Source organism: Abrus precatorius, unplaced genomic scaffold (genome assembly GCF_003935025.1).
Source record: "Abrus precatorius isolate BTA unplaced genomic scaffold, Abrus_2018 Scaffold10, whole genome shotgun sequence".
Classification (NCBI taxonomy): Eukaryota; Viridiplantae; Streptophyta; class Magnoliopsida; order Fabales; family Fabaceae; genus Abrus; species Abrus precatorius.
In genome coordinates this window covers 3688627-3760715 of record NW_020874292.1, presented here as the reverse complement: position 1 = coordinate 3760715, position 72089 = coordinate 3688627, and the positions used below count along the sequence as shown (strand labels likewise).

The 72089-nt window shown below is 27.8% G+C and overlaps 6 protein-coding genes across 6 annotated transcripts in view; 4 read left to right on the top strand and 2 right to left on the bottom strand.

The window, feature by feature from the left end:
* Positions 1-805, top strand: part of LOC113871833 (SWI/SNF complex subunit SWI3A) — a 7231-nt gene extending 6426 nt beyond the window's left edge. The window contains exons 6-7 of the mRNA XM_027508932.1: positions 129-289; positions 406-805. Coding sequence (XP_027364733.1) covers positions 129-289; positions 406-585 — 341 coding nt within the window. The 3' untranslated portion in view covers positions 586-805. The remainder of the gene's footprint in view (positions 1-128; positions 290-405) is intronic.
* Positions 806-20086: 19281 nt separating this feature from the next.
* On the bottom strand, positions 20087-21563 carry LOC113852904 (HVA22-like protein e). Its single transcript, XM_027483303.1, has 5 exons — positions 21257-21563; positions 21106-21132; positions 20847-20969; positions 20326-20551; positions 20087-20197 (listed from the first exon to the last, which is right to left on the bottom strand). Exons 1-5 carry the CDS (start codon positions 21301-21303, stop codon positions 20177-20179), a joined length of 444 nt encoding a protein of 147 aa, XP_027339104.1. The 5' UTR covers positions 21304-21563; the 3' UTR covers positions 20087-20176.
* Positions 21564-28135: 6572 nt separating this feature from the next.
* Positions 28136-30871, top strand: LOC113868516 (palmitoyl-acyl carrier protein thioesterase, chloroplastic-like). Its single transcript, XM_027504167.1, has 6 exons — positions 28136-28531; positions 29501-29634; positions 29768-29881; positions 29967-30144; positions 30296-30364; positions 30623-30871. Exons 1-6 carry the CDS (start codon positions 28136-28138, stop codon positions 30869-30871), a joined length of 1140 nt encoding a protein of 379 aa, XP_027359968.1.
* Positions 30872-35791: 4920 nt separating this feature from the next.
* On the top strand, positions 35792-37661 carry LOC113868495 (palmitoyl-acyl carrier protein thioesterase, chloroplastic-like). The gene is made up of 6 exons (XM_027504126.1): positions 35792-36208; positions 36415-36548; positions 36672-36785; positions 36869-37046; positions 37198-37266; positions 37410-37661. Exons 1-6 carry the CDS (start codon positions 35792-35794, stop codon positions 37659-37661), a joined length of 1164 nt encoding a protein of 387 aa, XP_027359927.1.
* A 5142-nt stretch (positions 37662-42803) lies between these two features.
* LOC113868476 (palmitoyl-acyl carrier protein thioesterase, chloroplastic-like) lies at positions 42804-45145 on the top strand. Its single transcript, XM_027504092.1, has 6 exons — positions 42804-43220; positions 43707-43840; positions 43971-44084; positions 44172-44353; positions 44611-44675; positions 44894-45145. Exons 1-6 carry the CDS (start codon positions 42804-42806, stop codon positions 45143-45145), a joined length of 1164 nt encoding a protein of 387 aa, XP_027359893.1.
* A 23992-nt stretch (positions 45146-69137) lies between these two features.
* LOC113847905 (heavy metal-associated isoprenylated plant protein 7) lies at positions 69138-71088 on the bottom strand. The gene is made up of 5 exons (XM_027477238.1): positions 70967-71088; positions 70635-70851; positions 70340-70551; positions 70168-70252; positions 69138-69751 (listed from the first exon to the last, which is right to left on the bottom strand). The coding sequence occupies exons 1-5, from the start codon at positions 70973-70975 to the stop codon at positions 69282-69284; spliced, it is 993 nt and encodes a 330-aa protein (XP_027333039.1). The 5' UTR covers positions 70976-71088; the 3' UTR covers positions 69138-69281.
* Between the last annotated feature and the right edge of the window lie 1001 nt (positions 71089-72089).

The following is a 72089-nucleotide window of genomic DNA, read 5'->3' as shown; positions in this document are numbered from 1 at the left end:
TGAATAACAACATTCATTTATCCTATTTTTTTGGTATCTTTAGTACGTGTATGTGTGTGTATTTGCGAATAAACACTGGTCATGAAGTATTGCTGCTTATCACCTTTAATGTGAGTTTACCCTCGCAGAAGTGGATGACGGATGGTCGAAGGATGGCATACCATTGACACTGCGTGTAAGAGCTGCCATTGCAACTGCTCTTGGAGCTGCTGCTGCTCGAGCAAAGTTGCTGGCAGACCAGGAAGAGAGAGAGATTGAGCATTTAGTTGCAACTATAATTGAAGCACAGGTTCCCTAGTTCATAATTTTTTTTATGTTTTCAATTTCTGACTTTTTTCAAATTTCTCTGGTTCAGGTATCCATTTCGGGGATTAACTGATTTTTCTTTGCTTATTTGTTAACTAGATTGAGAAATTGCAACGCAAGGTTAAGCATTTTGATGATCTGGAGCTGTTGATGGAAAAAGAACACACTGAAATGGAAAATGTAGAAGATTCTCTCTTGACTGAACGGATTGATGTGTTACGGCAAACATTTAGATCTGGAATCACTAGATGGAAGGATTATTCTTATGTAAAATCTTAGATCAGTTTGTATGTACGCGTATAGTTTTGGTGCTCGATGGCGTACAATTGGACTATCATTTTACATCAGGGCCAATGATGTACTGTGTAATTTATTATTAATTATACCATCGAACCCTCCAGACTCCATTAATTAGGTAACGGCTTTTAGAAGGTTCTATCTTAGATACCATAGAACCGTTTTCGGGAAGTTGACCTAGTTTTGAAAACTTTTCCGAGTAATTGTATTGTAACCCGTACCTCTGCAATTTCGACTTATTAAATTAAGCTGAGAAACAAAAAGTCAAGAAAACATGAGAAGCAAAGAGAAAATGGTATTTTCAACTCAACCATGCGTACCAGATCTTTTCCTACATGCTTATATAAAGAGTGTTTGGGTCCGCACTTTTGGAGGTTTCATTTTCACAGACGAGCTCATTCTTGGGCCAGTACCAAGTTTTGTCATTGATCTATCTGCGAAAATACTCGTCTTAGCAATCTTGAGTGCCTGTGGATTTTGGCTCTTTTATTTAGGGGGCCGAAACGATCTCCATTTTGCACAAGATTGTGTGGAAATATTGAGTGAATGACCAAATTAGTCCTCAGTGTTTATCATTTATCTCCTTTTTGTATCAAAACATAATTATTAGTCTAACATAAAAATATGATCCATGTTCATCCTTAATGTCAACTTTTCTTTGTTAGACAACAAGCATACATGATAACATTCATATGTTGCGCTCACGTGGCCTTTTAAAACTTTGTACTTAAAATTCCTTAATTTTCATTCCTAACTCGGGAAAACCCAATATATCTTTAAATTTTACATAGATTCATACGTTGTTTTTGTAATATTGAGGGGTAATTGATGTGCTTATGTTTTCCCTTGAAATTAATTGCCCTTGGATACATGCAGGGAAAAATTTGATGCAATACCACAAACCTTAGGTACACATATACAGTATTTTTATATTAATATGTAACAAGGTAATTGCTTATTTTTACATTCATATGGGTGATAAGACTGTATTTTTGTATATTTTTATAACTTATATATTTATATTTGATTATTATTTTAAGTATATTTTACACTAACTTATACATTAATTGTGAAGATTAATATAAGAAGATTACAATTAAGTTTTTGGTGCATTTTGAGCATAAATTAATTGAAAAATAAGGTATTGCTATAGTTAGCACGCCCAAATTCCAGCAACTAGCACAAGAGTACTTTAACCACATGCATGGTTGTGCTTATGACCTTGCACAGTTGTGCTCAAATGCGGGAAGTCTAAATCTTAAGCAATTTTATAATTTTTAAACCCTATAAAAGAGACATAGAGGGAGCAACTTAGGCATCATTTACCAATCCTTTCACATCCGGTTTTCATCTCATCCCTTTCACACCTTTATCACATCTCTTTCACATCTTCAACCTTATTACTGACTAGTCGCTGACAACTATTAAAGTTTTGAGAGCGCGTTAGATCAAAAGCTCTCATTATTTCTTTTTTATTGGAGACTCTTCTAGTTTGTATTTACTTTTTAATTTCTATAGATTTGTTTAGTGTTGTTTTGATTTCTTTTTATATTATATCTAGCTAAACCCATAGCTAAGCTATGCTAAATTATTTGCATAACTTTATGAAATATTTTTTTATTAATAATAATTTCACATTTCCTTTTTTGATTGGTCTTTACCCTGTTGTGTTATATTTGTATGTTTAGAATTGACAACTTTTAAACATATCATAATTAATTATATCATAGGCAACTATATCACATATAGGTAATGGATCTATAGGATAAAATAAAATAAAAGATTAGGTAAACCAAACTAATCTTTCTCTTTCAATCGTTATTAAATTAACAACTCATAAGCTCTTTATACTTTCTCTTCCTTTTACCTTATATGACCATCGAGGGTAATAGTTTAGGAAAAAGACTGTTAACATTGTATGATCATTTAGTGTTAATAGCTTTAGTATGAGTGATTGACAATTATAAAAAAGCTGAGATTAGAATTGATTTAAAAGAGAATATAAAGAATTGTAAAGATGAAATCATACGTCTTAAGTTCTTCTTGATTAGTTTAGTATAAGAGGTTATACTATTTTTAATTCTATTTTAATCACTTTCATATTTGAATTTTTTTTATTTAATTTCATATCCTTTAAGTTCAAATAATTGAATTAGAAAATTCTTAATAATTGAAAACAATAATTGTGGGACGATATTTTGAAAACTTATTTTTAGAACTCTTTATTACTTTTCGACAATGGGCCCAAATATAAATACACCAGAAAGGATTGTTGCATTCTCTTCATTGCCTTTTGAGCTTTGTCTTTTAATTGACCATTACTCTTACTTGTTTTAGAATCCCACTACATTACCACTCATATGACCAACAAATTATTCTATTCATCTACTTGTTAATGTCGAACCTATAAATGTAAAATCATATTGATACCTACACTTCCAAAAACAAGAAATTGAAGGACAAGTTGATGAGATGTTAAGGAATGGACTCATTGAACCTAGTTGTAGTCCATTTTCCTCTCTTGTTCTATTGGTAAAAAATAAAGGATGGAACTTGGCGATTCTGTGTTGATTACCACGCTCTCAATGCTATAACAATTAATAATCAATTTCCTATTCCAACTATCAATGAACTTTTGGATGAATTAGGGCATGCTAGCCAATTTTCTAAATTAGACCTTGCACAAGGCTTCCATCAAATTTGAATGAGAATAGACAATATCTCTTAGACAACTTTTTACACTCACCAAAGGCACTATGATTGCATAGTTATGCTGTTTGGACTCTTGAATACACTTCAACTTTCAGGCAATAATGAATGACTTGTTCAAGCCATTCCTTCATAAGTTTGTGCTCTTTTTTAAATGATATTTTTGTGTTCAGTACACATTAACTCAACACTTATAACACCTTGAGATGGTTTTTAAAAACTTTAGGAAGGTATATTTTTTCTCAAACATGCTAAATGTGCAATTGGCCAACGAATGATCGAATGCTTAGGGCATATCGTTTCTAATTAGGGCATTGCACCTAAGCCATCTAAAATTCAAGCCATGCAAGACTGACCTATTCTTACTTCTTTCTAATAATTACTTGGTTCTCTTTTTATAAATTTTAATTATGTTGTCTTTTATATTTGGTTATATTTTAACTAATATTAGATTGATTTTTTTAAAATTTTTTATTTGATTAATTTTTTTTCATTTTTAAAACAATCATATACATTCTTTAATAAGAAAGAGTATTATTCATAAGTTCAAAGATATATTAAAGAAAAAATGCATTCCTTAAAAAAATTCAATATCAAAGAATAGAAATAAATTGTTATTGAAAATATAGTCATTTTATATTGCAATTTTACACCACAGCTAACATGAAAAAAATAAACTTTAACAATAATATAATTTTTATTATATCTTTGAGTCTGTGAACTAGAATATGTTAAAAATTGTTTTGAAAATAATATTTTAATATGTCTTTTGTCATAAAAATTTACTATAAAAAATTATATAATAATTTTTATTTAATTTATTAATTAATTTATTAATTTTTTATTTAACAAGTAGATATAATTGGAATGGTTATGCACACAAGTCTAATTGAAAAAAAAAAAACTATTCAAGACAAGGTTAATACCATAATATTTCAATTACAAAATATAAGATATAAACAACAATTTTAATGTTAGAAACTACAAATATTTATAAGAAAATATTTTAATTTTTTAAAAATTATTTGTAGAAAAAATAAAGTAATAATATGATATAATTATATTTTTCTATTTGAATATATAACAAAAGAGAATTTGTCTAGAGTTTCAAACATCAATGTTATAATATTTAATATTTACGTGTATTATCATCTTTACATGTATTATTATGAAGAAATCTTAAAATAACCATATTATTATATTTTTAAAATTTATTTATTTAAATACATTATATATGAGTGTGGATAAAATATATATAATTGATGCATAATATTCAACAAAGATTTATATCATTGTTGATATAAAAAAATTACTCATTTATAAATTTATTTAAATATAAAAATTTTAAAAAAAATTTCATTGTAATAATTATTATAATACTTTATATTTTTAATTAAAAATTAATTATTTATTATTACTTCATTACATAGATTTCAATGATGTACATATTATTCAAAATATTGATTTTATAAGATTTATAATTATTCATGAGCATAATAATTTCATGAACATTCCTCAAATCTTAATTATGACATATCAAAAAGTAATATGATAAATTTAAATTTTTTTAATATTTTTTCTTTCTTATTTTAGAGTTACACGACACATTAAAAATCCTTTAACTAAATTTATTGTTTTAATAAAATATTCACATATGATGTTCTTGATTTGGTATTATGTTTCTTTCTATGAATTTGAAATGGAACAGTTTCTATAAAGATGTTTGAGTAGTAGTAACAAGGTAATTAATTTGTTAATATACTTAAATACTATGTGTTCTAATGTTTTAATTTTAACATTTAAATTAAATCAATTATATATCATTATTTTAATTTATATTCATTATAAGTATATTTATTTTATTTGATAAAGTTATTACACAACTGACATTAAAAGACCTTATCATATTATTTGAAATTGTAAATAAATATGTAAAAGTTTAACCTCCTTAAAAGTCTAACCATATAATTAATTGTATAAATAAAACATATACCTATTTTTATATGTAATAATTTTTTTTAAAGGAAGATAGTGATGATATAAAGTTGTCTCCATTTAAATATTATCGATACTTTACATATTTTATTAAGTAAAAATGAATACTACTTTAAAAACATAAAAGATAATTTCACAATAAATAAAATTTAGAAGTTAGTAGTGGAGGTAATAAATAAAATAATATTATAATATTTTTATTTATATTTTATAATATAAATAAGAAAAAAATTATTTTTAATTATTTAATATTTTCATAATGTGAAGGAAGAAAATTTGGATAATGCAAGTATAAAAATTAAAGAAAATACCTAAGAAATAAGATTTAAAAGATTAAATGCTTTAAGATTTTGTACGATTTAAAAAATAAAATCTAATTAATATTTTTATGTTTTATTAAGATATTTAATTATATATATATATATATATATATTATTCTTAGTTTATTATTGTTATATATATTATCACTTTAATATAAATTTTATTATTAATATAATATTTATCTAAATTTTATATGTAATTTATCTTTTACATATCAATATGTTGTAATTTTAATTGATATACAGAATAATTTTTTACGATAAGTAATAACATTCTTTTCTTTTAGAATCTACTTGTTCTTAATTCAATTTTTTAATTATTGAATATTATAATTATAATGATAAATTTAAATTTATAAAATAAAATATAATTAATAATTTTTTCCATGAATCTCTTGCAGTAATTTATTTGTTATTAAATATTATAGCAATGATTAGATATTTAAATTTTTTAAATTAAATATAATTAATTACAATAATTAAAATTATTTAAATATAATAATAATATAATATATTCAGAAAACATATAAATATTATTTTTTATTAAAATTTTATAAATTAAGTTTAACTATTATATTTATTATATATATATATATATAATTTATTTCAAAAGTTAATAAAAGTTGTTTATTTTTAAATTTTTTTTCATATTAAAAATAAATATTTATTATTTTAAAATTATTTTTAAACAAATTATTTAATAAAACTGTAAATAAACTCATACGATTCACAGCCACGTATATCAAGCACACTTAATAAGTTAACTTGTTATTGAGAATAAAAAGTTCACAGTGGGTAAAATTATAATTTTTATTAGATATATATATCATTTTTCCCCCTTCCTTCGTGCTAATTAGTGGGGTTCCGGAGGCATGAAATTACTGATGAATAACATTTAATAAAAAAGAATTCGTTTTAACAAAAATAATGTAATAAAAAATTAAACTAAAATTTAAAAAAAGTGAAGAGATTAAAGTAAAAATAAAAATAAAAATAAAAAGATGGTCGAAGGTATAAGGCCTTACGATGGCATAGAAAAGGGAAGTGATTTCATTTTATTGACAAATAAATATAAAAGAAAAAAACAATTAAACGGGGATTTCAACCTAAGCAGATGCAAAGGTTCCCCTCAGATCCAGATGTGCATGATGCACTCATAAACTTATCCTTGAGAATTTTCTGGCATTCAGCAATGCACTGTGTAAGTATGCAAGGCTTCATTGGAATGCCAAATGCGCACTCCGCAGTTTCAATCTCCATCACCAACATAACCCCCATTGTCACCACCAACATCACACCCAACTTCTTACCAAAATTTTCTGCCATTGAACAACGATTCGCTTCCGCTTCAAAATTTTCCAAACTTTCTCTCTTCTCAAAATCGATTTTGATCACTTCGATATGTTCAAGCAGCAACTGCTTCATCCCTATTTATAGACCTGAAAATAAAATATTTTATTTATATGCATTTCTTTTAAATTATATGGCCGTTACTTTTTTCTAATAAACATTGTTTTTTATTAGGAAAAAACAGTCAAACCACCATTAAATTTCACATTAAATTTGTGTGGTTTTTTTAATTGAAAAAAATCTGCTTTATTCGGAATCATAAAACTATCATTAATAATAGCTTTTATTTTATAATGCTTATACTTTTATTGATATAGTAAATTACAAAAATCTTACGCAAAAAAACAATTTTATTTAATTTAAAAATATTTATAATATAGTAAATCTTTTAATAATTTTGTATTCACAATTAAATTTGAAATTATTTAGGAGAAATCAAATATGTAATACTTGCATTAATCCCATTAGTTATTTGTGCATTTTCAATGTTTGTTTATTTATTATGTCCGTATGCTCGGGTGTGTGTTTATGGGTCTAACTCTTTCTTCTTCAGATAAAAAAAACATCTTTTAAAATGATTTTTCTCAAATTTTAAACATTAAATAAAAATATTACTTTTCTTAAGAAGACAAACGACAGCTAATATCAAATCATCAGTAGTCAATATCAATAATTATCGTGTTAATGATAAATTCAAATTTTGAGTTAATAAGTCAAATTAGTTCTTAAGTTACACTATTTTTAAAATTTTTACTTTTTTCTCTTAAAACATTTTAAAAATTTTATCTTTCTTAATTTAATTTTATATAAATAAAATCTTCCATTTTGATTTTAATGACATCTTCTTCGGTAATACCTTATTCTTTTTTAAGTCAATATTTCTTCATATATTCTTAAATTTTATATTGTACGCATAAATAAAAATTCTGTTATTGAGTATATTATTTTTGTTACGTAGAATCTTGTTTTATCATTTAGTAACAACTGACATAATTTTTATTTATATCATTATTACTTTTAAAATTTTTAAGGTGATTACATACCATATTTGTTTATTTTAAATACGTATTTTTTTTTCCAATTTCTATTACAGCACATTAAATTTATTTATTTTGTCTAATTTTTTTCTCTCAAAATACATACCTTCAGAAAATATGAAAAATACCTTTTAAAAATTTATTTATATTTATTTTTTATTTCAAAAATTCATGATCGGTAATTACATATTTATTTGTTTAAGAAACATAAAATCATATTTAAAAAAAATCTGAAAACTCATATAAGATTTTAATAATATTTTTACCTTAAATTAAAGTACATATTGACCATGTAAAAAAGTATTAATATGTTTTTTTTATCATTTTTTGACCAAAGTTGAATATTTGACCCCGAATAAAAAAGGTTATAAAGTATTTTTAAAATATATAATAATAAATATATCTAACATTAATGCTTTATTTGGTGAGTACATGATTTAGTAACTAAAGAAAAAATATATAAAAAATATAAAGAAATTATATTCATAAAATAAAAGTGTGATTCTTACTTCGAAGGAAAGAAAACAGTAAGAGAAAGGATGGTAGCTTTGTAATAATGATAAAAGTATTCAACATTTTATTTTATCTCATAATAATTATAATTATGCTAGTACACTTATATACATATTTTTATATTTAAACATAATACAATAAATATACTTCAAAAACTTTAATAAAAATTTGCAAGATCGAGTACTAATAAGAAAAAAAAATCAAAAATTATAATGGATATATTTAATGTTTTACTAATGACATGGATCATAATACTGTTACACATATGAGGTAAAAAAAAGAAGTTAAAGTTTGTATTAATGTAACCCTTGTCTTATATTGAGGATAATATATATATATATATAATAGAGAAGAATTTTCTTACACTAGTATAAGTTTAAAAACTCTTATACTCAATTTGAGCCTTCTATTTAATTTAAATCTAACAGTCAGTGAAGTAATAAATTATAATTCGTGAGATTTAAGTTAAATAAAAGACTCAGATTGGGTGTAAGAATTTTTAAACTTATACCGTTATAAGAAGATCTTACCCCATATATAATATTTGATTAATATATTATTTAAGATACTAATATAATATATATTAAAATTAGTTTTAAATAGATATTTTAAAGTATTTTTTATGGCTTTAAGACTCAACCTCTGTTTTAAGAGAGAGAATGACTAGGATTTCTTATCTTAGGGTTCCCTTGTTCACCTTAAGTGTCATTGTGGCTTGGAGCACATTAATATTCCAAAAAGGGTTTGTATCCTTGACATGTCTGCTTCAATGAGTTTTTATAAGATAAAGCGCCTTGAAGCGAAGAAGTGTTTGATAGAGTTGTTAGACCTAATAATCCAAAATACAAAGAAAGTCAAAGAAGATTCTGAGTTTTCCGTGGAGGATTTGCACTTGTGCCACCTTTGGAGATCCTTTTGCGACCTAGGTGTTCTCTAAACCTATCTTTCCTACATTTGTTTTCTATAAAAATAAAGTGTTAGAATTTAAAAACTTAGATCTTAAATTAGGAGATGATGAAATAATTAAATTTGTTCTTAAGGACTTGAATATTGTTCTTGAATATGACGATCCTAAATTTTTTTTAATAATATTGAGAATCTATATCTAGATCTAAAGATCCCCTTAGAAGATTATGAGTTGTGGTGGTTCCTATAGAAATTCACTCTAATAGTCAAACTCTTAGAAAAATTAATTAGTTTTAACTACTTAAACAAAAGACTAAGTAATATTTTTTGAGAAAAATGGTCCTTTTAAGATTTTAGATCTCAATAATAACTTTTTGTTGGTAAAATTTGATAATATTGAGGAATATAAACATGCATTATTTGAGGGTCCTTGATTTATTTTGGATCATTGCCTTCTTGTTCAAAGATAGAGACATTTATTTAGGCCAAAAGATTATATAACCTTAGGAAGGTCGTTGTATGGGTTCGTATTCTTGACCTTTCCTTAAAACTTTATAATGAGAAGTTCTTGTGGTAGGCTGGAACTTGCCTGAGATCAATGTTGAAAGTTGATCTCCATACTTCCTTGCTTTCTAAAGGCATATTTGTCAAGATTTGCATAGAGATACATTTAAGAAAGAAACTGATTTTTTCTTTTAAAATCTTAGGTTAAGAATTCAAGGTAAAGTATGAAGGACTGCGTCTCATTTACTTCAAATGAGAAAGATATGGGCATAGATCGGAGGCTTGCATTGAAATGATTAAACATAATCAAGATAACATATTAATTGGTATTTGTTAACAATTATGTTATAACATTTTTTATATATATATTGAACTTATAAGAGTAAAAAATATATATGAAATTTTGTTATCATTGTATAAAAATATTTCTTAAAAGCTTACCATTATAGTGTAACATACTCTTTCAAATATAGAGAATTTTTTTAAATGAAAAATTTTATATTTTTTTCTTACATGTTGATCTATCTATAATAATTAGGAGGGACAAATTAGATATTAATAAATTACTATTTACATAAAACACTAATAAATAGTATAAATAAAACTTTATTATGCAACAAAAGTTTTTAATGAGCAATATATCAACTCTATCCTTGCTTCCTGCAATACTTTAAAACTTTTGATGAACAATATATATTTTTTATAATATCATGAAATGAAATTATACATGTTTTACAATACTTATTAACTAGTCTTATTTTGTTCACAAATTAAATACTCATATTTAAAAAAAAACTCATTCATAAATAAAAACATTCAAATTTTTAGAATCAATATACTTTTATATATTTAATCAAACTAAAAATCAAATTAATAAGAAGAACTCTCAAATGTGTGTTTAATATCTTAATTTGTTTGAAATAAGAAATTTTTCCTTTTCTTTTCTAAGAACACTGACTCTTTATCTCTAATCTTGTTAATGAATATTTAGATATTAAGCCTATTAACTAGCTTGGTAATTATTTAGGGATTTTTATTCTTCACCAGAAACTTACTAGAGGTCACTTCTCTTCCATTCTGAACAAAATCAGAAAAAAATTGGCCTTTTAGAAAATAAACTCTCTCTCCCTTACTGGTAGAGTCACTCTAACCCTGACTAGCCTAATGAGTATACCCTTCTACATTATGCAGTCCTTTGTTCTCCCTTCCTCTGTTTGTAATGAGATTAGTAGCTTGTGTAGGAAGTTTATTTGAGGTCCCTTGGAAAGTGTCATCTAATTGGGTGGTAGTTTATTTGTAAGCCTAAAGTTAAGGGTGGCCTGGGTTTTAAAGATTTACATCTACTTAACAAAAGTTATATGATGAAATTTTGTTAGAGGATGGCAACCTCCCGTTCTGATTTATAGGTCCAAGTTTTGAGATATAAATATAATTTTTAGTCCTGACCAAACTTTAGGAGTTAAGAAAGTGTCCAACCAATCTTATTTATGGAAAAATCTCATGATCAATTTTCTTAAGGTCTGGGATGGGTTGTGCAGGATGGTATGTTCATCAAGTTCTCGACAGACAAATGGATTTCAAATATAGATGAATTAATTAATCATGTTATAACCCTTGTTTCTAACCATGATTTAATTTCTCTTGTTGCTTTATTCTTGAACCAGGGTAGTTAGGATCGGAAGAAAATTAGGGTCTTTATTCCTGATCACATAAGAAATTCTATAATCCTGATTAAGCCCCTGCTAGATTTAGAGGTCGTAATTTTGCTTTTTGGAATTTGTCTTCTAATGATATTTTTAATCCTAAATCTACTTACTCCTTGCTAATCAATAGTGTTCCTGCCCATCTTGATAGTAATGAGTTGTTTAAAACTATTTAGGACTGGAATGGTCCCCCCAAAGTGACTTTTCTACTATGGAAAGTTACTCGTAAAAAATTATTCACAAATAAGAAAAGATTAAATAGAGGTATGAGTGAGTCTCCCATTTGCTCCAAATTTTTGGAGATGGGCCTGAAACCATTATACATGTGTTAAGAGATTATATTTTTGCTAAGAAAGTTGGGAGAATTTTATTATAGCTGACCAGTGAATGTTATTTTTTAGTTATGGTATTTTTACCTGGTTGTCTTCCAATCTGTCTAAATCATGTAGTAAGTATTTTCATAATTGGCCTACCATCTTTGATACCATTATTTGGCATATTTTGAGGGATTGGAATTGTTTTATTTTTTAGAATATTTCTGACCAACCTCATTGTTTAACTTTAAAAGCCCTTTATGATGCTGATTATTACTTTTCTTAGTGTGGCAGGAATGTTTCTCTGTCTTAATCCAGCTTTGTTATGGAACCAAAGTTGATTAAGTGGACTCCTCCTCTTGCTAATCACCTCAAGTTAAATATGGATGGAACAATGTCCAAATCTAGTAATGAGGTTGCCTGTGGTGGATTGGTTCGTGACAGCAATGGCAGATTCGTTATAGGTTTTTGTAGCAGCCTAGTCCCCTACTCCCCCCTCTCTGTTGGACTTTGGGGTATTTTACTAGGTATCCAGTTGACAGCTTCTTCTTAGGCTCAAATAATTTGGATTGAGAGCGATTCTAAAGAGGCTATCAACCTTGTGTTAAAAGTTCCTTCCTTTTCTCATCCACTATTTTTTCTTTTATGTAACATTACAGAGGTTTAATCTCATTTGCAAAGAAGCAAATTATTGTGTTGATTTCTTAGCCAAATTAGGACTAGAGCTTCTCTCCCTCCTTTTCCTAGTTTAAGGCCTCTGTCCTCTCTTTGGCTTTTACTTAATAGAGATATTAGTTGTCTGAATTATCCTAGGCTTTTTACCTAATTTTGTTATGTGTTTTGGACTTTGAAGCCTCCTTCAATAACAAAAAATAAAAAAATAAAAAATAAAATAAAATTAAATAACATAATATATAAATTTTCAATTCTTAATAATAATAATAATAATAATAATAATAATAAATGTCATATGAAAGAGAATTTGTAAATGTAAATTATGTTACATAATCTAAATATAAGTTTTGGAAAAGAAAAGAAAAAAAATCAAATCCACATTTCATTGTGATGTAATAATGCCGAGTTACCAAAGAAAAGACCATAAATATTAAGTTAACTTTTACAAAGTATACATTTAAGAATAAAACATACACTCACAAAATTTAGATAATGACTAAAGAAAAGGTAATAAATATTATGTTATTCACAGAGTATACATTACAAAAAATCAAAATGTAAAATTTGTAAAATATTTAAATAATGAATATCAAAATGTTTTTATAAAATTATTGAGATCACTTGTACATAAGTCAAGTCTAATTGATTAATATTTATTTATTTTTACTTTTGTAAGCATTTAACATAGCCTAATAAAAACTTAAATACAAAATTTAAAAAATTATAAAAATGTCACATGATATATATTTAATTTTTTGATGCATGTTTATCAGTCGCTCGGTGGTAGAGCATTCTGTTAATTGACTGGTCGTAAGTTTGAATCTTAGGCGAAGAGATTTGATTCATTTCAAAATTATGAGATGTGAATTTATGAACTTAATTAATCAACTCCAGCCCTAAAAAGTTAAAACATAATGTTTCCACAAGAGATTTTGAAATTATGCTTTGTAGCTATTTATCCATCACTACTTTAAAAAATTGTTGATCTTTATCTGTCATTCTAAAAGTTTTTAAAAAATTATTACCGTTTTTATACTATAAAGTTACTCTTTATAAAATTTTGAATTATTTTACACATTCATCTTAAGATATATAATTAATTATTGCAAGGTCTAATATTTAATAAGATAAAATCATAGTTTCTTCATAACTGACCTGCATATTAATATATAAAGTATATTTTATCTTTAATATTGAGAGTTAATGAATAAAATTAATAAACAAATTATATAAACTACGATATTAATTAATTTTTATTAAATTGTTTTAAATCATATTAAGTGATAAATAAAAAAACAGAGGGAATACTCTTGTGTAAGGAAAGGGCCTGTGACCCTTATCTTATTTTCAGCAAATTTATAATTAATCTGGTTTATTATTTAACCTTTTAATTAAAGTTACGCATCCCCCGTTTAGCTCACACATAGGTTTAATATTTTAACGTTTGTTTGATTTCTTGAACATTTGATACATGATTGGAGCTTGGGATTGATAGTCACATGTTACAATAGTGTTAAGGTTTTTTATTTTTATTTTTATCTAATATTGATACGTGACACTTTTTGGGACTCTAAATCACCACAAAGTTTCATATATATAATTGCATATAAGTACAGCAAGAACAATACTTGATAATATTGCACGTACATATCTAGAATAAACAAGTACACTTGAAAAACACACAAGTCCTTACAGGAATTACATATTCACCCGAAAGATGGGAACGGAGCTTCACCTTAGAAAGCTGTCTTATTTAAAACATAGCAACGCGAAGTAGTGATTCCATTTATATATATAAATTTCAACCTAAGCAAATGCAAAGCTTTCCTTGAGAGTTAGTTGCGCAAGATGCACTGATGAATTTTGCTTGTAGAATTTTCTTGCACTCAGAAATGCACTCAGGAAGTGTGCAAGGGTTGAGTGGAATGGCAAATGCGCACTCTACAAGTTGTAACTCCGAGACCAACATAAACATCACTGTGAACATCAAGATCACAGCCAAATTCTTAGCAAAATTTGCTGTTGCCATGGAAAACTATTAGCTTACCCTTGGGAATTTTAGAAACTTTTTCTCTCCTAAAACCGAGGTTGGTCACTTTGAGATATGCTAGCTTCAATTGGGTCATCCCTATATATAGACCTGAAAATAAGAATAGCTATTAATTGCTTTAAATATTGGCACAGGCGCATGAACTTTAGAAACAAAAAATATATGAAAAATTGTTTGTTATATGCATTATTTATTGTGCTCATTGCATCGATGTGTCTTTTCAGTTTTTATTAAAAGTTGTTTTTAAGGTCCTTTATAATTTATATATATATATATATATAAAAGGTCTCAAAACGATTGTTTGGTTAATCAAACCATTTTCAAACGACCACTAAATTTCCACCATAAAATCAGCAATGAGTTCATGTGGTTCTTTTGAATAAAAAAGGTCTATTCGAAAAAAAATGATAATTAATGTGGTTTATAAATGAAATCTTTTATCGAGATACTTCTAAAATATTAATTGTTTTTATTTTAAAATGCTTATGCTTTTAGTTGTGTATATTTAAATATCCACTCAAACCAAAATGCTTGGATTTAAGTGAATTTGATTTGATTTTGTAGTAATTATTTGACCTGGGAATTACATTATTTTTGTGGTTTTTTCTAAGGGTATGTTTGGGAGAGGGTTTTTCATTTGGTAAGTGAAAAACCAATCCCCCAAATTATTGTTGTAAAGTGTCAAAATAGACATTAGAATATCCAGTAACAGTATTTTGTTTTTGTACAGATAAATATTGACATAAAACTTAAGAGCACATGTTTAAGAGGTTTAATACAAATAAAAAGTTATTTTTAAGTACTTGATATTTTAAAAAATTATTCAAATATTGTTTTATTAAGAAAACTAACGACCATTGAATTTCACAAAAAATAAAATTCATTCGTGTGTTTAATTATTGGCAATTAAATCGGTAAATTTGATAATATGAAATCTTTTATCGAGACACTTTCAAAATATCGGTTGTTTTTTTTTTAAATGCTTATATATGCTTCTAGTTGTACGTATTAATTAAAATTCCATTCAAAATAAGTATGTTTGGATTTGAGTTAATTATTCTTTTTAAGTAATTTTTAAAAAATATTCTGTAAATCATCTTCTCAGTTTAAAGGTGAAAGATTAAATTCTCAATGTTGCTATGATGTCAAATGAGAATATCTCCTAACAATATCTTTTTTTATACAAAGGATCAAACTCAAATCCACGTGTTTAAGAGGTTAGGGCCCCTTTCACATCCTTATAATAAATAAAAAAATATTAACCATACACAGTAAAATTAATTTTTTAATACCTTAAATAAAATAAATTTAATTCAAATAATTTTTAATGCAATCTGAAACGTTAATTGAACACTTGCAATCGTAAATAAAATTCATGCGTTAATAAAAAAGACTGAGTATATGAAAATTGATCTAAACATAAGTTTAATTTAATCAATTATGAGATAATAATTAATTTAATTATAGAACACGTATGAATTTAATTATTTAGACGCGACGTCATTTGAAATTTTTAATTATCTAAATATGTGCTCTTATAGTAATATACATAAGTTTTATCCTTTATGTATATATTTTTAAAATAAAGTCTCACTTTAACGCTTAATTATGTCTTAATAAGAGTTTTAATATCTTACCTATTAAGGGAGAGAATTGGCTTAAAAATAATCGCAATATAACATTTGTTAATTAATTTGAAATTGCATTTGTATAACAGAGTTTGAATATAATGATATATTTCTTAAAAAAAAAAAATCTAACCAAGATTATTTTCCAATGATTCAATGGAGTACATAAATTAATTGAAAGATACGGTATATATTGAAACGAAAGGTACCCAATAATGTGATGAGGAGTTTACAGATTCTGTAATATAGAAGCTTCTACTATATTGGCTTAAGTGATAGACCATAGACCTATCCCACTTCAGTTTATTGTTGAATGCTTATGCTTATTGAGTTGTGAAAGAAGACCAATAGGATATAACGAGCTTATAAGTTAACGTTATAGCTATGATAATGCTCTTATGTTTTCCACGTGTAGTTTTTCTATTTTTGGTTTTATGTGCCAAACCCGGCAACCAATGTACAGTCGCCTAGCTTATGAGACGGTGTCACTCCCTCATTTGCATTTGGTTAATGTCTCCATTAGTGATCATACTTTAATAAGCAAGCCCTGATACCAATAATTGGAGCCACAAATGGTACGAAAACACCAACGCAGGTTAGCTATGTATAATAAGAATGCAATTATGTAAAAAATATGGGAACAAAGAATATAATTAACATGCCACTATAATACGTATGCTAATGTATAATATGTTGATAAATATTTGTTGGTTTCTTTGTCAGTCATGAGTGTAGGAAATGGTCTATCAACCCACGCCTTTTTGCCACCACAAAGTGTTTTGAGAATTATATACATGAAAAATAAATTATCTAATCGTTTGCATACTGTCATATAACGCAAAATATTATTTATTCTGCTTAGTGTATCTGATCAGGATACATCATTCGATATTGATGGACACGCATTGGTGCTCTGTTAGTGTAATTTTAAAATTATTTAAACAGATAAAAATTATTGAGTATTATAATAACCTTTGTTAGTGTAATTTTTGTTTAACATTTTTTTGTTAGTCTAGACTTTAATAATTTATTATTTGTTAAACAAAAATTATGCTAACAAAACTATCTTAGCGATTGACAACTTTTGGTTTGTTAATAAAAAATAATATTTGTAGTGAAATCTATGATTAAATTAAAAATTTTCATCGTATAAATATTTCTACAGACTTTTTTATTTATTTACGGACATTAAAGTTGATATTTTACATTTTTGAAATACGTTAAAAAATTATTTAATTATATTTTTATTATTCTTAATTTTTCAATAAGATTTAACATCAATAATTTAAATAATATGTAATTTTTAATTAATAGCTGGATCAATTAAAAAATAACTTCCTTTTCATTTTTTATATCTTTTAATTTTAAAAGGAATTAAATCTTGTATATAATTGTTGAAATAGATTCAGGTCGATTCATATCTTGATTGATAATTAACTTGTGAAAAATAATCAATCAATTAGAACTAACAATTCAAGAAGTTGTTCCTGCGAATTATCACATAACACGTAAAATAAATAGAAATAATGAAATTGAACTGTTTCAATGGTTATGCTAATGTTTAACTAGAAACACATTCAGTTTCAATTGTATTCTGTCGCCATTCACTAAATTAGCCAATAAAATCTTCTACCGGTGTACTGAAGATGCTAGTAGGACCAGTTTTGTTATCATATTCTTAATCTAAAAGGGGTAGGGATGGAGAGTAATATCCTACTTCAATACTTCTTGTTATCGTATTCAATTTTTGTCTTTATATTTTTTTCTATCTTCATTTTTGTCCTTGGTTTTATAATTTGACAATATGATTAGAGTTTTGTGGATTCTTTTAATTATTTTAGTATTCAATTTATATAACTAAAAACAAAGATAATTTTAATTTTAATTTTAGTGTATATATATATATAAGGTTATTTTAATAATTTTATAATAAATTCCTAGTAAAACGTAGACTTCAAGAAATATTTTTATTAGTCATATCCCCATTTTCATGGGTTAAAAATCTCCAAACTTGAGGCCACGTGCAAATTATGAAATAATCGATGCAACAATTGTCAAATTTATAAAAAAAAAATTGCCACTTTTAGGTAGAGGTATTGAGACAGTTAAGTCAAACTTGAATAACCTTATACATAATGTACGTGTGAGTTAGATTTTGAATTTATGTTAGTCCAGTTTAATTATGAAAAATTGATTAATCCATGTGAGTCATGTAGTTTAGGTTGATTTGCTAGTTCAAATATTTTATTTTTAACAATTTTCAGTATTTATTTATTTATATGATTTTATTTAGATTAGATATTCATGTTAAAAAATAATAAAAAATTGAATGGTAAAAAATATTTTGTAATAAGCTTAACCAAGTTAAAAATATATTAAAAATTAAATATTGATAAATAGTGTATTATATAAATTTCGATAATGAGAGAATAAAATAAAAAAATTTATTAATTTTTTTACCCTAACAAATTAATAATTTTATATAGGTGTCGTGTGTTTGTTAATTGTTACACTATTAATATACTAGTGAAGTAATTTTTCAAAGAAAAGAAAGTTAAGAAAAAAAAGAAAGAAAAAGAATGCAGGCCTTTTGGCCCACAATCTGGAATGGGTACGATTGGACTATCAAATTTGTATTATGAAATTTAATTAGCCTAACTTAGTATCTAAATCGATTGGCCCAAACAGATTAAATCGAATCACCACTATACTTGAAGATTTTAAGCTAAGACTATTGTTTGATAAAGTGATATAACTTAAAGTATGTCTATCAAAACTGAAAATGAAATTAGAACCAACTCTTCAAATCAGTTAGACAAGTAATGGAGAAATAGTTAATGATGAACGACGATAAGAGTAGATGGCTTAATGCAGTGATGAGTGGTAACATGTGTGCAAGAGACGTGGCGCCTGAAGTGGGTTTGATAACAAAAATAAGTTATTTCTAGCTTATTTGCTCATCTTAGAAATTTAATTTAACTAGCTTTTAGTTTCTTTTTTCGTTTTGGAAATGTTACTTTATGTATAGTTTAAACTTATAAGTTCTTATCTTTTTTTTTTTAATTCTCATTATTTTATTAAAATTTCTCCTATGTTTAGAGCCATAACACTCTTTCTCTCATCAGATACCATTTTTATAATATATAATAATAAAAACTACAATATAAATTTATATTATTTTATTCATTTAATTAAAAATTTGAAACATATAGGTACCAAATTTTAACTTATAATCAAGTAACTAAATACGATTACTTTTATTAGCTAGTTTACTAGTTAATTTTCTCACACATCTTTTATTTAGCTAATTAACCTTTTAGCTTGATCGCTAAATGATGATACATTGATACTAGTAGTAGTACGTAGATGGTCCGACGTAGTGGCGAATGGCAAAGCATGTGGAGATATGTGGCTTGGTGAGTGGACCACGTATACTATATGGACCATGTTTGGGCAATGACTCATAACACAATGACGTGACTCAATCTAGTGAACGATGGAGACATGCTAATAGGTACGCTGCTCTTGCTAACAATGCGTTTGGTTTGTTTATGAAAATTTTGTAAATCATTGGATGTTCAAAGAAGTGTGTTACTCCCATTCTCCTAAAAGAAAATACTAAAGAGTTCGGAGGAGTTCATATAATATCCTGAGAATGGAATTTGGTTTTACTTTTGCATGAGGCCAAGTTGAAATTACAGCACATATGTGGAAGATGACTGAAGAAAGAGATCACTTTACGTACACGATATGAGATGATTATACAACAAGGTGGTACTTAGATACATATATACACATACACAAAACATTAATTAAAACCAATAAACCAAATTAAAAGTGAAGCTGATTCAGAGGGCAGTTAAAAGAACTCAATACGCCTCCTGATCCCCCTGTTCTCGAACCATTACAGCAAAATCACAACCGCAATTTACGTTAGAATTTGATTAATCTAAATCCCATTTAATTAATTAGTTCATTTCAATTTGATCAAATGAAAATAGTAAGTTAATTAACTCACTTTCTTGGGTGTGATGAACTCCACGAACTTCTTCTTGGTCTTGCCCCCGTTGGGAGGCTTTTTGCTTTGTTGTTGGTTGCGGTGGACCTGGTGATGCTCCCTCTCCGTTGCATGTTTTCTTAATTGCTCTCTCACGAACCTTTCATACATATAAGCAGCCCCTTTGAACTGTGGCAACACCAACCATGCCACCATCAATAGCTTTACATCGTACCAAATTGGAATCCTGAAAATTTTAAAAATTTATTTTCAATCATTCCTACTATATTAATTAACAATTGCTAGGTACGAATATAACATCCATATAAATATTAATTAAGCACTTTCCGTTTGAATTAGATTATTTTGAGCGAATTAGTTATTTTTTCAACAGCTTTCTCATAAAGTTACAAAATAGTGATCAATTTACTTAAATAAAGAATCCAAAAGCCGATTGATTTTATAACACAGACAAAAGATAAGTTAAGTCATTAACAGACATATATCTACGGTTCAATCATGAAAATTAAGCTCAAACTCACCACTCTAAAATGGGTTCAAGAACCATTTCAGCAAGGGTGAGGAAGGAATAGATGATCCAATAAGCTAGCCATTGCTCGTCATCCAACTTGGAGGGGCTCTCTATTGCTACCACCGAAGCATACCTATAAGAGTAATAATAATTAAATAACAAATTACTATACTCATTTACTTAAGTTTATGTCTTTCTCTAACTAGACTCCAGAACAGCGAAAAAAGTATAGATAAAATGTTGGGTTGTGAATTAACACTGGTACTTACAAAGGGTACAATAACGTCAAAACCGGCCTGCAAAAAATTTATACACACAATTTATGGATTAGTAATTCAATCTATATAAAGATAAATAGACGAATGAATTATAGGAATCAGAACGAAAACAATAATAATAACGTAAGTCCTGGAAGCATACCCAGCAATGGAATGAAGCTGGGTAATCAAGGTCCAAAACTTGCCCATATGTTTGTATTATGTTTATATGTATGTTATGTTAGTCAGTTTCTGCAAGTGAATCTATCTGTCTAATGAGCTGAAGGACAAACGAGGTATTAGGATTAAAGAAAAGCGTATCGAAAAGAAGATGAAGAAATAGAAAGAGAGAAGCCAATTGAAAGAGTAAAGTGACGTTGAGGTCGGATAAAACAGCCAGAGTGAAAAGAAAGTGATCGAACAAGTGAAGTGAGAAAAGTTTATAGCTAAGAAAGAAAGAGGGGTCTCTCATAAAATATAAGATGTTTGTGAAGTGTGATGATCATTTAGTTAGAGGGAAGGGGGACAGAGGCGCCACGTGGGAAGAGAAGAGTGAGTATCGGATTCTGCCTTAAACGTGTCATGTTCAATCTAGCACCGTCCACACGACACATCATCTCATCTAAATATCTAATCTTATTTTTAATGTTTAATAATTAATACCATGACAATGTTACTTCGACATCAGTTTAGATCTCTATATTTCCCAAAAAATTACAAAATTGTGATATATTAAATTTAATTGAGTGTAGATGTATTACATGTTTAAAAATTAAATTATTAATAAAAAATTCTATAATTTTTATTATAACCTAAAAAATAAAAAGAAAATTAGTAAAATAAGTGAGGTAATGAAAAAAATATTATTACAAAACTTCATTGTTGAATATTTTAATTTTAATCCTATTAATAACAAGTGGTCAAATATTTAGAAGGTTCCTTGCCCAAAGCACAAGCCACGTGTGCACACATTTTAACGCATGGAGGTCGGTGACAGGTGTCGATCGGAGGTGTGGGATGGATCCTGATGTGATGAATGAGGCAATGGTTGAGGTTGAGATTTGCTATCTCTTGTGGGGTGCTGTCGTTGTCGTGGATTGAGACTATGGAGATCGGAGAAACCGCAAATAAGGGACTTGCACTTGCTTTGTGTTTGGTATTGATTAATGGCATTGATAAAGCTGAAAAACACTAGTTATTATGATTGAGTTTCACAGAGTTATAAAGAAGCCTCTTCGCCAGAAAGTCCACGGGATCGTTCCAAAACTCTGCAACAACCATTGCCACTGTCAATCGACAAACCCAACCCACTAAAAATATTGAGTTTACCAAGAAATTTAACGTTTAATCACAACATTTTCTATTTTGGGTCATATTTTAGTTGTGTATCTAAAGTTGAGTTGCAAACCTCTTTTCAAAGTCCAATTTATTTGATCCACGAAACTCATACATGTGATTCTTATTTGGACAAAAACAAAAAACTGTCGTTCTTGGCCCAACTCTAATTTAGTTATCCCCCATTTAATCCTTTCCCTTCATCTTCATTGATAATTTTGGACAGAAAAACCTTCCTTGACAAAATAAAACCCTTTCCCTTTGTTACTTCCCCCTGTTTGTCTTGCTTTTAAAGAACTTGGCTTACTGTTTTGAAATTTAAACTTTACTTAGTTAACCTTGTTCTTCCCTATTAGATCATTTTAATAATTTTGTTAAATAAGTCATGTAACTTAATACTTGACTTGATTTAATATGATAATAGTTAATTATAAAAAATAGAGACAGGAGAAGTATACTTATAAATGTAATTAAATTTTTTTTTCTCTTTTTTATGTAAATAAAAATGTAGTTATTAAAATTAAGATTACATGCTCTGAACTAATTAGAAATTTTTTTTTCTCTCAACCATTAAAAAAAACTAAAAGAAAAAAAGATAAAATTTCTAAAAGATAAAAAATATCATAAAAGAAACTATATTAAGATTAATGAATTTAAGTTAACGCTTTTTAATATTATAAATTTTTTTGTTTTTCAAAACCTTTTGTTTATATGTATTTTTAATTATTTTCTAAACCATGCTTTACTAAGTCAGATTAAATTTTTACTAATAACACATCTCAAAATTATCTATTATCTTTTTAATGTAAAATTAACAAGGTCAGAATATTTATAATTTAAATAAATAAGAATTATCATCGATTCATAATATTAACTAGTTGTTTATCATGAAGTAACGTTTTGATTGTTTATCATATTTCGCAACTTTGGATTTTTAGAAAAATAGGTCAATTAGATGGAGGTTTGTGTGTGTGGGGATAACTTATTAGCTTTGATTAATGTTTGTCTTACATCAGAGATTCATATTAGACGAGGTCTAAAATAAAGGATCTCTTGCCCCCTTTTATTTTATTTATGGCAACGGAGAGGTTAGGAGTTCTTATGCGGAAGGCAATGGCCTATGAGTTATTCTTTAGTATGAAGATTGAGGTTGGGGGACCAGATACTTCAATGCTACAATTTGTTGATGACACATTAATTATGAGAGAGATTTTGGTTCAAAATTTATGGACTTTAAAAGCAGTATTTCATAGCTTTGAGTTAATATCAGGTATGAAAATTAACTTTCATAAAAGTTGTGTATTGGGGATTAATATTGGCGATAATTTTGAAAGCTTGGTTGCGGAGTTCCTACGTTGTAAGATTAGTAGATTCCTATTAAAGTATCTCGGATTACAATTAGGTGTTAACCTAAGGAAGCCTAGTGCATGGAAGGGTATGTTAAAGGCTCTTAAAAAAATGTTAGCATCATGGAAGCATATGTATTTATCGATTGGAGGTAAGGTACCTTTAATTTTTTATGGAAGGGTGTTAGGAATGGATCTAAAATCTCATGGGTGAAATGGAAAACGATTTGTAGATCATGGAAGAATGGTAGCTTGAGCATTAGGAATGTGCAATGGTGTAATTAGGCGTTTCTTGGTAAATAGTTGTAGCGAGGTATTAATTGTTCTAATTCATTATGAGTGAGGGTGTTTGGAAGCTAGGTATGACATATTAGCTTCTTCTATTCAGCATCCAACAATACATAACATATGTTCTTTGTGGTGGCGTAATTTGTTGGAGGTTATTCATTAAGAAAATTCATGGCTAGATGAGAAGTTAGATAAGAGTGTGGGTGTAGGTTTGCACACCTTTTTTTTGGAGAGATAAGTGGGTAGGCGGGTGAGATGTGTGAGACATTTCTGCGATTGTTTGCGGTGGTGAAGAATATTGAATCTTGTATATTGGAGAATAATTTTCATGATGACACAAGGTGTGTTTAGGATGTTAGTTGGCGCAGATGACTCTTTCAACATGATATCTCAAGTATTAATCTTTTGTTGGAGCTTGTTGATGGAGTTTTTATTAAGGTGCTACAAGAAGATAAATGAGTATGAATAGAGGATTCCTCATATTGTTATTCAATGCAATCTGTGTATTCATGACTATTTGAATTTTTTAGTGGTCATAATAATGTAGATTAATGTACAATGGACGTCTTATAATGGCTATGAAGAGGGAAGGTCTCGCTTAAGTGTCTAGTATTTTTTTGGCAATTGCTGTTGAATGCACTTCCTTGTAAAGGTCTATTGATTAATCGTGGTGTTCAAATTGATGATATAACTTGTTGTTTCTGTCATGATTTGGAGAAACTTTCAAGTGATTTATTTTTAACATGTTTATTTTTATCTCGAATCTAGTACTTTACTGCGCATTAGCTTGAATTCTTGTTGGTTTTGCCTTTAGATTTATCAATTCACTTACTTGCTTGAGTTGTTGTTGGTTATAGTAAAAAAGAAGAGATATATTTATTAATTGTATTGGTAAGTACAACATGATCTTTATAGTTACATAGAAATATAATGATGTTTTCTAATGGTATTTTAAATAAAAGAGAAGTCCTAGACTCTATTATTCTGAAGTCTTAGAAATGATTATAACTTGTTAATAAGGGAGAAAATATTTTGTTAGTTGATAGCTGATAGGTATTTGAACATATGAAATTGCATCTACCTTAACTTAGCATGAGTATATTTTTTTCTTTTTATTTTTTTATATAAGTGTTAATTTTTTTCTCTATGTATATAGATTTTAAGTTCTCCTTAAGCTCTTTCTAATAATATGTTTTGCCTATAAAAAAAAATACTTTGATTGTTTAAAACTTTTTCTGTTTTTGTTTTAAAAAAAAATTATTATGTGTAACAAAATAAATAGTAATTTGAAATTATAATTAATTGCATTTCTTTTAAATTTAAATTATTAAACATTCTTCTTTTTCTCTTTTAGAATTTAATTGACGACGAGATAGTCATGATCCACGACACCACTTCTGGTAATTTGGCATGTGAGAAGTTCGGTCATTAAGTTATTAGTCTCATCACAAATGATGCTCGATATATTAGGAAGAATTTCGATATGACCTAAGCAAAATTTAGGAAGCATGTCACTTTAAAATAATTGATGCATTAATTATCATGCCGGGTATTATTTTTTGAATATTCTAAGATATTTTTACCTTATATATACTTCTATCTCTTTTAAAATTTTCCCACAATAGCAGTATGATATTCCAATAATAAAATAAATGATAATATTTTTCAATATTTATATGACTAATATTATCTTATAAAACATTTATATATTATGTTCTTGATTTAAGAATATCTCCTCCCCCACCTCTCTCCGAATTTGTTTCTTTCCATTTGGGACGTCATACTCATCTCCTCTAACATTGGAATCTGATGCACTGATGTCATGTAATATTTCAGATTCTATTTATAAAAAATAATTATTAATAATTTTTATTTCAATTATAAAAAAATTATTTTTAAATATATTAATTATTAAACTTTTATATTTTTATTTATTATAAATTTGAATTAACAAAACTATTCACTTTTTATTCATATAAATAAATATATTTAATTATTAATACATTAATTAATATTATAAATATTTTTTAAAATAAAAATTATAATATATAACTATTTTTTATTAATTTTTATAAATTAAATATTTTTTTATAAATAAGAAAGAAAGTAGCATTCATCAAGAAATAAATGTCACGTAAAATAGGAGACTACTTTTTTTTCCTAGAAAACAAAAATTTGTTTAAGACCTCGTTGATATTTCCTAATTAATATTCAAATATTTTTTTTAAATATAAAGTCTATTAATGTAAATTTTATATTTTTAACATAATATTTTTTGTAATTATTACCATGCCTACTAATTTTAAAGAGTTTAAATATATTTATTACATGACTAAATAAAAATTAAACATGTATTAATTTTTTATTTCATTTTTGATATTTTTTTAAAAATTATTGTTGTAGTTAAAAAAATATTTTTATTGTTAAAATTAAGTATGAATAAAGGAGAAGGTCCAATATATGACGAAATATGGACTAATTAGGAGTTTATAAAAAAAAATAATTTCTATACACCTATTATTTTGAAGTGTTAAATATATTGCGTCATTCTATAATTATGAGATTTTTCTTTACTTTCTTTTTTAACAGTGTGCATCTATTGGTTCAAAGTTTTAGATTGGATTGTGGTATTTTACAGTTATGAGATTTCTCTTTATTCCTTTTTTCAATAGTAGTTAGAGAGTTAGATCAATTTATTTTTAATTTTATTTTAAAAATTTGAAATTAAATTTGATAATGTATTTTAAATTTTCTAAAAATTTGACAATGTTGCAAAATTAATGGTATAATTCTGAAATATTTTTGTTGAAAGTTTTGAATAAAAGTTAACCCTTTTGTTGGGTGTTTAATAAAAAGAATTGTAGAAAAAATTATTCATTTCTCTATTAAAAAATGTTACCATTACCAAGAATTTTTTTAAAAAATTCGCAAAAAACGTACCATTCGTATTGGCTCTTGTCCTAATAATAAATAAATACTTCATTCATTTGGCTCAAAAATTACATCTTATTTAATATAGCCACTTTAAGCAAGTCTCTATTATATCTTACCAAAATTAATTGTTTTGCTGCATATATGTATTTCAATATTGAATGAAATCAACTTGTTTTATTTTGTATGATGTGAAAAAGAAATAAAAATAGTTCTTGTATAACTTTTTGTACATTTATAAAAACTATTTTATAATTAAAAAAAAATTTCAAATTTTTGTTGCTTGGATTTATTTCAAAGTAGGACATTGCCAATCATTGTTTCAACTTTTAGTATGATTAAGTCTTAAAAATAGGGTTACATAATATTTTCTAAAAAAAGACTTAGGTTTCAACTTATTTATTTTATAAAATTGGCTTTTAAAGTTATTATATAATTTTAAATTGATAATAATAACATTTTAAAAAAAATATATGTTGTATAATGACATGGGATATAAATTTATATATATAAGTTTTTTTATTAATCATCTATTAAATTTAACTAAAAACAATATATGATCGTACAATGACATAAAATATGAATTTACATATATTAATTTTTTAATAATTATTTATTAAATTCATCTAAATTTATCCATTGTTAGAGGCATCATGATTTTTTAAATATTTTTTTATATATATGCATTCAGGAATTAAATCTTGATCGCAATATTTAAAGAACTAAATTATTTGACTACGGTAATTTTTTTAAACTTTTTTTGGAGAAATTTAAAACTTCTAACTCAACTAGTTCATTGAAATATATTTACGAAACAGTAACCAAAACATGTGGCTCACGACATTGCTGTTTCTCCAAACTGATACACATTTAAAGAAAAACAAAATAAAATCAAACGTGACAAACGACAGGACCGAAATGCTTTTGTCTACGTTATTCAACATTTATTCTTCATCGTTTGAACAATCTTAATTAATTAGTGACACCCTTCATCAGTAGACACGGTCCGGTCCAGGGAATGTATAAATTAGAGCTATGGCTAGAAGCAATTAAGCAAATATCAATTTTACAATACAAGTGCTCAATTCAGCCTTGAAATTAATTTCAACTTTGCAGTTCTTAATTATCTAGTTATGACATCAATGGTGGCACCCAGCAATATTGGGCTACCATTTCGTGGAAATTTTCCCAATCCAAAAAAGAAAAGTGTGGACAAGGTTGGGGAGTTTCTGAAGATGAGCTTCAATTCTTCATGCAACACTTGTACATTGAACAATAAACAAAGGTTTTCATTGTTAGTGAGTGTAAGTTCTCCTTGTAGCCCTTGGAAAGTGAACTCAATCAATAAAATGAAACATGTGCTGTTGGCTCCTGGCATGTTGGCAAATGAAAGCAATGCAAAAACAGCCTCTGTTACCTTCTTGCGTGGAATGTTTGTGGAGGACAGGTTTGTATATAGGCAAATTTTTGTTGTCAGGTCTTACCAAATTGGATCAGATAAAACTGTCACTATGGAGACACTCATGAATTTTCTTCAGGTTAGCTCAGCAATTCTTACATCAATAAACTTACGGCTGAATACGTTGTAACTCCACGCACAAAAAAATATGCATATATATATATATATATCTTGCATTTTACAACAGTTTAGCATTATTCAATTAAATTTAAGACAAAAATTATATAATGTCTTTTTAAGAAGTATTGTTAGGGTTATTCATAAATTAAAATATTTATATTTAATGCTATTGCATATTACCAAAATAAAACTTTAAATTTTATTGATAAACAACATCAACTACACCTTAAAAAACTGCACTTAAGTTTTGTCCCTAAATTTAACTTCAATGCTGTAATTGTTCATTTTTCACTAATAAACACCATGGCTTGATGATTTTTTCGTCTAAGACCATTGAATGTTAAATACCTAGTAAAAATGCACAAAAAAAATAAAATTGTCATTAGCAATACTCTTTCATATATATATATTTTTTATAGTTGTGTTATTGTTTGAAAGTATTAAAGGCTTAAAAAATCTATCACTATTTTAGAAATAGACCGATCACAAAAAAGGTATTCAATAGTATATTTAAAAATGTTCATTAATAACATTTATCATTCACAAATTTATAATGCATTCCCCTTGGACATTTTATTTATTAAAAAAAATACATAATAAATAAGTTAGCTTATAGGACATCTTGAAAGTCTCATATATGTATCACAGATACTTTTTTTATATATCATGCTTTAACCCTCTCCTTTTATGATAAAGAGAGGGAGAGGGGGAAATTCAAATTTGAGTTTCTCTCATTTTATACTAAAGGTGTAGTAGTGTGAAAAATTGTGATTTCAAAATATAAGTGCTCAAAATCAGTGTAATTCATGACAATAACATCATCGCTACACTTTCACGAAGGCATAATATTATGAAACACTTGATAGATAGAATCTTAATGAATTGAGGAAGTGAAAGATATTGATGACTTGCCTATAAAATGGTTCAGGAAACTGCTTTAAATCAGGTCTCTAGTTGTGGGCTAAGTAAGAACGATTTTGGAATTACTCATGAGATGGACCTTCGCAAACTCATTTGGGTTGTTACTCGTATTCAAATTCAGGTCAAGAGATATAGCAAATGGTAAATACACATGATGCTTATAACCTCTTATTGCCCCTACTAGCATAAGCTGCTTTTAAAGCAATTGTACAAAACACATAATATGATTTGCATTTCTAAGGATTAATACATTGATCTTAGATAAATGTGACAGGGGGGATGAAGTTGAGGTTGATACTTGGTTTGATGCTGCCGGAAAGAGTGCAATCCGAAGAGACTGGATAATTAGGGATCATTATACCAAAGAGATGATAGCAAAAGCAACCAGGTGCAATAAATCATCCTTTTCATAGTAAGTTTTTAATCACACGGCATTTGTCCCACTTTATATGTTTGATACTTTCTTGATGTAGCACATGGACAATCATGAATAGAGAAACAAGAAGATTATCCAAGATACCTGAAGAAGTTAGACAAGAACTTGCTCCTTTCTATTTTAATAGGATTTCCATTCCTACCGAAGAAATAGATCATCAAAAGATACACAAGCTCACCGATGACATTACCAAAACATTTCGATCTGGAATTGCTGTAAGTTTGATACACAATTTTTTAGGCTCAATAATAATCCCCTTTCCTTCTATTAACACTTCACTTGAAAGGATTATAAAATTTTAGTCCCACCTTTGGATTATCATTTACATCGTTGTATTGATTGCCTTTCTAATTGCTTGCAATTCAGCCAAAGTGGAACGACATGGATGTTAATGAGCATGTTAACAATGTGAAATACATTGGATGGATTTTAGAGGTACGGACCAATCATATTACAAAAAATATAAAATAAACAATTGCAAGCTAAGACAAGACAATGCAAGCTAGAAACGTGAAAATGATAGATAGCTACACTTCTCTTTTTTACTGGTAACATAATTAGTGGATTGACTATGTTTGATCTCAGCATAGACTCACCCATGAAAAAATTGTGCAATGTTACATAATTTGGTGATGAAGAAGCTTCCTAATATGAAGAATTAACCATTTGATATGTTAATTTGCTTTGACGCAGAGCATGCCAAGAGAAGTGCTAGATAATTATAATATGACAAGCATGACTATAGAGTTTCGACGTGAATGTACACAATCAAATGTGTTAGAATCTATGAGTAATCCATCATCTAGTGTGATTGGTGCCTCTGATAATAACTCTGTCAACAGAAAACCAGGCTTGCAATATACGCACTTGCTTCGTCTTCAAGATAATAAAGCAGAGTTGGTTCGAGCTAGAACGGAATGGAATCTGAAGCAAAAAAGATAAGTGATACGGTTATCATGATTTTGAACTCTGGTTGTGATTTCAATTACCATTGCATTGTGATATAGAAGTTATCAATAATTGCAAACAAATCACGAGATACATGTACCATGGAAGCATCCTTGGACCAAATACTAATATTACAACATGTTTAGTTCATTTTGTTCAGCTTCTTGCTATCAATAATTTAAGCCATTACCCCTATGTACAATTTAACTGTGATGTCAACTAGTATTGACAAATTTAGTGCAAATGAAGTTTTGTTAACAACATACGATCATAAACACGTACAAATAAACGCATACATCGGATTGCTAATATTCATACTTTCATGTGGAGTTCAACATTCTTCAATCTTTTTTACTGCTAAAATAGTTAGTTGTGAATTGAAGACGGTTATGATATAGAATAAAATTTGAGTATCTTTTTTTAGATAACGTTGTTTTTTTAGTTAAAATTATAGTTCACTTTAGTATAAAATTATATTTAATGTTTTTATGGATTAATGAAGGAAAACTCTAATTTTAATTGAAAATGAACATAAAAAATATTAAATATGGTGTAATTAAATTTTTGCTAATTTTAAATGATCTGTAAATAAAATGCTCAAGACACATTTTTTCAAGCCAAGCATGAATGAAGGCTGTCATGCTATAATAAATTTCAATGTTTACAAAATGGTTGATAAAAAAAAAACACTAAATGAAAAAAAATAAAAGACAAAATTTTCTAGGCATGGAAAATTTGTCATAATATTTTAAGACAAATAGATTGTGAATTTTAGATAATTAAGATGGCTTAAAACATTAATTAAGATTAAAAAAATACGGTACATGTCATTAGTGTTTGGTAAAATGGGTCAGTCCAACTAAACTAGTTTGAACCTATATGATAAATTTGGGTCCCTTTAACCGGATTCAATCAAGTCTCACGTGAGTTTAATTCATAAAAATTTACAAAAAAAATTAAATTTTACACATTTTAAATACTATTTTTGTGAGTCTAAATTAGATTCATGATATTTTAGTCTGACCTGCTATGGACTAACATGAATGAACTTGAGTAACACATTTTGTTAGTCCTATATATCATATCAAGTGACATTACATGATTATTACAAGAAAATAATATTTTATAATAATTGTTAGGCTAAAATATTAGTTGAGGTTATTTTTTTTTTATTAAAAACTTGTGAACTTGTTTTGTTTTGTTTTTCTTTAAACAATCTTTAGTTCTAGTTTTTTACTTTTTTTTTTTCTATTTTTTCACAAGATTTTTTTTTGTTGTTGCAAATTTCTTGTACTTGAGGTAGGATCAAATATTTACCTTATGTTTTATTAAATAGCTTTACTAGCACAAAATAATTTTTTTATCAAGCAATATATTCGAAATTTAATTCTAAAATGAACATGACATTAAGTCTCTAAACTCGATTTGATATAATCTCAAAATGGACTCTATGATTTTCATTGTCTTCACAAGAATAAAATGTGAGATATTTTTAAAACATGAAGAGTTATTTTGCTTGTTTTGTTTAAAATAAAAAGTTAGAATAGATTCAATTAAATGAAGATTTACCATCTTTCATTCACAATGCAATATTGTTTAGATTCATTCAATTTAAAGAGTTTTCTTGTTTCATTTAAATTGAACTGAAGAGTGGTTTTGGCTTAATACATATTACTGAAAATAACTATTCATATTTCAAAAATCAAACAAAATAAATTAAAAGATGAGAATTGATGTGTTGCTCAAATTAAGTAGTTCCTATGCAAGATAATTCTATGAAATTGGTACATGGCTCTTAATCTTAAAAGAAGAGATGCCAATTTTCAATAGTCTTAATATATGAAGAGTAATTATTACACTCAGAAGAAGTGTCATTGACACTATATATTGGAATCTTGTGAAATCTTGAAGTAAAAAATACAAGCCGTTTTCACCAAATTGAATACTAGCCAAAGTAAAAAAAAAAAAAAAGCCTAAAGATTATCACAGTAGACTAAGCATCTTCGTATTGTAAACTTCTTTCGATATTTCTTAGTGGACAAGATACAAGAGTATTGACCTGAGAGAAGCATTTAAGGATCTGGATTCTGGAATGCCATTGTAATTTTTCCAACAAAATAATTAACTTTTACAACTAAATTCTCATATTTGTATATTATCAAGGCCTTAAAGGTACACAATTTTTCACAACTTTGGACATATTGTAACTAAATTTTTTGGCTCCTACTATGGAATCTCACTTTACAAACATAATCATGTCAAGAACTAACATGTGGCGCCAATCATGAAGGGTTAAGCCAATAGTTAACAACAAACTTAGTTTGAATACTTTTATCTTTTAGTGGTTAGAATAAAGAATTAAAGATTTATAATTTGTAAAACATATACACTTTTTTGAAGGTTGCAATTTTGAGAGGTATACTAAACTTATAAAAATAATTTAAGATAAAGGCTTATCACTTTTATTATACTCGAAGAAAATGAGATCATTTCCTCCATTAGGGAGAGACACAAAAGGTAATCTGAGCCACCGGATCTACCCCTTGGTTTCATCTTAATTCTTTATATATTGTATTCTTTTTCTCCATATACAGAAAAACAAAATATGAAATTAAATTTAATGCATTAAAAGTTTCAAGTATGTGCCAAAGGTATATATTTTCTGAGCAACGAAAACATAAAAGAATTAATGAAGGATAATATTTGACAAGCAAATAAGCCTTTCTTATTAACTAATGCTAAAAATTTGAATAAGAATTTGCTTTTAATAGTGTAAAAGCTAGTGTGCCACAACTAATTTAATGTTCTATAGTTCTTCTTCTCTACAAACTTTATATATTACCAGCAACACATCTATTCTAATTTTATTATTTAAAAAAATTGATTATTTAATGTAAGGTTAATTGTAAGACCTTTAATACAATAATGGTACGAGTTCAAATACAAATGGATTCCTATAGTCCCTTGTAAAATAACTAGTGTTGCATTATACTAAAGTAAATATATTTATAAACAAAATACATATCAATCAAGATTAGTAACAGAGCATAGAGTATATTACAGTGAAAGAATTATGCAAAATTCAATTATATAACAATGATAGAAATCAAAATTATAAAAATAAAAAAATATATTTTAACTTCTTTAACTGAGGTATCAATGTTATCAATTAGAGCTGTCAAAATGGGTTAAAACCCTAAGCCCTACCCTATTAACCTCCTAATATCAATGATAGAAGGTGAGTCTTGACAATTATAATAAAACATAACAATATAAGTCATAGAAAATGAAATAAAAGCATTGATTAATACAACTTTTGTAACATAAATCTAAATTCAATATAAAATAAAAAGTTATGAAATGCCAAGTTAAAAAATCAAATGATTAAAAATAATATAAATATATAAGATTAATTATCTGATTTTACTTTTCAACCTTCAATATAGTCATCGTTTTCATCTACTAAGGCTTATCCTTCTTCTTTTTCTTCCTTAACTTCTAAAAGATTAATATCCAATTCATCTTTTGTTTCCTCCAACATGTTTTTATCTTCTAATTCTTCTTTTTTATCATTATCTTAGTCACCACTTTCTTTTTTTGTTTTGTTGTTGAATATAATTTTATCTTAGAAACTTTTACAATTTTAATAGTAATACTAGGATAGATTTTTTTGTTTCTTAGAATGACACCTAGTAGATGCGATGCTTCTATTTTATATAGTATGTTCACAAAGATAAATGATGATGGCAAGTGTACTAATTATTTTAACTTAATATAGCTCAAATCGATCCTATGAGAAATTATAATCAAGTATTAATACGAATACTCCTTCCTTAAACTCTTATTTGAACTAGCAATAACGTGTAGAGACATAGACTATAGAAAATTAAATAAAAATACACTAAATATTTTTTATATTTTCTTGAGAATTGAGTTAGTAATTGAATGGAGATTGTTGCTTAATTAATCTAAATTTCTTTCTTAATAAGAGTTTTAAAACTCATTTTTCTTATTCCTAGATTGGGTCCTAAGTTTGCTTAATTCTAAGGATAAAAAATTAGAGCTTATGTAATTTGTTTAATCTTGCATGAAAGTTTATGGTTAATTGACGTTTGTTCTAATTAATTAAACTCTAGGAAAGGATGAGTTACTAATTTTCAGTGGATTTATGATTGAACTAGTATGAATGAACTAAGGGTTAATACATCTTGTTGTTAATTGATTCTCACAACTTAAATTTTTCACTTGAATATTTGATAACCTAAAAGCTACAAATCCTCCCCCCCTTGATTCCTATTTCTCAACAATCTCATCTTAATAAAGACATCAGCACAACTATTTCTCTCTTAGAGAATTCAAGTATCTCCATTTTTTTCTTAAAAAGCTTCTAATATGGAATATTTCAATTGCATGGACATGAGAATGCTGGACACCCTCTCAAATCATATTAACAAGTGTAAGGAATCTGAAAAACACATCAGGTGTCTGGAAAATACATCACGTGTCTATACCCAATCCTCGAGCATTCCTCCAAGATAGTTGTGAATACACGTTAAATAAGCTTTAACTCCTAATAACAAGATTTGTTTTCGGTTTTTGGCTTGTTACTATAAAATGTTATTCACAAACAGCAACCGAAACATGTGGTCCACGAGCTCCCGGGATAAATTTATTATAATTAATAAATATTTAAAGGACAAAAAGAAATAAAATCAGACGTGATAAACGACATCAACCAAACGCTTTCGTGTTTATTCAACGAGTTTTCCTTCATCTTTGGAACAATCTTATTTAGTCAACAAACTCAATCTTTAAGCAGAGTCTGTTACGTAACCAACTATATATAAACTAAAACCGTGCCTAGTTTATGTGCCTTCAATTCTCTCCTTTATTTGTGATCCTTGTTAGATAACTATGAATTCAATATCAGCGCCTAGCAACATTGGGCTACAATTTCGAGGAAATATTTGCAATACCAAAATGAAAATCGTAGAGAAGGCAGGGGAGATTTTGAAACTAAGCTTCAATTCTTCATTCAATTCTTGTATATTGAACAATGATAAACGAAGGTCTTCATTGTTGGTGAGTGCGTGTTTTGATGGTAGCTTCTGGGGATTGGATACAGTTGATGGAATGAAACACGCGTCGTTGGCCCCTTTTACGCCAAGCAAATTGGCAAACGAAAGCACCGCACAAACAGCCCTTGATGGCTTCTTGCGTGGAATGTTCGTGGAGGATAAGTTTGTGTATAGGCAGAATTTTGTGGTCAGGTCTTATGAAATTGGACCAGATAAAACTGTCACTATTGAGACACTCATGAATTTTCTCCAGGTTAGTTTAACAATCCTTCTGTAGAATTGATCTTCTAAATATATTATATCCTTAATTTTCGATCTACGCACAGAAGTGGATCATAATATCATTGCTAAGCTTGTACCTTGGAGGAATCTAATAGGTTAAATAACTTATAAACAAAGGATGAATGAATCAGAGGAATGTAAATTATTTTTTTATGACTTACATATAAAATGGTTTAGGAAACTGCTCTAAATCAAGTCTCTAGCTTTGGAGTAAGTGGGAACGATTTTGGAACTACTCGCGAGATGGACCTTCGCAAATTGATTTGGGTTGCTACTCGTATTCAAGTTCAAGTACAGAGATATAGCAAATGGTAAATAGCCAAATAAATGTTCTACTTCTAAGTACTCCCCTTGCGAGCTTGGTTGCTCTATAATGACTAGAAATAAAGTATTTCTATTGACTGATTAAAATGTATGTATAAAAAAAAACATAGGGGAGATGAAATTGAAGTTGATACTTGGTTTGATGCTGCTGGAAAAAATGGAATGCGAAGAGATTGGATAATCAGGGATCATTGCACTAAAGAGATTATAGCCAGAGCAACGAGGTGCAGTTTTAGTCCTTTTCATAATTATTGACTCTTAAATTATGCATTATCCTAATTATATGTTTGAAAATTTCTTAATGTAGCACATGGGCGATTATGAATAGAGAAACAAGAAGATTATCTAAGATACCTGAAGAAGTTAAACAAGAGATCGTTCCTCTCCACTGTGATAGGCTTGCCATTGCTAGTGAAGAAAAAGATTGTCAGAAGATACACAAACTCACTGATGATACTACTGATAGAGTTCGATCTGGGATGACTGTAAGTTTGATACACAGAATTATAAGCTTCATAGAAATTTCCTTAAATAAGTAAATACTTTTACACAATAAGATAAAACAAATGTGTCTAATCCCTTTAGACTGTTCTTTATATCATTGTATTAACTGGTTTTTGAATTGTGTGTATCCAGCCAAGATGGACTGACATGGACGTTAACCAGCATGTTAACAATGTGAAATATATTGGGTGGATTTTGGAGGTAATTATTAATAAAGTTAGCAAATTGATTATGTTTGATCTCCTAAGGCACTGATAAAAAATGTGCAAAATGTTATAGAATAGGTGATGGATAAGGTATCCTTTAACAACTAGTCATTTGTCATGTTGATTTGGTTGGTGTAGAGTGTGCCAAGAGAAGTGTTAGTTGATTACAATATGACAAGCATGAAGCTGGAGTTTCGACGTGAATGTACGCAATCAAATGTGTTAGAATCTATGACTAGTCCACCATGCACCGTTACAGATGCTTCCAACCATGACTCTGTTGGGAGAAAAATTGACCTGCAATACACACACCTACTTCGTCTGCAAGATGATAAAACAGAATTGGTCCGAGCCAAAACAGAATGGCATCTTAAGCAAAAGCAAAAGTGATACAGTAATAGTGGTTGTGATTTTGGTTGCCATGAATTTGCAACCAAAAATTATACTGATAAATAATCCCTAAAAAATACAATCGGTACAAACAGTGCCATTACAAATCATGATAGATATATACTAAACTGTAAGCATCTATGAGCCCAACATCTCACTAATTTTTATTCTTACTTTTGTTCACTCTTTAATTTTTTTAAATTATTTAAAATTTATTGATATTAAGCGTTAAACTTGGACAGTAATGCTATTCAATATTAAATAATGAATTTTTTTATAAATTGTTAAGGTGCAAACGTAAAAATTATTAAAAATTTTAAAAGGTTAAAACTTTTTTAAGTAATCAGATGACACTAAAGTTCTTTGTTTTTAACTATTCATATATATGAGAGAAGTTTTAAAATAGTTATGATGAAAATAGTGATAAGAGAAAAAAATATTAAAAATATTTGCTCAATTTTGTTTTTCAACTCTCTCCTAACTAAAAAGCTAAATTATTTTGATTTAAGCTTTGGACTTCACTTTCTAAGAAACTTCGAACTAAATTTAATGTTTTATCTTTATATATTATAAATATTCAAAATTTGTGTAATTAAATTTTATTTTATTTCTAATTAATTAAATTATTATTTTATTAATTAATGAAAATATATATTTTATTTTGTTTTTTAAACATTTCTCTTTTGAATTAATCAAACGGATAATTTATTAATTAAATTAAAATCATTTTACCTTGTTAATACAATAATATTATAGCGCTAGCATGTAGCATTTTTTATATAAAAAGTTATAAGAGCCTATGTGTAGCCAAATTAATTTAGGTCATATGTAACAAAATTATTTATTATGATCAAATCATATTTTTTATTTAATCATCAAAATAACTGAATTTTTAATTATTTAAAATTATTTTTAATTTTACTAACACAATATTTTACAATACAGATGTATAATTTATATTATCATTGATTGTTATATAAATAATATTAATTAGTATAAATTGTATGAATAATATTGATTAGTATTTATTATGAATAATGAAATTAAACTTAAAATAAATTTTTATTTTTGTAATATTGATTAGTATTTTTAATAAATAAATTTTCTTCTTCTTTAGAAATAAAATAATAAAAGAAATTATTTCTTCTTAAAACTACTTTCACGTGATGAAGCTCTTAAACACTATCATTTATTATAGAAGTTGATAAATATTGTATTAAATTAGATTAAATTAATAGATAAATTTTAAATTAAACAGTAAATTAAAAAAAATAAAATGTAACATATTAAATTAAAAAATAATTTAAAATGATTAGAAAGAGAACAAATTTATAAAAATGTCGTTATTTGAGAAATTTTTTAAAGTTGTTATTGTTCGTGGGTAAGTGTATCAATACAGAAATTCTCAAATCAAATTCCTAAAGTATCATTCCATAGAAATTATTTCCAATTACTAAAATTATTGTAATTTAATTGTTTAAACTTAAACAGTGTATAAATGAAATTTATAAAAGACTTAAATTAATAAAAGTAATCAAATGAAAAAGAGATAGCACAACTATTAACACGAAACTATTCAAGATGAATTTAAAGTTTTTGTTTTGACCTTTACACCTCTTCATGTGTAAATTTTAGTTTAGCCTCAATACTAATTTTTTTATAACTGTCAATCATTCATACTAAAATTATTAACAACTAACGGTCATGCAATGTAAGTATTATTCTCCCTAAATTATTACCCATAATGGTCATGCAAAGTAAAAAGAGAGAAAACATAAAGAACCTATGAGTTTATTAATTTAATAACTGATTGAAAGACAAAAAAATAAGTTTAGTCCACTGAATTGTTTATTCTATTTTATCCTATACTTCCATTAATTATATGTGGTCGCATACAATGCAATCAATTATGATATGTTAATAGTGATTGACTTTAAACATATAGATATAAACATGCTGAAGCAAAACTAATGTGAAAAGGAAACTGCAATTGTCATTAAATATAAATATCACATAAAGCAGACAAAGAGTTCATCATAACCCTAACCATAGATTTAACTACTCAATGAAATAAACAAAGAAAACAATTGTAAAGAAAACCATATTCATTCAAAATAGTGTTGGGAAAGATATCAAATATAACAGGAACACACAGAAGCAAACATGATCTCTTTTTTCCCATTGTGCTATTAAAATTGGCCCTACACAGTTTTTAGACAATTGATAGTAAACACAAAATAGAGAAATTAAACAACAAGACCAAAATTATTAACGTAGAAAAACCCTGAATGAATGAAAGATAAAAACATACGGGACCTAGTCCAGCAAAATTCTCTACTAATAAATTTAATGGGTACACCACAAGTCTTCTTGGAACCACTAGATATCAACACAAAATACAAACTTCATCACTAAAGTGATAACAACACAATAAACCCTCAATGGGTATTCAGCTATAGCAACAAAAATGGAAATTACAGCAATACTAGGGTTTCAATGCACATATTATGCAAACCAACCAATCATTACTTTTCTTCGCTGCTATCTTTCGTCTTTTTCTTAAGACGACTTCTATTTTTTCTGTCGTTCTCACTCTCTCATAATTCTACTAGGTTATTTTTCTATCATCTGTAACTTCCTATAACACACTTTTTTTTTTTCTTTTTACAAAATCAACGTGGACCTACTTGATGGCGATCCACCTGACAAATACAAACTCAAACTAAAAGAATCTCAAGAAAAAAAAAATGGGCAGAGTTCTTGTCTCCAAAAAGCATTCTTGACCACTTGCTCAGACTTTGGAAAGATACCTTACTTCTTAACCGATGATTTTCACTCTCAAACAGTTCAAAAAATCATCAAAAGTTGACGAGAAAAAAGTGTTTCCAAGTTGCAGGTCTCGATTCTTGATTGTCTTTAAATAGAGTTACCTATCCTTAGAAAATCTCCATATTAGTTACACCAAGGAATATGCATAGTTGTGCATGCCCATAAACACTACTGCACATGGTCAGAAAGTAATTCGTTGTTAAGCAAGATTATGCTTCTTACTGGAGGTGACCCTACTTTTTATCAAAATTCTTTTAATCGCAACCAAAATATTTCTGTAATTTGTTAGCGATTGATTCATGCCAAACTGCAATAACTAATGAGTAAATCATGTAAAATTCCTATTAAATAAAGGATAAATGTGTAAAAATAACCTACAAAAACACTTTAAAATATTGACTTATTAGTTACTAATTGACTTCAAAACTTAAAAGAAGAAGCGGTCAATTAAGTGTGAAACATTTCAAATTTAATTTTCAAAAAAATAATAATATTGTGTTATGAAAAATGTTGCTTTCTAAAACTGAATAAATATATTACTACAATAAAAATGACTCCACACTTTTTTTACAAAATCAACAAGAAAAAAAAAATCAAATAAACTATTTTGGAATGTTTTTTGAAAAACATAAGTGATCTAATACAAAAATATACGATTAGATGTGATTCCTAATCGTTTATGACTTTTTTTTAATTATTTATTATATAGGATTAAAGTTGCCGGTTAAGAATATTATGTATGCTATTTGCTATTAACTCAACTAATTTAATAACTAGGCAATCACATATATTTATAATTATTCAATATTATTTATTTATTTTTTAAATAATCTTGTTTAGAGTGTGTTTTGACGAGGATGAAATAAAAAAAATAATATGAAAAATGGAAAATAAAAAAGAAAGAAAATAAAAAAATGTATCGTTTGGATGAGCTGAAATAGAAGAAATAATAATAATAATAATAATAATAATAATAATAGTAATAATAATAATAATAAACAAATAAAAAAGAGAAAAAAAAATTAACTTGTATTACAAATAATTATAAAAATGACTAAAGTTGATTAGTCAAATATTTTTTATATAAATTTTTTCCTATTAAAAAATATTTTTTCGTTTTTTATATTATATCAATATTATTTAAATTTTAGTTAACAAAATCTATTTTAGAAAAAAGTCAATTTATTTCCCTCTTTCAAATTAAGAGAATTTATATTTTAAGCAACCTTTCACAAATATCCTTCATTTTCCTTCCTTCTCCAAATCATTCAGCACCTCTTGTTATTAAGTTAGATACATCTAATCAATTAGGCAAATGCTGCCAAGTTAAATTAGGCCATATTTTGTAAACAAGTACTCATAAAGAGATAATTAGGCTGATGTATTTTCAATTATTTTTATTCTTTATTATTTACAAATATGTATATTTGGCGTTATCAAAATCTTAAAATAATAATCAACAAATACACAATATTATGCTCTATAAATAAATTTTAAATTGAAGAGTAAAATTTAAAAAATTAAAAAAAAACAGTAAAGTAATTTTTATTATAAAAATTTTCCTATTAAAAATATATTTTCATTTTTTATATTATATAAAAATTATTTAATAATTTAATTCACAAAAAAAAAAAAAAACAAACACACACACAAGTCCTCTTCCTTCTCATATCCTCCCAGACTAAAAGGATTTTTTTAATTTTTTTTTTTATGTAGGAAACATTCACAAATATCCCTCATTTTTCCTTCTTTCCTTTATCTAAATAACTCATCACCTTTTGATATTAAGTTAAATACATCTAATCAATTAGGCAAATCCTACCAAGTTAAATAGAAGCTCACTAATTGATGAGGCTAAATTTCCTAATGAATTAGGTCATGTTTTATGAATAAATACTCATAAATTGACAATGAGGCTAATATATTTTCATTTTTTCCCATTTTTTATTGTTTACCAAACGTACGTGTATTTGTCATTATCAAAATCTTAAAATAATAATCCACAAACACAATATTATATTATATAAATAAAATAAATTTTAAATCGAAGAGTAAATTAAAAAAAAATTCAAAATTTAAGTAATTAAAATTAGAAATTAAATGCCCTTTTGCATGCTTTCATGCATCCCTACTTCCCTTCTACCAAACCAAACAAACCAACGACACAAAATTCATTGCTAGACATAGTCCATTACGTAACTATATAAATAATTAGAAGCATGCCTAGAAGAAACACATTAACTTTACTAAACTTGTTAAGTTCATCTAAGCCTTCAATATTCTTCTTTATTTTTCGCTCCTCGATAGCTAGCTATGACGCCAGTCTTAGCACTTAGCAACATTGGGTTACAATTTCGAGGGAATTTTTGCAATGCCAAAACGAAAATCGTAGACAACAAGGCAGGGGAATTTTCAGAGATTAGCCACAAATCTTCATGCAACACTTACATATTGAACAATAAACGAAGATTTTCATTGTTGGTGAGGGCAAGTTTTGATTGTAGCCCTTGGGGAGTGAGTACAATCAACGGAAGGGAACACATGGCATTGATTCCACATACAGCTATCAAATTGGCAAATGAAAGCACAACACAAACAACCTTTGATCCCTTTTTACTTGGAGTGTTTGTGGAAGACAAGTTTGTATATAGGCAGAGTTTTATAGTCAGGTCTTATGAAATCGGCCCCGATAAAACTGTCACCATATATGCACTCATGAATTTTCTCCAGGTTAGTTTAACAATCTTTGTATAAAATTCATTCCTTGAATATTTCATGTCCGTAATTTCTATCTATGCACAAAATACGATTCAATCTCATCCTAAATATTTTACTAAATTCAAAACGCATATATAAGCACAAGTGTTTTTAACACAATCTTAACAATTATAGATCATGTAATTTATATTGATCATAATATTGTTTAGGATTTAGGAGTAAGGGTTGTATTTAGAAGGAAAGCAATAGTTTAAAGTTGTTTTTATAGAAAAGTTTATAAAACTAGCTTTTTGACTTTCATAAGCTTTTTTCATGTTATAACAGTAAGTTTCATGATAAAATTTAAGGAATAAACTTTGTGTAATAAAAACTTATTAAATATATGCTTAATTAAGTTATTACACAAACATATCCTGTGTCACTTATAAATGGAGTATGAATGCTTTACCAGAAGAATGTAAATTATTTTTTATGACTTACATATATAAAATGGTTTAGGAAACTGCTATAAACAATGTCACTAGCTATGGAGTAAGTGGGAACAATTTTGCAACTACTCGGGAGATGGACCGTCACACGCTGATTTGGGTTGCTAATCGTATTCAAATTCAAGTACAAAAATATAGCAAATGGTAAATAGCCAAATAAATGTTCTGCTAAGTCCCCTTGCCTGCCTTATACTAATTACTTTAAAGCAACTATCACAGTTTATATTTTAAAGAACTTGTTGATTGATTTATTAAAATGCATTCAAAATAATAGGGGAGACAAAATTGATGTTGATACATGGTTTCATTTTGTTGGAAAAAATGGAATGAGAAGAGATTCGATAATCAGGGATCATTGCACCAAAGAGATTATAGCAAGAGCAACAAGGTGAAATTTTTAATCCTTTTCATAATTATTAATTTTTACATTATGTATTCCCCTGTTTATATGATTGAAACAAATTTCTTCATGTAGCACATGGGCAATGATGAACAAAGAAACAAGAAGATTATCAAAGTTACCTGAATCAGTTAAACAAGAGCTTTTTCCTTTCCGCTATGATAGACATGCCATTTCTAGTGAAGAAATAGATTGTCAGAAGATACACAAGCTCACTGATGATACTGCTGAGACAATTCGATCTGGGATGACAGTAAGTTTGATACACAAGATGATAAACTTAATAATGACCCTTTCCCTTTATTTATACTTCATTTGATTCGTAAGAGTTTTAAAATTTAGCTCATTTTTAATTCAACTTGTTTTGAGAATTTATTATTTATTTTATTTAAATTCTCTTAAACAAGCGATTATTTTTACACAATTAACTAAAACAAATGCACACGTAATCCCTTGGATAATCATTTATATCATTGTATTAAACTGTTTTTTTAATTGTATGCAATCTAGACAGGGAGGAATGACATGGATGCTAACCAGCATGTTAACAATGTGAAATATATTTCATGGATTTTGGAGGTATTTATTAATTATCATATTTAACAAAACAAGTATCAAGTTATGACAAAAAGAATATGCAAGCCAAAAACATGGCAGTGATAGCTAAATTTGGTTAAACAATAGTTATGTTTGATCTCTCAAAAGGACTAAAAACAATATGTGCAATGTTATAGAATCTGGTGACTAAATTTCCCTTTAACAACTAATCAGTTTTCATCTTGATTTGCTTGGTGCAGAGTGTGCCAAGAGAAGTGTTAGATGATTATGATATCACAAGCATGACTTTGGAGTTTAGGCGTGAATGTACACAATCAAGCGTGTTAGAATCTATGACTAGTCCATCATGCAACGTGATAAGTGATTCTAATAATAGCTCTGTTGAGAGAAAACATGACTTGCAATACACACACCTACTTCGTCTGCAAGATAATAAAGCAGAATTGGTTCGAGGCAGAACAAAATGGCGTCTTAGGCAGAACCACAAGTGATAGACTAATAGTGGTTTCATATTGTGGTTGGGATTCCAGTTTTCATGGTTTTGTGATGAATAATTATATCAAACCATACTAGAAAATACAATTAGTATAAAAATGGTGCTATTACAACTACAGACACGTGTTTTAAATACGAGCACTTCTTTAGCATAGTAAACAATTACACCCATGAGTTTAGTTTGGTTTAAACACAGCATATGTGTTGTGATTTATTTTGATTTTTAACATGACTTGCGACATGCCTTATTTATCACATTTTGGTTGTACTTCTTTTCTCACCTTTCTGCCCCCAATGTAAAAGAACCTTTTTTATTAAATTTTGTAAATGTATGACGCATGCATGCAACGACTCTTAAGAAAATTTCTATATGGAAAGGATAAAAGAAAAAGACTTATTTTATAAGTTTTGGTGGCTTATAATCATATCACACTTATGTATGAGATGCATGTATACTTATTGCATTAAATTGTTTAACTTGGGAAATATCAAAGGTTTAAAGACCATTAAAACAAATATTAAGTTGATGCTTTCTAATGAATTAACACCTTTCAAGGCTAGTATTGACTTAATGTATATCTAACAAAATAATATGTATTTATTTATGCTAATAGGTGTGATGAAATAAAAGTAATATCTAAATGTCAACTTTGGATTATGACTTAACTAGGTCATGTTTAATTGGATTGAAAACCTAAAGGCAATAAGTTAGATAATTTCATAAGATAATTTATAATTAATGTTATTTGCTTAATTATCTAAGAGTTATCGTGTTATTTGCTTAACTATCTAAGAGTTGTACGTGGTACAATTGGAAAGTGTTCCCTACCTAAATAACTTAATATTAAGTGATCGGTTAAAACTAACTTAAGAATATGTGAAATATGAATCTTGACCTACTATAAAATATAACAATGATTTTTTTTTCATCTGTTGATTCACTTAAAGTTGTTGTTTTAAATCAACTAATATTGGAAGATATGTAATTAAAAGACCTTATTTAATATTTTGATACTTATAAGCATATTTATTTTTGTTCATGAATAACTATAATAATAAACATGAATATTAACTTGTCATTACGATTACCTTATGAAAGACAAATTGTCTTAAACAAATTTTTTAGATTGGTGTATAAAAATTTGAGGATCATCCTCAAGCATAAGAAAAAGTTGTATGTACTAAAATAGTCAATTTTAAACCACCGAATGAAGATGCTTATAAGAAGTATTAAGATGATCATAGTGTAGGTACAATGAAACTAGACAGACATTATTTGTAATTTTGATATTTGAATCTCATTCTCATTACTTTAGGGTGAAAGGATGATTATGTTGCAACCATTTATGATACCTTAAGAAAACATTATTATGTTAATGTATGAGTCTAATATAGTATATTTTTTACAAAATATTAGACATGCACATTATCCCTTTATGCTACTCGAATAGATTATCATATATTGAAAAATCATTAATTGTATCATATACCATTGTCTATAGTGTGAAAGATTCCTTGAACTCATCATATACTTCTACAATAGTTTCCCACAACAACTTCAAATATTCAATTAAAGGAGAAAAGTACACATCAATGTCATTTTTAGGTTGCTTAGGATAAAAAATCAACAAAGAGAGAATCATATATTTTTTCTTTATGCAAAGCTATGAACTAATTTATAAATTATTAATATCGCAGGCTATGTATTATGGGTGTTACTTTGCATCTCATAGGGATTCATATCATTGATTGTCAAAGTAAAAACATACAATTCTTGTTTCTACTGCAAATTCTTTATCGTCAATTTTTTTTTCTATTGGGGAAAATTTGTTAGATGCCTAAACTTCCTATCTCTAACCTTGCCTTCAGCATGCCATGTCAAATGCTTTGCATTTTCTACACTGCGAAACGAACGTCTTAATCTTGATATTATTAAAAAATATCATACCACTTTTGCTGGAGTAGATTCTTTCTTTAGGTATCATGACACATTACACGTTGGACATTCTCTTAATGATGCATACTTATTTAAAAACAAAATGTAATCGTTAGGACAAACATAGATCTTCTGATAGGTTAATCCAATGAAAGTAAATATTTGTTTAGCATCATATATTCTCTTAGGAAGCACATTATTCTATAGTAGCATGTCATTTAATAAACTTAGAAAATTTGTAAAACTCTTATTACTCCATTAATTGGAAGTTTTAAGTTATAAAGCTTTAACACAACACATAATCTTATGAATTTTGTGCATCCACTATACCATGGTGTTTTTGTATCATTTTACAATCTCACAATTATCTTTGGATAATATCTAAGATCTTCTTCAACAATATTTGGAATGTCTTCAACATGATTAGTCTCATCTCTAGTTAATGTCTCTAAGTAATACATATTAGACTCCATGTTATATGATACCTAAATCAATCCCTAAATTATTAACTAAATCAAACAAATGTAAAATTACCTAAATTTTTCATATTGTGCAAAATTCAATATTATCACAAAATCAATCTCATACAACACTTTCACATTAGGGGCAGACACATATATTGGGTGTAACACCCTGAATTTTGTGATATTATTATTATTTATATAACTATAAATGCATATATATGTGCGTATAAATATAAATGAATGTTGTAACTTTTCATTGAATGCGTAATGATGATGATGTTCTGTGTGATGAGTATGAATATGTACATATATGTATGTTTTATATATATATATATATATATATATATATATATATATCTTTGTGTGTGTATGCATGACTAGTTAGGGCTGAAATGGGTTGAGTGCCTAAGTGTAGGGCGTGATATTGGGCTGTTCTCGGTACAGTGAGAATTCTCTCGCTGCAGCGAGAGGGCCCTAGGAGGAAGGATCAAAATTGTCGCCTTCTTACTATAGCGAGAGACGTCTCGCTGTAGCGACAGAGCGACAGTTTAGGGTGCATTTCTGAGTGCAGTCTCACTGTAGCGAGATTCTGCAAAAACTAAGGTGCAATTTCTTTTGAGATTTTCATTGTAGCGAGAGTGTCGCGACTAGAAAAGAATTTAAAGGGGATTAGGGTTCGGGGGAGTAATGTTTCCCTCTCCCTTCAAAATTCCTTGGGTCCTCTCATTCCCAAAGCCCTATTCCACTGATTAATTGCCTCCAAAGCCATTTGGAAGCTTGATTGAAGGTTGAATTCGTGTGAGGAACGCTTGGAGGCCGCGATCTGTGTAGGGAGCACGTCCGTGGTCGAATCTGAGTGTGGGTCTTCAATCCAAGGTAAGGGGGACTCTACCTATCTCAACGTGATGTAATTCTTGTGTGTTTTGTTGATTAATGTAATGTGACTGAGTTAGAAGGTAGAAAACGTGTAGAGAATGAGAGTTGATTGAGAAATGAAATGTGGGCCATGTGCTTTGATATGTGAACATTGTGTGTGTTTACCCAAAATGGATGAATGTGAATTGTATGCTAGATGTTGCATGATAGAATAAATATTGTGAACAAATGTGGGCCCGAGGATCGTGTAATATAAATGAATATTGGCTATGTGCCGTGTAATGTGAAATGAATGTGAGCCTAATGCCGTGTGTCGTGTGTAAGTATGATCATTGCATGCGTGAATGAAATATATGTTAATAGGCGTGTTAGCACCGTTGTAATGTGCTGTGAAGGGATCAGCGATACACTGGGGGTGTGGAAGATGAAGACGGTAGAAATACTTTGGAGAAGAGGGAGTGGTGGTGACACCGACTGTGAAACGGGTGCACCACGGGCCACACACTCTCTTCCTGATTAGACCTTTGACCACTATCCTTACTGAGCGACCCGTGACTGCCCACGTGGTATCCGTGAGGCGGGGGTAACCGGTGACCATTCATGGTGAAAATCTATTATCACAGTGCCACAGTGAGTGTGGCTAGTGTGCGTATGCAGGAGTTTGTGTATTGTACTTATGGATGTGAAATATTGCCTATAATTGTATTTGTTTAATATATTGAAAACGTGCTGGAGGTGAGACTCTAGGTTGACTGTGTGTTTTTGGGTAGTATAGAGTACTCACCTTTACATTTATTTTTCAGGTAATCAAGACGATCAGCACCGGACTCAGTGAAGGGACGGATGGATTGTTATAGGACTTAGCTTTTATTTTTGAAAGTGTTGTAACTGAACTAGTCTTATAGCAGTCATTTGATATTAATTTGTAACCCTTCCCTTATTTCGAAGTATTTTATGAATATTTGATTGTTTAAATTTGTAAAATTCTTATTTAATTGAAATTAAATTTAAGATGTTACATTAGGGAATAGCAAAAACAAAAAAAAAATTACCTAATTTATTAACTAAATTCTAGTCAAGAGGAAAAAAAAAAACATAAATTCCAATCAAGTGCAAATTTTAGGATATTCATTTTATCACAAAACCAGTCTACTAACCTAAGTTTCATAAATCCCTAAATTAGGGGAAATACCTAAATCACAAAACCAAAATAAATATAAATGTAACTGACTTTAATTAGCTAAAATTTATAATAGGTTGTCATTCATGTTAATGGCATGAGCAAGACACATTTGGAGAACAATAGAGATGGTGGAGCATAACAAGAAAAGGTACAAAAAAAAAAGAGTGAGAAGATGTAAATGTAAGGAGACTAAAAAAGGCCAGGGTTCAATTTAAATTTGAAATTTAGAAAGCAATTAAACAATAATTATAATTTAAACATCAACCCAGAGAGTAGTTCCACGTGTCAATTGCTTTTTCATAAATAATGAAATAAGAAAGTTGTTATTAAATAACACATTCTAAGTAGTGTTTAGAAAACATTGAAAGTTAATTTTAGAGAGTGATTCAATGTTAATTTTTAAGTTTCTTATTAGAAATCAAGTTCTATTAACTGCTATCTGAGATGTAATTCATAAACTCGTTTTTGGTGCAGTGAATAAAATCAAACTAAAATTTAACTCATTTAAAGAAATTAGTCAAATTTAAACATTCCCTCGTTTCACAAATCAACTTTAAGTTTTAAATAATGACTTCGATTAGGCTATTTACGATAATAATTTTTACCTACAAAGATTTTAGGTTAATGACCAAAAAAAAAGTGAGCGGTTTCATCATATCACCGTCAAGAGGTTTCATACCCAACTCACAATCAGGACGTTGGGAAACACAGTGGACAAAGAGAGAAAAGGACGTTTCTTGATGTGTGATCCCGCGAGGACCATCTACCATGCATGGTTTTGCAAAATTGTTGGTTTGCATTTCCAAGCTATATACTCCAACAACATTTAAGGGTCCACGAAACAACAATGAGCCACCCTTAATTAAATTGTCCATATAGTGTTCATTTATTACAAAATCAACATGCTTGGTGGCATAGATGCTGGGGTGCCCCCCTCCCCTGCAAAACTGTCCCGTCTATTTTCTCTCTTGCAAACTGCAAATTGGTAAGCATGCAGACCAGTCTCGAGTTTAGCACCGCCAGCTATACATGTTCCTCGATCATTCTATTTCAATAATTTATCAAAATTTGTTTATATGAAGTGTTAAATGTAATGGATAGTATTATAATTTGGAATCAGAGGTTAAAAGTAAATGAAAAATAGGGAGTGTGTCTAATGAATATTTGATTATAGAAAAAGAAAAGGGCGTTAGTTAGATTATTTTAATTTTTATTTAATAATGTTTGGTAAACATCAACTAAATGAGATTGATAGGATGACATGTTAGACAACTGGCTTAAAAAACAGATGTTGTCCATTCTAAAATGATTGATTTCCCTTATTGAGGCACATTTGATGACAGAAAATTAATACTATTTGAGCCAAAACAAAAAAGATGGGTCTAAAAGGCTAGGGAGAAGAAATGTATAAAAGCTCATATGGCACATTTTATAATCTCTCTATATACGGTGTGTGCAAAGTGCAACTAAAAGCACTGAATGAGATCTACATAGAACAATTTTTTGGTACAATTTCAAATGATTTCAAGCAAACAAAACATATTTATCTTTCTTCAACGCTTTCCCCTCACCAAAAGGTATCCATTTTCAGATTTTTATATTGGTTGGTTCGTACATTAGGCCTGAAATATTGAACGCTGACTGCAGCAAAACATATTCCCAGCAAAGGAAAACAAAGACAAAGCTGTCTAAGCTGGAATGATCATGAAATTAACGTGAGATCGAATCTTTAAGGTATTAGGAAACCAAAGAAGCTTTAGTCCATCCCATATATATTGTCACTCATGACATGATTAAATTAACATATATTAAACTAGTTGTTGGCTCTCGACAAGCCCACTAATAATACACACAGTCTATATGACATTTGTTCTCTAACACCAAAGAGAATTGCATGTGCTAATATCCTGACCTTTGTGTAAGTTACAAGTACCGCTAGTACTCGCATAATTTGGTCTACCAACGAACCCACCACCTTGACCTACTTGCACTTTTGATGGCAGCAACTTTGTGAGAGTTCAAGGAAGCCTTAAAAAAATAATTAAAAGTTAACCTTTAAATAAGTTTTAGGTAATTAAAAGTAGTAAATTTTTATTAAAAATTATATTATATCAAAAATAAAAATATAATAAATACTTTATTTTAAAAAATATTTTAAACACTTAAAATCAGTCTTCAAAATGAAAGTTAACAAAATTCTAAAAAAAACAATTTTATTAACCTCAGTTTTTAAAATTAAATTTAAATTTATTTATCAAAATAAAATATTTATTCCCTCAAACTTTTCACGACTAAAATATATACGAGAAAATTCTCAAGTAATATAGGGCCACAGAGAAAGGGGTTTGTTGTCCAGCTGAGCAGAACTACGACTGCTTGGCTGCCATCAGTAATGGAGATATGGTCCAAAAGCACTTGCTAGGGCAGTGTCCAATTTGCAGAAGGCGCTAAAACAAAAAGCATGCAATTAATGCAGGACCCAGAAATGTATACTGCTTTGTGCTTTCCATGTAGATATTTGGCTTGAAATTTGCAAAGCATATTGGTGGGAAATAATGGCAGTACGTGGCATGGGGCCTGAATGCAGATGGGTCATTTCATCTTCCATAATATATATAAGGGATTTTGATAGCTAAAGTTGAGGAATAACAGATATAGAAATGTTAGTAATATGTTATCTGACAACTTATACTGTCTCGAGACAAGTTCTGCTATGCCTTTCGCGTCAGTAAATTAGTTTTTTTCTTTTAAATATTATTGCTAGTCTTTTAAGATATTGATTAAAAATTAAAATATTATATTGAAAACATAAAAAAATATTTGATATATAATTTTAAATAATTGAAAACATTCAATAAAATATATTCAATATTTAACAATAACATCCGAGCAAAAGAAATACCAAATATAATATTTTTATCTCATTAGTCGATATTTTTAGTTTTAAAAATATTATTTAAAAGTGTAATAAATAAATAATAATTGTACTAAACATCAAGAGAGAGCTGATTGACAATATTTTCTATAAAATGAAACAATTTTCGTTTAATACAAGCCCTGAACTTGTATGAATCTATAGCTCGGTTACACCATGAAATGTGAATTATTCTATCTTTTATTTAAACTAATTTGAACAATAGAAAGTGTTACACTTAACGCAAAACGCATTGATTACAACTACTGAGATTTCTCTAACGCATAGCACTTTGCTTGATAATGAGTGGGGCTGGGTTATGGTGTGTGTCTTTCAAACTGACTTGGCAGCGGGCTTACCTTTGCTTTCAAGTGCTCTTTTTGGGAATGAATGGTACGGTTTGAAAGTGATATGTGAAAAAGAATGCAATCTGGATCCATGAAAATTCGATTGGTTAGGTTTGAAAGGATAAGGAAAAAGATAAAATTATGAGTGGAGTTTTTGTCTGTTGTTTATGTAATGTATGATGATGCAGTATCATCTTGGTGGGTGTTGCAGCGTTAACTACAAAGAGTATCCAAATGAGTGTAATGATAACCATATATCCAATGAGTTTAATTTAAGCATTCTAGAAATTTGGGAGCTTTATTCAAATTGGAATAGGCAAAGTTTAAGACGGATGGTATGTGATGCAGCGAGCTATGTGATTATTGTATCATTATTTATTGGGTAACTCTCTCTTACTTTCCATTGCCTACGTATCTTACTCAGTCACTCGCCCTTTTTCTTTCTCATACGTTTCTATTACTTCTTATGTTCAAAACATTCTTTCCTCATTTCTAATAATTTTAAACTATATGTTATATTTTCATACTATTAAATTAATGAATGATTTATTTTACTTTTTGAAATTACTTTTAAACTTATCGACATTTACTGTTTCCTTTTCATTATATTTCATTAATTACTTTATTTTATTAAAAATTTGTACGAAAATTAATCAATTTAGAAAAAAAAAATTTAAAAAAATATAATTTAATCATGACACATTTCATGAAAAGATCTTACAATTAGCATAAGAGATAATAATAATAATAATAATAATAATATTACTGTGACTTTCTACTTTTTTTAACGTGATTTTAAACTTTTTTTATTTTTCATTTTTTACATATTCTTTTGTGTGCATTTTCAGTCACAAGTTAAAAATAGTGTGTGTTTTAAAGTATTTTTACTATTCGTATATTGAAAGAGTATAAAAATTTTATTAATAAAAAATAAATTAAGAACAAAGATAATATAACTTCTAATTCTATTTATATATAAGAAATAATTATATTTTTTCTTAATTATAAAAAATTCGGTATATTAATTGTTAATTATTTTTAAACTTTATTTACTATAATATGTGTGTTAACGAAACTCACTTTTTTACATGGATAGATTCATTTTGATATACTTCCTCTAATAATTTTTATATGATACATTTAACTAATTACGCAAACCAATTAGAATAGTTAAAATTGGTTATTTTTTATTTTTAAAAATTAATATAAAATTTTACCCTTGTTGAATGTCATTGAACCTAGCCCCACGTTCTAATTTTATATCGAGGTTGATTTTAATTTAGGTTCCCAATAATTTATTAATTTATTAAAATTATGAATATTTTTAAATGAAGTATAAGTCTATTATGTATATACCCTTATTAAATGTTATTGGTCTTAATAAAATAATTCAGTCATTTCTACGGACAATAACTACTACTGATTTTTTTTTTTGTCTTAATAATAAAAAATAAAAATTATTTTCAAATATATTAATTTATTATAAAATTTATATTAATGAAATATTCAATCAATATTTATATAATAAATATATTTATCTATTTAATCAAACTATATATTATAAGTGAGACTTTACCATTTGAGAAGTTAAGCATTTAGCAGATATATTTTTCTCCATAGTATGTTATGTATACATTTTAAAATTAAAATTGATCATAGTGGATGTAAATTATACTTTCGCTTATTGTAACAATTTTATTTTTACTTACAATTTTTATTAATTTTATTTTAAATTTTAGAAATTAAAATTGTTACTTAATTTTTTTTTTATTTTATAAAAAATTTAATTTTTTATTAAACACTTATAATATTTATTAAGATTTATCTTAATTTTTTTTCTATTTTATTGCATTTGGAATTTACTTTTAAGAGTCTTATCTCTTAAATTTGTAATTATTAATGTATACTGATTATTGATATTTAATTAAAAAATTTAAATTGTTTATATTTTAAAATAATTTAATTTATTAAATTATTATTATTTTTTTATAATAAATTATTATTATTTTAATACATAATATTTGTAGTTATCAAATTTAATCAACATAAATTTTATAAAAAATTATTTTTTAAAATAATTTTATTATATATACAATTATTTTAAAAAATAAAATACATATACATTGTACGAGTTAGTAAACTAAGTATAAATAAATTACTAATTTAACAATATTATTAGAAATACTTTAAAATAAACTATAAACTTATTATATAATTATGTTTATTATAAATATTTCTTATAAATAGAATTCCAGTAGTAATAATTTGTCACCTAATGATCTACTCAACCCTCATAGTTTTCAGTCCTCAATTTCTTGAGATTGGCACTTATTGAAAATCACACCAATTCACAGAATTAATCGAGAGTCATGGAGGTTGTTTTTGGCTCCGAGTGTTGGTTCTCCTTTTCCCATCTACCACAAAGAAATAACTCAACGAGGAATTCAAAATTGAAATTAACACAACAATGCATCAGAAGAGAAAATTGATTAATATTTAATTCTTATGAATAAAATTGAGTGTAATATTATAATGAAGAAAAGTTATATGATGTTTTATGAGTATTGATGTACTGTTAGTGTTGTTGACCAATTAAAATTAGTGTTATTTTAATATAAAAAAATATTTGAAGATATAGCATATTATGAAAGTAAAACTCCAAATTTATTTGATGAAAAATACCATCCACCACCCACACTTATAACAAATTTATTCTTATTTAATATTATTAAATTTAACTATATTATTTAATATTTAGGACTTGTTTAGTGGTTAAATAGAATAAGGATTAATAAAATAAGAGGGTGGATAAGAGTATGACATGATAAGAGCATAATAACTTAGCAAGCTCTTATCATATTCGATGTTTAATGCAAACTTGATAGAAAAAAAATTATATAATAGTTCAATATAATGACTTATTTCGACATTTATGAAAATATCACGAAGAGAGAGAGTAAGTGGGTTTCTTTTCGTAAAGCTCTCATAGAGTTCCCTTTGCTTGCACGGTGCTGCTGCACCTCTAGGAGTCTTCATCACGCATTTGGGAGACTTTCTTTCTAAGAAACTGGTGCGAACCTGCTAGATCTGGGATGGAAAGGTTGGAGGTAGAGAAACGCTCTTTAGAGGAGGAAGATATGATGAGTAGGAGCAAGAAAAGGGTCATAGTGGATCTTGATGGCTAGAGCATGGATATGCAAAAAGCTAACCAAGAAGAAGATTCTCAAGGCAACCATGATATCTAGGTGTTTTCTAACCCTTCACCCTCTAGTGTTGTGTCTTATAAGGACAAGGTATTGGCCTCGAAAGACTTAGATCTGGTGACCTAGATCTGGTCTTTCAAGATGAAGAGATTGTTAAATGCATCTTAGATGACTTTAATATTCTATCTGATATAGAGGAGCTTGATATAATAAATAAAAACGAAACTCAAAATCTTTACCTTGACTTAAAAATTGCTTTGAATGATTACGAGGTCTGGTGTTCACCATGGAAGTCTACCCTAATAATCAAATTATTAGGTCAAAGTTAGTGAGTTTTAACTATCTAAACCAAAAATTAGGTCATATTTGAGGGGGGGAAAATGGTTTCTTAAAAGTTTTAGACTTAAATAATAAATTTTTTCTTATTAAATTTGACAATATGGATGATTATCAAATTGCCCTCTTTGAGGGACTTTGGCTTATTTTAGACCACTATCTCTTAGTTCAAAGATGGAGGTATTTTTTCAGGCCTCAAGACCATAACTTGAGGAAAATAGCAACCTGAGTGCAAATCCTAGATCTTCCCCTAGAACTCTATAACGAAAAAATTTTGTGGCAGGTTGGTACCTGCCTGAGATCAATGTTAAAGATTGATCATCATACTTCCTTGATATCGAGAGGTAGGTTCGTTAGGATTTATGTTGAGTTGGACCTTAGGAAACAATTAATTCTTTCTTGTAAGGTTCTAGGTAAAGAGTTTAGGGTGAAATATGAGGGTCTTCATTTAATTTGTTTTAGCGGTGGAAAACATGGTCATAGACAAGATTTTTGTCCAGATACCTATAAGATTAATTTTGAATCTATGAACCCTTCTGTTGTTAATGATACTTCAATGCAAGGGATTGAGGAAGGGTCTAGTTCCATGCTCCCCTCTTCTGTTAAGCAAACTCAAGGTGATTTTGAGAAGGATCCTTCCCCTGATCAAGGTAGATTTGACCCTTGGATGATGGTTAAAAGACCCCTTACAAAGAAAATAGGGCAAGCTAAGGTAGTAGGTGTGTCAAGCCTAAATAATAGTAAGATCAGAGGTTCTCTATCAGGCTCTAGATATGGTGTTCTAATGAGGAGCAAAATCAGGAATTAGAACATATTACGAAGGAACCCTCTAGTTCACAGGGCGAGGGGGATAAGGTACATTCTAACCTAGGTGTATCTAAGAATTCTGAGAGGTATAACCCTGAGATATCCTTGGGTGGTTCCCTTAAAAAAGTTTCTAAAATTAGATCTAAACCTAAGGTTGAGAGAAGGGAGATAAAATCCCAATCTCTGATCTGATTCTCCCTACAGACATAAGCAATCAGGCTAGTAATAAGAAAATCCTTGGATTAATGCATCAGATGCTAAAGGAACTTTATAAAGATAGCACTATCCAAGATTTATTAGGAATCAATTCAATTAATCAAAGGCAAACCTCTCCCTATCAGTTTGGAGAGCATTCTGCTAAGCCCATTGACTTAAATCCCTTCATGGATATAAATGCCCTCAATTTTCTTAAGAAATCTGAAACTGTTTTGTCTACTTATGAATCTACTCAATAAAGGGATATCTTTGATTATGGTTTCCAACATCTTTCAAATGCTTCCTAAATTCTCTCTCTGGTCTCTTATGAATTATTTGTTCTGGAATTATAGAGGGATTGGAAATAAGACCTTTTGTAGGTTGGTAAATGACTTAATTTTGCTAAATAGATTAGATTTCATTGCTATTTTTGAACTTAGGGTTAGTTTAGATAAAGCTAATGGGATAATTAAAGATTTTAATATAGATAGTCACGAGAAAGTAGATGCCATTGGTTTCTCTAGAGGTATTTGATGTTGTTAGAAGTCTAGTAAAATTTATGTCTCTATTATTCTTAAAATTCAGTTTGTTATCCACCTTAAAATTAGTAATCTGGGCGCAAATGATTGGATACTCTCCTCAATATATGCTAGTCCACATGATAATCTAAGATCTAAATGTTGGGAGGAATTAATAGAGTTTAGTGCTTCAGTTAATCTTCCCTAATGCTTGGCTGGAGACTTTAACTCCATTCTTTTTGAATCTAAAAAAGTTAGTGGTAGACATGCCTCTTATAGCAAGATGAGACAATTTGTTGATTGTCTTTTTCAATGTAACCTCCATGATTTGGGTTTCAAAGGAGTCCCTTTACTTGGCAAAAAGGAGATTTACAAGATAGGCTTGATAGAGTTGTAGCTACTGAGTTTTTGAGGTCTATCTTCCCTAATAACACTGTTACCATATTCCATTATTATCTGACCATTTAGGCCTCTGGTTTAAGATAAAAGATGAGAACCTTGTTTTGAGTAAGCCCAAATAGTTTAAATTTCTTGCTCACTAGATTACCCACAATGAATTCCAAACTCAAGTTAAGAATTCTTGGCTGAGCTCTAGCTCTTGGTCTGAAATGTTGAGAGGTTTAGGAATAATATCTCAGACTAGAATATTAATGTCTTTGGTAATATTTTTCAAAGAAAAAAGAGGTTGTTCAGTAGATTGCAAGGGATTTCTCATAAATTAGCTAATGGGAGAATCCTTTCTTAAGAAAGCTTATGAAATCCCTCTGGAAAGAATATCAATTATTGCTTGACCAAGAAGAATCTTGTTTGTACCATCAATACAGGGCTAATTGGCTTCCTTTAGGAGATAGGATTACTAAGTTTTTCCACTTAGCTGCTACTGTGCTTAGAAATAAAAATATGGTTGAAGCTCTCAGAAATGAAGATGAGAGTAGGAAATTTGATCTCCTTAAAATTAAGAGTATGGTCATTCAATATTTTCAGAATATTTACTCTGATCACACTCCTCATAGGTTCAGCCTCCATAGTCAGTGCTCTTTAGGGATATTGACATATCTAGTTTAAATGTTGAACTCTCTATTGAAGAAGTGAAAGCTTCTTATTTACTATTGGTAACTTCAAGTCTTTTGGTCTAGATGGATTTCACATTTTATTTTTTAAAAACCAGCAGAAGGTCATAGCCTCTTTCATCTTTAAGTTTGTTCAGGATGTTTATAACAATCCTTCTCTCATATCCAATGTTAATGAAACTGGTATTTCTCTTATTCTAAAGTCTGATAATCCTGAATATATGAAAAATTTTAGGCTAATATCTTTATGTAATGTTAGTTATAAAATAGTTACAAAAATCATTGCCAATAGACTAAGGGATTCCTTACCTCATTTAATTTTAGCCAACCAGTGTAGCTTTATTCTAAGCAGACAGGGTATAGATAACTCTATCATTCTCCATGAACTTTTACATTTCCTGTCCAAACTGAAAAGTATGAGTTGCTATATGATTTTAAAATTAGATTTAGAGAAAACTTATGATAGGCTTAGATGGGGTTTCATTACTAACACTTTTACTAAAGCTAGTTTTGATCCTTATTTTGTAAATTTAATTCATTACTATATTTCTTCCTCCTCCATGCATATAAATTTGAATAAAGAAATCTCTAATACCTTTAAGCCCTCTAGAGGGATTAGGCAAGGAGACCCCTCTCTCCTTATAATTTTGTTATGTGTATTGAGAGACTAGTTTATTTAATTAAGGACAGTATTAGGGAGGGTTCTTAGTATACTTTTGAGTTTAGTAACCATGGTCCTAAGTTATCTGATTTGTTTTTTGCTAATGATATTTTTCTTGTTAAAGCTGATATGAAGCATACTAATATTATTAATTTTGTTAAAAAGCTTCAGTGATGCCTTTGGTTTAACTGTTAATAAAACTAAATCTTCTTATTTTCTTTTCTAAAAATATTGATGTAACTTTAATCCAATCCATTAGTGGCTACTTGAATATTAAGCCTTCATCTCAGCTTGATAATTACCTTGACATTCCTGCTTCCTATTTAAAACTGACTAGGCATCAGTTTGGTTTTCTTATTGATAGAATTAGGAAGAAACTATCCCTTAGTGGCTACTTGAATATTAAGCCTTCATCTCAGCTTGACAATTACCTTGACATTCCTGCTTCCCATTTAAAACTGACTAGGCATCAGTTTGGTTTTCTTATTGATAGAATTAGGAAGAAACTGTCTCTCTGAAAAATGAAGACTATATCTTTAGCTAGTAAAGTTACTCTTGCTCAATCCTGTATTATGAGCATCTCTATTTATGTTATGCAAACCCAGCTAATTCCCAGTTCGATTTGTAATGAAATTAACAGCATTTGTAAAAAGTTCATTTGGAGTTCCTTGGAGGTAGAAAATTTCATTTAATTGGGTGACATAAAATCTGCAGACCCAAGAAAGAGGGGGGCCTTAGATTTGAAGATTTACATATGTTGAGTAAAGCTTATTTGATGAAACTTTGTTGGAGACTCATAAAGTCTCCTAATGATATATGGGATTAGTGGTCAGGCATAAATATAGATTCACCTTAGGAAAACAGCCTAATTCTAATAGTGGTCCAGCTTACTCCTCTTTATGGAAGAGTCTTACTTCTGTTTGGCTTTTGTTTTCTCAAAGCCTTAGTTGGGTCATAGGGGATAGAATGACTACTAAATTTTAGGCTGACAGTTGGATTCCTCAGTTTAATAATCTTAGCAAAGTTGTTAACTTTCCTATCTTAAGTGAAGACCTGGATATTCCTGTTAGGTTATTCTTTGTTAAGGGTGAGTGAGACTGGGATAGGATTAAATATCAGTTCCCTAAATGTGTCTAGAAGTGTATAGCTCAAATTAGTAGGGGCTAGGATTTATTTTTTTTGGAACCTCACGAACAATGGAGTGTTCTCAATTAAAACAACTTATCAATTAATTACCACTGTCCCTTAAATTTCTTCTCAAAATAATGATATCTTTAATTTTGTTTGGAATTGTGAGGGTTTCCCTAAAATTAATTTCTTTCTCTGGAAACTAGCTAATGGCAAGTTATTGACTAATAGAAAGAATGATATAAGTGTATAGAAAATGACAAAATTATCCTTTATCTGTATTTTATTAAATTAAATTTTAATTTTTTTTACTCTGTATTAGTTATTTATTTTAATTTATAGAAAATGAAAAAATATAATATATTTTTGAATTTTAAAAATATATAAAATAATTTAATATATTTTAAATACATATAAAAATAGAGGAGAAAGAGAAAGGAGAGATATCCTTTTGTCTATATTTACTAAATTAATTTTTTTTTTACTTTGTATAAGTTATTTACTTTTAATTTATTAAAAATATATAAATAATTTAATAAATCTTTTAATTTTTAATATATTAGGAGAGAGAGGACAGATAGAGGTAGTAGAATAAATTAGGTGTGGTTTTGAGAAAGACAAGTGTTATTTTTTACCTTCTTTTCTAACTTAATCATATTTACATGGCTGAGAGCCTTCAAAGTCCAGAACAACACGCAATTGTCAGGGTGAGCTTTACCATTGAGTTAATAGCCTGTTGTGTGGGCCTCTTATTGGAGAGAAACTCTATCCATCTTTTTTCTTTTTTTCACACCCCATGTCGCTAGGGATGGCAATGGGTAAAGTACCCGATGGGCACCCGCAAAATTTACCCACAATGGGTAGGGTATTTACTCGCTATACGGGTATAGGTATGGGTGTGGGTAAAAACTCACAAATTTTAATGGGGATGGGTGCGGGTATGGGTATCTAAGTACCCACCTCGCCCCATACCCGCATATATATATATATATATATATATATATATATCTATATATATGCTTGAACTTTATTCTACAATTATGAATTGAATTTTTGTATTATTATATTACTTATGTGAAGTTATATAAGATTAATATAAAAATTTATTTTGATTTATATTTTTAATAGAAAAAATTATTTACTATTTTATATCATTTAATTCGGCTAACACAATTTAATTATTACATAGTTAATATGAGATTGACTTTTTTTAAAATATTATTTATATATGACACACATAAAATATTTTTTACACAAATATTTTTGTTAATAAAATCATATTGATGTTTTAATCATAAAGTGAATGATAAATAATAAATATATTATAAATATTTTATAAATTTTACAATCATTTACTATTACCGTAAACTTATTATTTATTAATAATATTTAAATTTTATTTTTATATTTTAATTTAAAATAATATTTTTCTATTCAACATATGTATTACAAGCACAACTATAATTTATTGAATCTAAATAATATTATTCTTACTATTTATTCACATTCAAAGAAGTTTTTGAAAAGATATAAATATAAAAAATTATTGTTAATTTTTATTTGTTAATTTTTTTAAGATAAAAAAGTATAATTTTTTTAATATACACGTATATTTCTTTATTATAAAATTTTATTGTAACTATTTATCTTTTATTCAAATTCTTTTTTTTAAAATTTATATACATTAGAAATATTTAATTCACTAAAATAATTTTTCAAAAATTTATATTTTTGATAAAATACTTTCGTATAGTATATGAGTTAAAAAATACTAGTATTAATATATATATATATATATATATATTAATTATATTATATTATTTTAATTAAATCTATTATTTTTCTTACAATTTGAAATTCAAAAGTTAAAAAAAATATTTTATGTATCAACTTTCTATTGTTAGTAGTGAACTTCTCTACTCTAACTCTATTCTCATTCTCAATGTCTGTCTCATTAAAACTTAATAACTATGAAATGTTATTCATTAGAGTTAGTTGTTAATGCCGTCACAAGAGGTTACTAAGTGATCCCACACGAAGGGACAACCATTGTACAGATCTATTTCGTTATCGTTCTGACATTACTAATCAATCAAATCTCACACAAGATAGGATTATCACTGACAAATAACTTGTGTGTTTAGTTTTGCTTATTATTTCTAAGAATTTTAGTTTAGAAAATTATTATATTAAGATACATTTAACATTTATGATCTTTGAATATTTGTTTTTTTATCTATATTTGTACCTTGTTCGACAACTACATATTGAATTTTTGTATTATTATGCTACTTATGTGAAATTATATAAACATATTTTTCTTTATAAATATTTTTTCTCAAACAAGCGCGGATAATGGGTACAAGACGGGTATACGGGTACCCAGAGGGTACGGGTACGGAGATTAATGTTCATACCCACGCGGGTATGGGGTCGGGTACGAGTATTTTTTTAAAACGCGGGTATGGAGATGGGTACTGTAGTACCCTACCCATACCCATCCCTGTCGCCACCTATTTTTTACTTTCTTTTCTAGCACAGTCATATTTTCATGATAATAATTATACTACTCCAATATAATAAGATAGGTAACACAATAAATCTTATAACTTTACAAACACTTTATTAATAATAATTATGATATATTATGTTATTATATTTACCCTTATTTTAACTACCAAATAGGTGTCAGGCCTATGTTATATGTATATTTAGTATTTCTTTAAAATGGTGTTTTAATTATTTGACTTATATGGATATATACACATGTTTGTTATATAATGTTGTGAGTTGAAGGAAGTATGAAATTGCTTGAATTGTTACATATGTGAGCTGTATAATTATTGGGTGAAAAATTGATGCATGTTATTTGGTTCGAGTAAGATTTAATTTGTGTAAACTACAGGATGTCTCGTTATAGCGAGACAAGTTGCCTAAAACTAGGCTCTCTAGAGCATTCTCGCTGTAGTGAGAAATTCTTATTGCAGTGAAAGAGTATCCTGCTGCAGTAAGGGACTCTCCCTGTAGCGAGAAGTGGATAAGGTTGACCAATAAACACTCCCGCTAGAGAGAGAAATTTTAGCTCTAGCGAGAGAGATTCTCGTTGCAGCGAAAATGATAGATAGCTGAAGGAAACCATTGTCTGGTATTTCTTACTTTAGTTAGAACTACTCTCTGTAGTGAGAAAGTCACGAGTTTGGGGGTATTTAAAGGGCTTCAAACTAAAAACCTTCATTTTCTCACCAAATCACTTTCTCCATTAGTTTTCTTTCCGTTCTGTCACCTCCTCTCTGTGGAGAAAATTTTCTTGAAGCCAAACTCTTTCCCGATCCAAGTGTGAATGTCTATTTCATCCAGATCTAGTTGAGTTTCTAGAGCTCAGATCTCCATATTCACTCCTTGTTTCCTGATTTCTCTTCTTAAGAGTTTTCTATTTTATATTAATAAGGAGATCTGAGTTTTTTGGGCATTGTAAATCTCTTTAGGATTCATAAAAAAGTACGATTTAAGAAAACCTAGTTTCAAGTAAAGGGAGCTTACTCTAGATGACTATTATTATTCACTTAGATAATATAAATCTACATTTAGCTGAGAATAGAGTGATGTATAAATAAATCTTAGGATAGAACATAGAGTATGTATGACTGAGAGAATTTTTTGTTGTTTCAGTGAATAGTATGAAGCTAGTTGTTTCTGGAAGAAATGTTTAAAATGTTATAATGTAATGTGCTAAAAATATTTTATATATATATATATATATATGGAACATTTCAAGTGAGAGAAGTTTGTTATTACGAGAAATGAGAGACATTAATAATGGTCATGAGATCAAAATAAAGAGTTTAGATTTGATATTATTACCCCACTATCCACTTTCTTTTCTCTCTTGTCAATGGCTATTATTAATGTCTTTCACCTCTCACTTGAAATGTTCTCCTATATATATATATATATATATATGGTTATGTTGCATCATGCCAATTTTATCATTCTAAAACTGAGTTACATATTTAGGTGGTTAGACATGTAATAGTAAGAAAATGCTTAGTTGTGTTGTATCTGTATCCAGATATTAGAATGGGTCACTCCCAGAACGAAGAATTGTAAGTTCCTTCTGAATTACTTAAGCTGTAAAATCAATTAAAACTGAGCTGTTGCATTTGCATTAAATGGGCTGAGAATGAGTTGAATTGCTGTATTGATTTTTCTTAATAGTATTTATACATTAAGTTGTACGAATAATTATATTATATTCTTTATTTTTTAATAGCTATAGCTATTTGTTGTGTAAACTCACTCTTACATTTCTATCTATATTGGTGTGTATTGCAATGATCGTATAATGGTTCATAAGCAGGTATGACAAGTGGTGCTTCCACTTCCTAAGCTAGAAGGTCTGGCTTAGAAATGTTTGAGCCTAACATTCTTTTTAGAAGATTTGTAACTTTATTTATTTTGTTAGCCTAACTCTTGAGTCTAAACTATTTAACTACACATTTGGTCATAAAATATAATTTTGATTATAATTTTGTATTTTTGAAACTCTATATCAAGCAGCTCTTATGTAAATATTGCTAAAAGATAATTAAATATGTAGATATTCAAAATTTTATAACAAGACCTTATTTTACCATCAAGATATGATTTTTATTTTATTTCTGTCAATCTTTCTAAGTTAAATTTCAATTCTTTTAAATATAAAAAATCTATATAGATTTTAATTGGATAATATATCACATATCCTTAAAAAAAAATAAAAGATTGTAAAAATAGACAAAGTCCTTAATTTTAATTTAAATTTTTACCAACTTCATTTATTGAAAACAAATGACAACATGATAAATGTTTTATAAAAATTATAAAGTATTATTTTTAGTCTTATTTATAAAAAAAACAAATGTCTAATTTATCAAGAATAATAATAATAATTACATATTATAAATTTATTCTATATTCTAAAAGTATTTATAACATTAATTAATGTTTTATATATTAAATAAATAAATACCTGCTTATATAAATAAAGGGTTAATATTTTGATAATACAAGTTTCACAATATATATATATATATATATATATATATATATATATGAACTTTCTGTGTTAGAATTTCAGATAAACAAATAATAATAATAATAATTTAACAGAAAAAATTCATTTACTATGCTTTAACATAATAACTGTCTTTTTTTTATTTTTTATTTATGAATGTTTGAATTTCAATCTTTAAGTTAACAAAATTTTAAATTAAAATATAAATTTTTTAACAATTAATATATTTAAAATATAATATTTATTTGTTATACTTTAAAAATTTGATAATCATTTTTAATAAGTAAGACCAAAACTAATGACTTATAAAAGAAATTACTAAAATGTTTTTGTCGCAACCGGGCGATCGCAACGGTACGACGGATGACAAACTCGTTCCAAAATATCAGAGGAGTCGCCACCAAAGTTTATTTTTAAGAAAAACCTTTGAAAAACTTAAATATAATACGATCTTTGAAACCAAAAAATGAGTTCGGGAGTCATTTACGTGTAGGGAAGGTATTAGCACCCTACAACGTCCGTTTAAAAAATGGTTACCTAAAATTAATTGTACAAAATTATTCTAATTTTGAAAAATATTTATTTAACCCCTAAACATTAATTATTTTATTTTAGAAGAAGAAATATTATTTATTGAAATATTATTCGGGTTATTTTAAAAATTATTTTGACTTGACGGGTACGGTTCCCGCTCCTACGTATCCCCGGATGCAATGGGGAACTCAAAGCCACGTAGTTCTATCTAAAAATTATGAAATTAGTTGATTATAATTAAGTTTAGTAAAAGAAAATTTTATTTTAGAATTAAAATCATTTTTCGTAAAAATTATAATGTTTAGGATACAAGATAATGCAGTTATACATGTACTCTACGAGAAAACAATACAGAAAGTGAAGGAAGATCACACAACTATACTGCAAATCATTAAGAAATATTTTATTCGTAAATGGAGTATTTGAATTTGAATTTTGATTATGATTAATATTGAAAGAAATTTAAGATAGCGTAAGCTATACATAAACTTCTTATAATTTATTAGACTATCGAAGGCAATGTAAATTACACATCGATATTATAAAAATTTATAAAATGAATAAATTATAGTAATTTAATTTATCAAAATTTGAAACATGACTTAAGAAAATAAAAAAAAAATTTATTTGAATTGATTAAAGAAGATACTCATTTAATAAAAAACATTAAAAATTTTATTTGATAGATTTATATTATATAAAACCTAAGGTAACGTTGGTACACATAGATTTTGACAATTTATAACGCATAAAGGTAGAGTCGCTACACATTAGTATTATAAATTATTTCTTAATAAAATAATTTAGATTTAAATTAGTTGATTGATTTGTAAATTAGTATTTAGAAGAGAAATACATCTTGCATTATTATTAAAGTGATTAACTAATTAATTAATGACAATATGTGATAAGTTAATATTGCATAAAGTCTTGGTAACGTAGGTACACATGGACTTTATCAATTTATAATACATGACGATAGAGAAGCTATACGTTAGTATTATAAATTGATACAATTATATTATTATTTATTAATTAATTATAAAAAAATAAGTAATTTAGTATTCACAATATAAAATAAATTAATCATAAATATAAAATTAAATCGCATTAATATGATACAAATATACAATAAATAAAATAAAAGATAACAATCCTAAAAAATAAGATATAAATAATGAAATATAAAAAAGGAAATAATTTAAAAAAAATCAACTCAGATATGATATTGTAAAGTAAACAATATCAAGAGATTTTAAATAAATAAAATAAAATAAAATAATTTAAACAATGTTAACATAAAAAAAATAAAATAAATAATAAAAACTCATTCATTAAATAAATTAATAATTATCATAATAACAAATAATAATGATGATGAATAAATAAATAAAACTAAAACAATAAATTATATGTTGAACTAAATAATGATAAAAATAAAATAAAATAAAAATTCAGACAAAAAAATAATAAAAAAATAAAACAAGGATAAAATGGTCTCAAATTTTAAATTTTTAGATTTGAGAGGGAAGGACTTTAGGGTTAGGGGGGTGTGCTTTTCTCCAAGAAAAACAAAAAAAAAAAAGGTTATGAAAGGGTGGAGGTGAGGTTAATGGAGGCCATGATTTTGAGTGGTGAAGGTTATTGAGAGCAAAAGGAAGAGGAATGAGACAAGGTAGGGAAAGAGTTTTTTTTTATGGTGAGTTTTGTGTTTGTGGATGATGATAGATGGAGGAATGAGTGGAGAGGTGGTTAGACATGGATATTTGAAATGGTGGTTTAAAATATTTTTTTATCATTTGAGATTGATTTGATATAGGAAATGTTTATTCAAAATATAAATATGTATGAAGAAGAAAAATGTGTAAAATGTATGATGAAGCTTACTTGATGTTCTTGAAAATTTTTGCTTGCCTCTTGTTCTTCCTCCTTTCCGCTAACCTTTCTTTCTCTCTATTTTCTCTTTTTCTCTCCCCGTTTTAGAATGCCTCCTCTCAAAAATTTTTTAGCCTCCTCTGATGTCTCCTCCTGCTCCATGGTCCTTTTTTCCTTTTATTGTTAGGTTTTCACAAAAGGCCCAAAATTCTGAATTTTTTCTTTTTTATGTATAAAATAACATTGGTTCAAGAATTTAATTATTTGTCATATTCTATTTTCCTTTTAAAAATTAATTCTGAAATTTTCTTATTTTATTAAGACAAATTTTTGTTTTTTTTTTAAACCTTTTGATTCCATTCTTCTTTTGTAATATTAAAATTTAAATTTTTTTTATTTTTTATTTTTTTATTTTTATTTTTATTTAAAAAAAATATTTAAATCAAAATTTTAGTATTCACAGTTTTAAAATACATCGTATACAAAATATAAAAAAGGAATAACAAGTTTTTAATACTAATTTTAAATATAACTTTTAAAAACTCATTAACAATTAAAACCTTCAATTTTAAATACTTTGAAATTCTGTACTTTTGTTGACATGCTCTTTAATATTAGATAAAATTTATTAAAAAAATTAAAAAATATGAAACAGAAACATTAATTAAGAATAAAAAATAAAATCTAAATAATAAAGTGCGTGTGATACCGTGTTTCTGTCAACTAAATCCTGATAATATTTAAAACATAAATAAAAATCAGACGTAACAAGTGTTACCAAGATAAAAAATATATATATTTAAGTTATTGTTTTTTCATGTTTTCTGAAATAACGCAGTAAATTCTCTAGTTGAACAGAAAAAGTACAAAGTGAAATAAAATTCTACAGCTTATGCGTCGATTATACTTGTACTTTTAAACAGAAATAGTACAGTGGGCACAAGTAACGGAGCTAGGAAAGGGCATTGCCCACCCAAACTTCACAGTTATCCCTAATCCAATCCCCACATTACCCCTCACATTCCTCCCTTTTTACATCACACTGCAAGCATTTGGGTTCTCATCGCTGAACATCTGCGGTGGGTACTGTTGGTAATATGCAGCAGGGTACACTACTGATGCTGGGCATGCATACACCTCCATCCCATACCTCGGCGGGTTATAGAAGTATTCGTTTATCTTCACCTCTCCAACCTTGTTGTTCTCTTCACCAGGTGCTGCCTCTTCCTCTACTTTCCCTTCTCCTTTTCCTCCTCCTCCTTCTTCTTCTTCTTTCTTCTCTTTCTTTTCCTCCTCTTCACCACCCTTCTTCTCTTTCTCACCTTCCTCTTCTTTCCCTTCTTTCGCTTCTTCCACTTTCTCTTTCTTCTCCGCCTCTTGCTTCACTATCATTGCCTGTTTCCCAGTTCGCTTGTACACGTATTGAACCAACATCGCAGGATCGTACGCGCCCTTCACGCTCACTTCCGAGTTCTTCAGATCCGGTTCTGCTGATTCCACTCCTGCATAGTTATCCAAAAATTATAACATTATTATTAATAAATAATACAAAATCACTGAATGTAATATAAAATATTCCACCAAACCACAAATTAAATTATGGGTTTCGGTATTAATTAATTGCAATATTAAATAAGATCATAAAGTTACAGAATTTGACCTCAACTGCATCACCAGACCTGAAATCTCACGACTTCTTATTCACTGAATTTAAAGTAATGGAGTAGTGGAATGAATTGATGGAATGAGAATAATGAATATGAATAATATCTTTCCCGTGGGAGAGATTCAGATTCAAATTTCACCCAGTGAAAGCACAATTGTACAAAGTTTTTGTTCGGTTAAATTAATCCAACAACAGAGCTGTTGCATGAAACAAAAAAGAAGAGATTAAGCTTAATAGTAACTTGTTACACACCCTTCATTCTCTGTATGCGTCTCTTGATTTCCTGGGCGCAAGCTTCGCAATGCATGTGAACTTTCAGAACCGTCACAATCTGAGGCTGTGAAGTAGTGAAAAACAAACGGGAAAAGCTAGCATCATTTCACAGAATCAAAGAGGGGCAAGCAAAGTTAAACAAAAGAAACACCTCTTCTTTCTTCTCTTCGGGTTCGGGCTTGGGCTTGGGCTTCTCTTCTTCTTGGGCTTTGTTCTCCTCGGGAGGTTTGGGGATCGGAGAAAGAAGCTCAACCTGTCTGTGACTCTTCCTCTGTACTCTCTCCAAAACCTTCAATGGATCCGCTTTTTCACCCTTAACAACAACCTTGTGAGATTTGCAATCAGTGACGACATCTTCAACTCCTAAACTCAAACACCAAAACAAAGTGTTCAGAAAAAGCCACGAATCAAACGATGCAAAGAAGTGAGACCCACAGTGATGATACCTGGGAATCGTTTGAGGGAGCGACGAACCTTGCGAGCGCAACCTTCGCAATGCATGAACACTTTGAGCACAATCTCTGGCGGTGGCGGTGGTGGAGCAGCTTCGGTTTTGGATTCTTTCGGTTCTTCCGGTTTCTCCGCTGGTTTGGCTTCTTCTGGCTTTTCTTCTTTCTTCTTTTCTTCTGTCTCAGGTATTTTCTCCTCTGGTTTCTTTTCTTCCTAAACAAACGCAAAAGAAGGTAAATATCAGAACAGGGAATGAATTTTAAATATATGAAGAGTGAAAACAGAAAAGTGATTCGAGAAAGAGAGCTAGAGAAGCGTTGGTGAAGACCTCCCCCATTGGAGTTACTCTCTGGGTTGAAGCTAATCAGAGGGACTCTGATGCCGAGATAAGCTCCGTGGAGCTGCTACTTTTTGCTGTTATTTTCTTCCCCTTGTTTGTTTCGGTTCTCTTTCTCTTTCTTTTGTGTACCACTACTAAAGTACTTATATAAGATAAATCATTTTTTAAAATTTGTTTTCTTACACTACTATTTTTTGATAATTCATTTTGTTATTTTGTAGTATTTTTAAATATAAGTAAAATATTAAAAAAATTAATATGTATTATAAGTTTGCTAATAATAATTAAAATATCAATTAAATAGCAAAAGTGCACCTGTTTGAAACTTACAAGTTTAAAAATTTGTTTGATTTTTTATTTTAAGGATTATTTATAAATGATTTAGTGATTATAAATGAAATAAGATTTAATAAATTTTTTTAATATTTATCAATAATGAGAAAGATTTATTTTCATTAAATAAATATAGAATGGATTTGGATAATTAGATAAAAAGAATTTTGAGTTTAAGTATAACTACACTTATTCTTCACACCTATCATACTTTTTATTTTTAATAAATTTTAATTAATAAAAAAAAATATGTTACTAATATTCTTTTTACATAAAATAATACTAGTAACACATATTTTATAATAATTTATTGAAAATTATAAAAATTATATGAATTTTATTTTTTTCTCACTTTTAAATTAATATTTTTTTTTTAGTTTTTAGTTTTTCATAAATTTGAATTAAAATTTGAATTTAAAATTATAAGTTAAACTAAAATAGCCCCTATCAATTGATTCATGTGTTTAATAATAAAATAATAACTTTAAATTCAAATCTTAAAAATATTTTATTTTGTACTTTAAAAAATGCAGTACACCTGAAGATAAATAAATTGAGTCACGTATTAGAATTTCTTCTTTAACTTACATAAAATCTACGTATGGTAATATTTATTAATTAAATAATTTATGTTATTTTTTACAAATTCTATTAACTTAAAAAGTCAAGTTAAGTATTTTGAAAAGATATTTAAGACTAATAGAAAGTTTTATTTAAATAATAATAATATTTAAGTATATATTGTTGTTATAATTATTATATTACTTTTTTTATTTTT

Excerpts from the sequence above, each read along its gene's own strand:
- LOC113847905 (XM_027477238.1), bottom strand. Across the intron at positions 70,253-70,339 it reads CCGAAGAGAAGAAAGAAGAG|CCTCAGATTGTGACGGTTCT; the intron begins GTGTTTCTTTTG and ends ACTACTTCACAG. Across the intron at positions 69,752-70,167 it reads ACGCATACAGAGAATGAAGG|GAGTGGAATCAGCAGAACCG; the intron begins GTGTGTAACAAG and ends ATAACTATGCAG.
- LOC113868476 (XM_027504092.1), top strand. The coding sequence starts at position 42,804 with ATGACGCCAGTCTTAGCACTTAGCAACATTGGGTTACAATTTCGAGGG. Across the intron at positions 43,841-43,970 it reads GTACAAAAATATAGCAAATG|GGGAGACAAAATTGATGTTG; the intron begins GTAAATAGCCAA and ends TCAAAATAATAG. Across the intron at positions 44,354-44,610 it reads TCGATCTGGGATGACAGTAA|GGAGGAATGACATGGATGCT; the intron begins GTTTGATACACA and ends CAATCTAGACAG.
- LOC113868516 (XM_027504167.1), top strand. The coding sequence starts at position 28,136 with ATGGTGGCACCCAGCAATATTGGGCTACCATTTCGTGGAAATTTTCCC. Across the intron at positions 28,532-29,500 it reads CACTCATGAATTTTCTTCAG|GAAACTGCTTTAAATCAGGT; the intron begins GTTAGCTCAGCA and ends AAAATGGTTCAG. Across the intron at positions 30,145-30,295 it reads CATTTCGATCTGGAATTGCT|CCAAAGTGGAACGACATGGA; the intron begins GTAAGTTTGATA and ends CTTGCAATTCAG.
- LOC113868495 (XM_027504126.1), top strand. The coding sequence starts at position 35,792 with ATGAATTCAATATCAGCGCCTAGCAACATTGGGCTACAATTTCGAGGA. Across the intron at positions 36,549-36,671 it reads GTACAGAGATATAGCAAATG|GGGAGATGAAATTGAAGTTG; the intron begins GTAAATAGCCAA and ends AAAAAAACATAG. Across the intron at positions 37,047-37,197 it reads GAGTTCGATCTGGGATGACT|CCAAGATGGACTGACATGGA; the intron begins GTAAGTTTGATA and ends GTGTGTATCCAG.
- LOC113852904 (XM_027483303.1), bottom strand. The coding sequence starts at position 21,303 with ATGGGCAAGTTTTGGACCTTGATTACCCAGCTTCATTCCATTGCTGG. Across the intron at positions 20,970-21,105 it reads TTGACGTTATTGTACCCTTT|GTATGCTTCGGTGGTAGCAA; the intron begins GTAAGTACCAGT and ends TTACTCTTATAG. Across the intron at positions 20,552-20,846 it reads CTTGAACCCATTTTAGAGTG|GATTCCAATTTGGTACGATG; the intron begins GTGAGTTTGAGC and ends TAAAATTTTCAG.